The sequence below is a fragment of the Misgurnus anguillicaudatus genome, chromosome 18, assembly GCF_027580225.2.
Source record: "Misgurnus anguillicaudatus chromosome 18, ASM2758022v2, whole genome shotgun sequence".
NCBI classification, from domain to species: Eukaryota; Metazoa; Chordata; class Actinopteri; order Cypriniformes; family Cobitidae; genus Misgurnus; species Misgurnus anguillicaudatus.
The window spans coordinates 2,148,999-2,221,087 of NC_073354.2; the positions used below are offsets into that span (position 1 = coordinate 2,148,999).

The 72,089-nt window shown below is 38.7% G+C and overlaps 3 protein-coding genes across 4 annotated transcripts; 1 reads left to right on the top strand and 2 right to left on the bottom strand.

Annotated features, from left to right (window-relative positions):
- Positions 1-8,399: 8,399 nt before the first annotated feature.
- Positions 8,400-13,269, top strand: col10a1b (collagen, type X, alpha 1b). Its single transcript, XM_073855505.1, has 3 exons — positions 8,400-9,114; positions 9,368-9,485; positions 10,921-13,269. The coding sequence occupies exons 2-3, from the start codon at positions 9,383-9,385 to the stop codon at positions 12,789-12,791; spliced, it is 1,974 nt and encodes a 657-aa protein (XP_073711606.1). The 5' UTR covers positions 8,400-9,114; positions 9,368-9,382; the 3' UTR covers positions 12,792-13,269.
- Positions 13,270-24,413: 11,144 nt separating this feature from the next.
- On the bottom strand, positions 24,414-36,481 carry LOC141350420 (uncharacterized). The gene is made up of 3 exons (XM_073855506.1): positions 35,159-36,481; positions 34,694-35,012; positions 24,414-27,554 (listed from the first exon to the last, which is right to left on the bottom strand). The coding sequence occupies exons 1-3, from the start codon at positions 35,201-35,203 to the stop codon at positions 26,344-26,346; spliced, it is 1,575 nt and encodes a 524-aa protein (XP_073711607.1). The 5' UTR covers positions 35,204-36,481; the 3' UTR covers positions 24,414-26,343.
- Positions 36,482-40,423: 3,942 nt separating this feature from the next.
- On the bottom strand, positions 40,424-48,709 carry marcksa (myristoylated alanine-rich protein kinase C substrate a). Of its 2 annotated transcripts, XM_073855508.1 has the most exons (3): positions 48,557-48,709; positions 48,286-48,418; positions 40,424-41,921 (listed from the first exon to the last, which is right to left on the bottom strand). In XM_073855508.1, exons 2-3 carry the CDS (start codon positions 48,385-48,387, stop codon positions 41,310-41,312), a joined length of 714 nt encoding a protein of 237 aa, XP_073711609.1. In that variant the 5' UTR covers positions 48,388-48,418; positions 48,557-48,709; the 3' UTR covers positions 40,424-41,309. The 2 variants fall into 2 exon arrangements, with proteins under 2 accessions (XP_073711609.1, XP_073711608.1); XM_073855507.1 differs by having other exon boundaries at positions 48,286-48,686.
- Positions 48,710-72,089: the final 23,380 nt, after the last annotated feature.

The window sequence follows — 72,089 nt, forward strand, 5'->3', positions numbered from 1 at the left end:
AACCATGAGAGTCGATGATGCGTACTGATAGTGTTTGTTCTTATGGGACAATGTAATACTAACCTGGCAGCTCTGTTTTGCGCAGTTTGTAATTTCTTTAGTTGACCTTTAGATGTAGATAGAGGGGCACAATAATCCAGGTGACATAAAATTAAAGATTTATGTCCTCTCTAAAAAGCAGAGTGGCCAAATGTGAAAATCGTCATGTAGTATACCAGTTAAATCAACTAATATGGTTAGCTTACAAGATCAACAGTCTGGTGGATTATTTTAACAGGATGGCGTTGATAGGCGCTGTGGAGGTGTCCTCTGGTGAGTCAAATTCCTGCCTGAATTAATGACTCAGACTGCCCCACTATAACTGTATGCATGCGGTGGAGTTTTGCAAGCAATTTCCACTCACCAATATTTTATTGGCCTTTATAGATTTGTGATAGGTTTCCAAGAAACAAACCCCTAGTATTGCGTCATCGACACAACGTATCATTCCTTTCACCAGGGAGCAGAGGTTACAGTCATAAATGATACAAATTATATAATAATGTAATGAAAAACTATTGTTGGCCAATTTTGAGACAAATTAAATTAGTGAAAGGGTGAAAAGATGGTTTAAAAAGAGTTTATTATTTTTAAAAGTCCACAGAGACAAAAATGTAAAAAAAAACCTTACTTTGACGTGGGTGGGCATGGTCACATGTTTGTGGTAGACCTGTGTTTCAAAACCAGATGAGAGCAAAGTGTGTCTATGCAGTGAACTGTGACAGCATGGAAGATGTAACATTACTGTATGTGTCCCAGCAAAGAGACTTTTTCTGTGCAATGCTCCATTATTAGGTTAGCATGACACCATCCTATTTTCAGACATCAGTTATTGTGGAATAGTAAAGACATGGAAATGTTTTACCAAAATGATATTTAATTCACATCTAATTAAAATGACAAAAAAACAACACTTAAAAGAAAGTCGAGCTTAGGACAGAAAACAGTGAGTGTGCTGCACTTCTGTGCTTCAGTTTCTATTCTGAGTAACTGTAATGTGTGGTTAAGTTTTCGGCTTCTGCTAGTCTCTGCTTTAAGCTAATTTATCAGTTCAAAAAGCTTTTATTTCATTTCAATTACAAATGACAAAAATGACAAAAATTAAAATGTATCAGAATACATTTTAATAATTGGCTTTATTTAAAAGAGGCCAATCAAAAAGGGTTGCGTATTAAAGTACATTTTCACATCACACTTGAGTTAAACTGAAAACAAATATATTATAGAAATAACATAACACCAAGCTGTTATTGTTAAATTAGTAAGCTGCAAAGCAGATTATTATAATTTCATTTCATTTTAAAAGTAAAATTTGGACTTTAGAAATATGAAATTATATACACTATAAAGAATCAAATGATATGCTTGGGGAACATTTTTGTTGAAATTTGTCTCTACAATTGTAAGTCACTTCATATTAACTTAATCTCAGGACAACAAATTATAGGGTCATGAAGGACTACAACACATTTTTTTGAGATGTTAACAGTTATATACGTGTTGCTCAAAACAGTAATAGCTGTCACAAATTATATTACTTGGCTATTTCATTCTTCCAGTTTGAAAAGTTAAGTTAAGAAGGTGATACAAATGCGTGTTCTTAAAGTCTTTATTGGCTGCCATGGCTGTTGAATATGCATGTACGTCATTGGATTAGACAAATCCTTTCTTATGAATAATGCTCATAAACCAATCACTCTGGCTTGATTTGCACAAGCTATCCCAGTATTTATGCATGCAATTCGTAATGTACGGTATTGTCTCTCATTGTTGTGTAGTCATGACTCGTGTGTGTGCATTGTTCAGTGCAACAACACAAAAGTGTTGTTTTCATTTTCCGCGCCGTGCCACAACCAGAGCTGAAGTTTGGGTGCATGTTGCTGGTTTGAGGTAGCCTACAAACACAGAAAAGATGCTTGTAAAAACATTTTACCGGACAGTTTTCTGGGACAAGTGCAGTTCGGTTCCACAGATCATCATCTTTCGAAGATGACATACATGTTAGTTTGCATTAATACACTGTTTAGTATTATAAGTGTTTACAATATGTCAGTATTTATTTTCAAGATAAACTTTAAAAAGTTATTTTATGGTTATGAAAATGCTACCGGTGTAAGACTTCAGGGCTGTTTACACCTGGTATTAAGATGTGTTTTGGTCAAGCGGATCACAAGTGAACGAGAGAGATACATTCATATTTATACGTAGTGTTTTTCTCTGTCTCTTTTGTCCACTTTTGACCACTACTGCCCTGATTACTGAGAAGCTGGTCTGTGTGCGAGTCAATATTATGAAGCTGCAGACTTGGAGCCTGCAGCTACATACCCCCACCCAGAGACCCGCATTCTCAGACCCCTCGTTTTTTGAGACAGCGCACCCCTGCTCTTTGGAAGACCGTATAGCCCTTATCCAAATACCACTGAAAACAATAGGATGCAATATTACAGTCTCGTTTTATTTAAATAAATATTTGCGTTCCCTGCTTAATGCATGTGCCAAAAAACTCTCTGTATTCTCTGACCTAACAAATTACCCAGTAGTCTGCAGTATTTTTTGAGCGTGTGTGTAATTGAAAAAAAAAATTACTGATGGAAGAGATACAATTACAGACTGAACTATCTCATGTAAAATATTGTGAAATTATATTGCTACAGTTTTTTTTATGCAAATTGCAATTTTTATTTCAGTTCAACCTATAATGGTCTTGTTGACATTATATCATGATAACATTACAAAACCTGTTTTTTGATATTTTGAATGCGAAGCAAAACTTAAATAATAATAGACAAAACACCAATAATAAACAATTCTGTACTGTATTAACAATTACCTAAACATCATATTGCTTTAAACAGGAGAAAGCAAAGAAAAAAGGAAGAATTGTGTTAGTGACTTTACTTTTCATCTTCAACTGCATTAAAAAGAACTCCTCATTTATAAGTCACTTTGGATAAAAGTGTCTGCTAAATGTAAAATAATGTAAATGGATAAGGTAAAATAATTACTTTCTGCTAGGTGATTTTTCCTTCTTTTTCTGTCCTTTGGAAACTGCTCTGTCAAATTCCTCGACTAAAAGCTGAATGCCATTGTCAAAAATATTGTGTAATAACAAATACTATTTTTTTGCAAATGCAAATTACAAGCATACCTAGAATGATAAGAAGGGCCACGGAGGAACACCTCCTCAGCTTTTGGTCGAGCACCCAATTTAAATTGATGCGCATGCTTTAGCGTGCTTATTCTCTTTTCAGATAGCGCAATGTCTCTTTTACGTCTCTCTGAGTCCCCCAGCCCCCCCTGGGTCTGGACGCTATGGCGCACACATGGCCGGACAAGCGCTTCTATGCATTTCCTCCAGTGGTGCTGCTCCCGCAGGTTCTAGCCAGTGTTCGCCAGCAAGGCTCTTGCCTTTTACTGATAGCGCCATGTTGGCCGAACAGAGTATGGTTCTCAGAGATAATATCTCTCCTCAACGACTCGCCATGGGCCTTCTGTCTCATATGATATTGCATCTCAGGCCCGTCCTGTGGAATCTCCATGTTTGGCTCCTGAAGGGTTCCAACTGAGGGACACAGGTCTGTCGTCTGATTTTATTGACACTATTTTGAGTGCTAGGGCTACTTCCACTAGAAAGAATTATGTCTTTAATGGGGTGTCTTTGAAGCATGGTGCACGACACATAATGCAGATCCTGCTAACTGCCAGATTGCTACAGTTCTGAGTTTTCTGCTGGAAAAGCTGTCAGCAGGCTTATGCCCATCCACTCTCAGAGTTTATGTGGCCGCTCTTTCGACTTGCCACGCTTTGGTGGATGGAGCGCCGTTCGGGAGGCATCCTCTGCTTGCTTGCTTTATTCGTGGGGCAAAACAATTGAGGCCTCCAACAAGAACTAAGATTTCTTCGTTCAACAGAGGTGCTGTGGCCACCAGGCAGTCCATATCACATTGGGTTAGGGATGCCATTGCTCTTGCCTATGAGGCGTGCGGTCAAGTCTCGCCAGCAGGTCTGAGAGCTCACTCCACCAGCGGAGTAGCCTCTTCTACTGCTTTAGTAAAAGGGGCCTCCTTGCAGAGCGTTTGTGATGCGGCGGGTTGGTCCCCTCTGCTTACATTCATAAGATTTTATAGCTTGGATGCTTATGTCACTCCTGTCCTCGAGTCAACATCTCAAGCTGAAGTCTATACCATTTGTCCATAAAGGGGTATCCCCCACTGCTACTATTAGTAAGGGGTGCCCTTTTATAGGTGTTTGTGAGGCGGCAGGAGCATCCTTTCCGCACACATCCACTATTTTTAGATTGGTTGATTATGTCTGAGATTTTCCTTGCGGTCCTTGTGTACACATCCATAAGGGTTCCAGACATCTCCAAGCACAGCAGCGTGGGTATTGTCGTTCCCCATAGTGCTTAGCAGCGCAGCATTGAGTAAAGCTTTTGATAGGGAACGGAGGGGTTACTTGAGTGTAACCTTGTTCCTTGAAAAAGCGGAACGAGATGCTGCGCTGTCTTGCCGTAGAGTAGATGTCCCAGGACTGGTCGTCAAACAAAAGATCTGATGACACAGCTGGTGCTCATCTATTTTATAGCCTCGCATCGGGTGTGCTGTGATGTCATCATCAACCGAGGCTATATACCTCCAGGTCAATTCCATTGACGTGTTTGCACACTATATTCAGCTGGTCAATAATAAAGACGTTTCCCTATAGCGCTTAGCAGCGCAGCATCTCGTTCCGCTTTTTCAGGGAAAAGGTTACACTCAAGTAACCCCTCTGTTCTGTCAAGTTCAGCTGCTTCAAGGTTTTTAAGTGTGCTCAACTTTACGGAGCGCCGCAAGAACTGACAAGCAGAAGACATCAGGGTAGTGCAAGAAATTTTGCGGAGGCTGATTTCAAATCTTTCTTGCGTTACTCTGATGAAGTCATGAAGTCGTACACACCTATTAATGCATCCTACCAGGCAATCGGAAAGAAATCAAAGTTGTTTGATAAAGCAATATTCTTTATTATCGTAAAAATACCTGATAATGTTTGAAGAACAGTGGTATAAATAAGCTTATAGGCATTTCCTGAAACCGCATGTGTAAACTACTTTTTTGCCGCACCAATTAAGTCTCTGCATGAGAGTGCCCTCTGGCTTTTGCATGTAGCAATTAGATGTGGATGTAGCATTTCAAATTAATTTAGGAGCATAGCAAGCAAATCACACAATTTATCATTATACCCCTAGGACCCATCATTCACAAACCTCTCTAAAGTAATAATATATCACATATTTTGATAATGCAGCAAGCTCAACTGAGCACATACTCCCACCTGGCATATTTGACCCTTAACTTGCCAAAAATATTTGGTCTTGTTTGAATAGTTTGCCTGCGCGTTCAGATCCTAATGATTAATGCACAAACTTGGCTTGCTGTCCTCGAAAGGAGCTCTGTAGTTGAGCTCTGAACCTTCAGAGAGAGCGAACCTGAGGCCGGGGCTCGAGCCCCAAGTTCAACACTCTGCAACAGAAATGCACAGAGGAAGAAAGAGAGAGTGAAGGAGGAGATGGGGAGGAGAAGGGATGCCGGAAAAATTGCAGCTGGACCCAAGGGCCTAAGGGCTGCCTTATATACGCCCATAATGGTGATTGGCAGACCTGAATGTTTAGGCTCCTCTTGAACCTACGTTTAGATCTACAATTATTTTACAATGAAGTTCATGGGAATTGTGAAATTTTGTGTTAATTAACTACAAGTGCCAGAAATTGAACGGTTGAACAAAGTGAACTCAAAATGCAATATCACATAAGAAAAGTGATTATGGTGCGTTTTTCCTAAAATAGAAGTTCTGTGAACTGACTTATAAAAAGACGTTTTCCAGCTCGTCCTCCCCACTTAAGACTACACACAACCTCAGTGGAAAACCACATTAGAGAAGAGGAATATGACCTCACCGGACAGCAAATCCAGAAAAGACTCATTATGGCACCATTTGGCTTAAATTGAATATAAAAAGCAAGCAACTGTCAATGGATTGTATTTAGTCTTGCTATTTAGTCATAATATTGCATGTAAAAGCGCTTAAATCTGACCTGTTTTGATTCAATTGGATAGAATTGAAAATAAAGTGTTTTATTAAAATACCTGCAAATATCAAACAGAAACAAGTTTTACTTGATGAAATAAAAATGAAATAAAATAAAAATGTAAGTAGTCATGCAGGCATATCACATTGTCTTGCCTTGGGGTTCAGGAGAAGGAGAGCAGAAGAGAGAATTCTGTTGTTTTAATAAACAGGGTTGTCAGGAGGATTATGATTCTGCTGTTGGTTAGCTGTGGGCTGTAAAGCACATAGTTCCTTCTTACCTTAAACTGAAGAAGGTAAGAAGTGCTCCAAGATGCGATGTCTGATTCAGGAAAGAGTTTGAAATCATACTATTCAAAAATCAGTTTGAAAATGATACTAAACAATCAGATTTGCCTCTAATCATCATGTCTATATCCATATTCAACAAAATTGCTTTAAACAGGCAAGGAAAATGACTCTGGACCCATCTCATGTACTTTGTCCTGAATTTGAATTACTTCCATCTGGTCGACGGTTCCGCATTGCAAGGTTTAGGTACAACCGCTATAGGAATTATTTTGTTCCTCTGGATACAAGGCTGTTAAATTCAAATGCAAAGGGCATGATTGTATGATTGTGAATTGTTAATGATAGTTGGGCAGCTTTACTTTACTTTTACCTGTATTGCCCAAGACAATTTTCCCTTAAAGGAATAGTCTACTCATTTTCAATATCAAACTATCTCACCACCTTAACCAAGAATTGCTGATACATCCCTCCATCATCCGTGCGCGTGCACGCAAGCGCCGGAGCGCGCTGCAACGCCTCGACAGCATTCAGCTCAGCCCCACCCATTCAATGGTACCAATCAGAGACAAAGTCAGAAGTGACCAAACACATCAACATTCCTCCCATTCAAGACGAGCAGCCACACGAGCAAGCTTGGTGGCACAAAATAAAACGTAGCGCTTTTCTAAGCGGATTTAAAAGAGGAACTATATTTTATGGCGTAATAGCACTTTTGGGAGTACTTTGACTCGCCTGAAAAGTCCGCTCCCCTTCTCACTCTCATAATGGGAGAGGGAGGGTGTTACTGCGCCTAGTCGAAGTACTCCCAAAAGTGCTATTACGCCATAAAATATAGTTACTCTTTTAAATCCGCTTAGAAAAGCGCTACGTTTTATTTTGTACCACCAAACTTGCTCGTATAACTACTCGTCTTAAATAGGAAAAATGTTGATGTGTTTGGTCACTTCTAACTTTATCTCTGATTGGTACCATTGAATGAATGGGGCTAAGCTAAATGCTATTGAAGCGTCGCAGCGCGCTCCAGCGCTTACGTGCACGATCAGAGATGATAGAGGGATGTATCAACAATTCTTAGTTAAGGTAATAACATATTTTAATATTGAAAATGAGTAGACTATTCCTTTAACAGGGACAAATAAAGTAATAAGTATATTTATATGTACGTAAACACTCTGAGTCAGTAATTCTGAATGTAAGTATTAATTTTTGTAATACTAACCAGGCAGTCATCTTTAGGTAAATATACATAACTTAAACTTAACTAGGGATGCACCGAATCCAGATTTTTTAGGTTCGGCCGAATCCCGAATCCACCGTTTAAGATTCGGCCGAATCCGAAACCGAATACCGAATCCTACTCGCATCCATATTCCATTAACACAGTAAAACACATTAATAAAGTAAACAACGTGCACAGCAATGTATTTTTTCTTTTTATTTAATTTTAACTGTACATTATGCCAGGATGACAAGTTGGAAAAACTATTTTGACAATTACCATAAGCCTATGCATAATGAAAGCGATGCGTTGCGACACGCTCGTTTTTCCAATAAGCAAGCAGCTCCGCGCTGAAAACTATATTTAACTTTGAGTGAGAAGCTCCGCTCGTCAATGTCAGTCTTCACACGGCCGTCCAATTACAATGGAGGAGGGGCAGGACATTACCACAGCAACCAACCGGCTCACAGCTGAAGCATCACAGCTACCAAGCGCTCGGCTGAAAAACAGCTGGCATTTGGGGTCCTCAAGGCGTTTTCAGCGGTGTTTAAAAGTTTTGGTGTGTCCAGCTGACCGAAAGAAAAAGCTCATCTCCACGTCAGCACCCGATGTGTGTAATCAACGGCTGCATAATGTCGACCAGCGTAGCGCAAGCCTAGGGTTCGGTTCGGTGGAAAAAAAATCTAGGATTCGGCCGAACCCGAACCCCGCCAAAAAGCCCAGTATTCGGCCGAATCCGAAACCGAATCCTGGATTCGGTGCATCCCTAAACTTAACTTAAACTTGTAGCTATTACATACATGTTAAATTGTATTCCATAAGAAAAAGCATTTGTTACAATGTACTTATTGTGCACATGCATGCTATTCTGGAGAACCATATTGGGTAAAAAACTGTAACGATAAATATTAACAATAAAACCTAACTGCACAACAGCTATTCCTCATTCTGTTATAAAGCTCGGAAGTGAGGCAAAATTTGTGCTCTGCTGTTCATGGTACAATTAACCGCATCTCCATTCTTAGCTGTCATTAAACAAGGATTCTAAGATGGATTAAAATAAATAAATCAGCATACAGAGAGGGAATGTAAATGATAAATAAAAAAGTAAATAAAGGCAATACTTCAAAATGGTTATCTTAGTAAATCTCTTGGTTTTGGCACAAAACATCCAACAAAAACGTCCAACTATGGCACAAACTGATATTTTGCCTGAAAGGATATGAGCCCAGATTTAAATGACGGGAGCTACCAAATTATGGTAAACACTTGACCATTCCCAAGGGACACCATACCCTTCATTAAGACTGACATCACAGTAGGAGGAGGGAGATTCTGGGTGCTGCTAGATAAACAACTTTTGTATAAATAGCGGAATCCATCCCTGTGAACCCTAGGAGTTCCAAGGACGGACTGGAAACCCATGCAGATATAATACAGGATACACAGACTGATTGGGACCACAGCCTGACCTCTTTGACTTCTAAAGCACTAGCCTGCTGGTGGGTAGAGCCACACTATAACCCTCTGCTCCAGCAGAATATTACCGGATTTGTTTAAAGAACATTTTATAAATGTTATTTGAAAGCTTTCTGATTTGTTAACAGATGTTGATGCTTTGTAATTAAATCTTATGTTTATCCTTATATACTCAGAGAAATATATTGCATAAAAATAATGACCAATTTCGTGTTTTGTGTGTGCCCTCATTTCTTTTCTTTTACTTCTTTTCTCAATTTTTATTATTAATTGCAGGCATAGCTTCAGGAAATGGAACTAAGTGTAGCGGGAATTCTTCTCCTTGTGGTACTGGCTGAGGCAACCCCTGAGAGATACTATGTGAAGAAACAGGCTTATCCTAAAAAATCTCAGCGTGAGTTTACCACTTTTGTTTAACTATAATTTACATTCCCAATCTTTACATGTCAGAGTGTATAGCACTAATGAAATATAAGTCTGACTGTCTCTAAAGGTTAACAGCTGTTTACATGTACATAATTACAAAAAGTAATACTAATTAATTATACTCTTTATCACTGTCTCTGTCTTTAATATGGGTTTGTGCTCATTTGATAAAGCTTTACTTTACCTTAGATAAAATAGTAATGCATTTAAATCTGTAGTCCATTATAATGAAATATGTATGCCTAAAACTAAATGTCTATGTGTAATAAATACGCTTAGTACTTTATATAAGGCTTGATACTATTAATTGCCTTTCATATATCCTAAGCTATGCTTAGAAATCACTGGAATATTTCCTAAACAGATTTTACTACACTACAGCTGGCACACCTAAAAATAACCAGATTAGTGGTGTTTACTTTCCGGACAATCAATCTAGTTTCAAATAGGAAAAAGCTGGGCCCCGGCTTTAACTAGATTTGCAACTACATGTCAACTACCTCTGGTTTTTAACCATGTTAACTAAAACTTGTTATAGTATTAGTAAATTGTACCGGGTAGGGTAAAGGTATGTGTTAGGATTAGTGCAATAAGTTGACATGTAGTTGCAAAGCTATTTATAGTTAGTATAATGTCTAAAGTGGGCTATAGAAATATTTCAGAAGGTTAGAAAAAGTTACTTATGGTCAGTAGAATGTCTGTTTGTAGAACAGATACTCAGACACTATAGATCAGATGTTCTTGTTCTTGAATTGGAAATAATGATTAAAATATATAACCAGATTAAAGGGATAGTTCACTTTATAAAGAAAATTCTGTCATCATTTACTCATCCTCATGTTGTTCTAAACCTGTATGAATTTTTTTTCTAATGAACACAAAAAAAGATATTTTGAGAAATGATGGTAAACGCACAGCAGTAAGTGACCATCAACTTCCATAGTAGGAAAAATATTTTGAAAGTATTGTGATAAATGATAAAGACAATGTTTTGATAAATGATGGTCAGCACACAGTTGACAGTACCCATTAAATTCCATCATATTTTTATTCCTACTATGGAAGTCTATGGTCACTTACTGCTGTGTGTTTACCAGCATTTCTCAAAATATCTTCTTTTGTGTTCATCAGAAAAAAATATCAATAAATATAACACAATCAAACAGCAGTTAGACAAAAACCTTTGGAAATTCTATTTAACTGAAATTATTTAACTTATATAATGAGCTTACATTATAACTTATTACATTATTTAAGCCAAGTCTAACAATTAATCTTGTGTAAAACATTGTTTTCAACTATTCAACAGTGTGTCAATAATATAAGTAATACCAAGTGATATATTTAAGTTATTTATTGTAAAGTTGTGTCACAAGCATCTTTTATTCTTTGTCTGATTTTAGCTGTTGTTGGTGAACCTGGTATTCCTGGATCCCCAGGTGAACCTGGACCCCAAGGCCCCCCTGGCCCACCAGGAATTCCTGGAAAAAATGGTGTTGGATACACCGGACCTATGGGCCCACCTGGACCACCAGGTCCAGCAGGTTACTCCTCACCTGGTAAACCTGGAAGCCCAGGTGCACCTGGAAAACCAGGTGTGTCTGGATTTCCAGGCGAGAAAGGACATCCAGGGCTTGCAGGACCCCAAGGTGCAAGAGGAGCACCAGGACCACCTGGAATCCCCGGGCCTGCTGGCATTTCTTCTCCTGGAAAGCCTGGACCGCACGGACTTCCTGGGGCAATGGGTCCACGTGGAGAACCTGGCCTAAAGGGGCAGTCTGGAATTCCTGGACTGCCAGGCCAGAAAGGTGAACCTGGTTATGGCATTCCAGGGGGACCTGGCAGCCCAGGTCCAGCGGGTATTCAGGGCCCTCCTGGTCAACCTGGTCAGCCTGGAATTGGAAAACCTGGGCCAACTGGATTTCCTGGAGAGCCTGGAAAGCCAGGGATGCCAGGAAGGGATGGGTCACGAGGACCTACGGGCATGCCAGGCTCAAAGGGTCATCCTGGGGCACCTGGGATAGGAACCCCAGGACAACAAGGTCAAAATGGTGCTCCAGGTTTGCCTGGGCCTATTGGGCAAAAAGGTCCACAAGGACCGGCAGGACAACCAGGAACTCCGGGTATACCAGGTACTGGCAAACCTGGATCACCTGGATTTCCAGGAGACAGAGGAATACCAGGAGTTCCAGGTGCCATAGGCCAAAAGGGAGAGCCAGGGTCTACAGGTAACAGAGGTCTGCCAGGTGCTACTGGGCCAATAGGTCCACCAGGTCCACAGGGTGTAGGGGGATTTCAGGGAGAGAGGGGTGCACAGGGACCTAAAGGTGATACTGGAATGACTGGAGCACCAGGCCAAAGAGGTTTAAAAGGTGAACAAGGTGCACAAGGCTTCACAGGAAAGCCTGGTCTTCCAGGCACAGCAGGCCCCCCAGGCCAGATGGGTCATATGGGATATCAAGGTTCCAAGGGCGAACCAGGATTAGCTGGTGCTCCAGGTATCCCAGGCAGCAAGGGACAACCAGGAGATAAGGGACATCCAGGGTTTCAAGGGCCACCAGGTGGTAGGGGTGAAAATGGTATCCCTGGACCAAGAGGACCAGCAGGTCAAGTGGGACCAGCCGGTCCACCTGGGCTTAAGGGTCTTCCAGGAATCCCAGGACCCCCTGGCCCAGCAGGACTCACAACTAAGGGAATTTCTGGACCTCAGGGTCCTCCTGGTCTAACTGGCGCCAGGGGTCATGATGGTCGCCCAGGCCCACCAGGACCTCCTGGCCCACCTGGCCCCCCAGGCCAGAATATGTACCAATATGAGAAAAGCATGCCACTTAAATCCAATGAGATGCTAATGCCTGTTAGTCATGAGCTGATTAAGGCCCCAATGTCAGCATTTACAGCTATTCTTACCACAGCATATCCCACTGTAGGAACACCAATTATATTTAACCAGATTGTGTACAATGGAGAGAACCACTATGATCCAAACACAGGCATCTTCACCTGTCAGGTTCCAGGAATTTACTATTTTTCTTTTCATATGCATATCAATGGAGCAAATGCACTGGTAGCACTTTACAAAAATAGAGAGCCAGTCATGTTTTTTTATGATGAATACAACAAGGGTTTCCTTGATCAGATGTCTGGCAGTTCCATCCTTATGCTACATGCCCATGACACAGTGTACATTCAGGTTCCAGATGATCAGTCCAATGGCATTTATGCGGATGACAATGTTCACTGTTCCTTTACTGGATTCCTGATTGCCTCAACGTGATAATCCCTTTGAAAACTAAAACTTAACTTAAAAACAGTTTACCATAGGACTTATTTTCATGTGTCCTGTACATCTGCTTAAACATGCTCATTTGGAAATATTCTGAAAAATTTAATTACAGTTAAAATCTTCACATAAAAATAAATCAAGAAATTAGACTAAGGATCTGACAAAGAAATCTAGACAAAAAGAATCCAACTATAAATTTGTGCTCATGCACTGAAAGGTTCTGTGATTTCATTGTTGGTGCTCTGTATATAATATAACATTTCTTTGTTTTGTGTTTGGCAAACAATCTCTTCTCACACAATGACACATTACATCTTTAAAACACATTGAATGTGCCCAAATATTTAACATTGTATGTACAAATGGATTAAAACTAAATTGTTCTTTAACTGTTTAACTCCAAAATATACACCTACCCTGTAATAAGGTGTGAATTATTATACCCAACACAAATAAAGTTTTAGTGCCATTTGTGTTTGTGTTTCACTGTAGACACAAAAAAAAAAAAAAAATTACAAATTCTCCTTGCTTGCATTTTTGTGTCATATAAAGCAGCAGTGTTTTTCACAACTTCACTTTGAAAAGGCTTCTATAAAGGGTCATAGACTGTGATAAATTGACTGGGGAGAGTGAAAGAAAAGACTGCATAAAATAAGGAGTTCAACCAAGTGTATAAAGAGCAGCTTATTTTCACATAGTTGGTAAACACACATAGCTGGTGAGATGTAATAATGAATGCACAATTCCAGGGTACAAGTTTCTTAGGTTCATTAAAGAAAGTGCATGACATGAGTTTGTCATTGGGTTGTCTTTAAGAACGCAACGGCAGTATTGTTAACAACAAGCCATTTCTAAGTGTATTTTAAGGTGCATTGTGTAACGTTTAGAATGATCTTTTGACAGAAATGCACTATAACTAAATTATCAGTATTGTATAAAAATAGACATTTATGGTGGTCAGCTAAACAAATATATTCAAAGACACACAACACATCATCACATTATCTCTGGATATCTTTTGATTCACTATATATTTGTAGGGATTTTCACACAGGGCACCAATTGGGTAGTATGCCATACACAGAAAACTAGAGGTGAGTTTCACCTCAAGTGTGTGTGTGTGTGTGTGTGTGTGTCAGATGACCCCTCCCTCCTTTTCCTAATGGTGCCAGCTAAGGAATTTCATCTTGTTGATCATTCAACAAATAAGAAAATATGTAAATTGGAGGGAGTTTGTCATCTAATTTATCTGAAGGATTTGTAAGATTCTGACAAACTTGAACAACTTAGTCAACTTGGAAGCACTGCTACTTGGGCGGAGTGATTAGCACAACTCTGACCAAACTCTCTGCTCCTCACCAGAGTAACCCTAGGCTGCAGCCTGAATGACATGTGTCACCCCGCCCATATTTGTTCCCCGCCTTTGACATTTTCCTCTGCACCAGCAGGGGGCAGTTAGCGTTGAAACGGTGGCAACTGTGGCATGGCAACGGTAATAACCAAGTGGATGGCATGAGGTTAGTAAAAGTGGTCAGAAGAAGTGGAAGCAATGGTAAAAACGATTTTTAGTAGTAAAATGAGATAAAAAAATGTCAAAGGAACTAATTTGATTTGTTTTATTTAAATGTATGTATTTGTTTTATTTCATTTAAAATGCACCTTGGAATGCACTTGGAAATGGCTTGTTGTTAATAATATTGCTGTTGTGTTTTTAAAGATAACTTAATGACAAAGTCATGTGATGCAATACAAGAAACTTGTACCTTGAAATTGTGCATTCATTGTTACATCTCACAAGCTGTGTTTACCACCTATGTGTGTGAAAATAAGATTGTAACAGTACACTCTCTACATTGCTTTGGGTCTTGAATTTGATTTTACAGAGGTCATGTCATTAAATTTTTCAAGTTATTTAAACAGACATACAGGACATGATTTGTGTGTGTGTACACTAGTGTATTTTATGCCGAATTTTACCCTGGCAGGTGGAATCAGGAACATTGACAACAAAAAAGAAAGCATACATACAGAGGCAGGGAATGAATGAGCACGTATTCTGTTTGAAGACTGCCATCGACGACTTTAAACATGAATCCTCCCGTTTTTATGCGGTATTTCTCGATTTTCGAAATGCCTTTGGTTCTCTGCCTCATAGCGTAATGCTTCACTCTTTAAATGAAATAAAATTGCCGGAACAGTATATACATATAATCAAAAATGTATATGATAATTCATTTTTACAAGTGATTTGCGGACATCAATTAACGAATCGATGGCAAGCCAGCTACGCACATTCATAGCGAATAATAATACATATGAAAAGTTCAAATCAGGATTCAGGCCCCACCATAGCACATAGACAGCGCTGCTTAGAGTTACAAATGACCTCCTATAAACATGATCCGATCGTGGTGAAATCTCAATCCTTATATTACTAGACCTTAGTGCAGCCTTTTACACATTAGATCACAGAATCTTACTCAGTAGACTAGAAAACTATGTTGGCATCAGTGGTCAGGCGTTAGCCTGGTTTAGATCGTATCAAACCAATCGCTATCACTTTGTTTATGTAGATGAGGAAGAGTCATATCACTTTTATTAATTATTAAGCCTTTTTGGAGAGAGATATTTTATGTGACAAAATATCAGTCATCGTGTGATAACGAAAATATAACAAGGCTTAAATTAACTAACGTGTTCTGAGCAGGTGTTGTCAGTGAACAGGCTGTAAACTGTTGGCTAAGTTACAGACACTCGTGAAAAACTGCTGCTTATTATCTGGGAAACATTCTCCAACAGCAGTCAAGTTGTCATTGTTTGTGTCAAAGTTGTGCATTTGTTGTAACATTAAAACAGGAGATCAGACTTATGCTGCCTTCACGTGCTATGGGAAAGATGATATTTCCATTTGTGAACTGGTATTTACCAGCGTGTTGTGTTCAAGTGCATTTTCCATTTGTGAACTAGAATTTACCAGTTTGCTGCATTCAAGTGCATTTTCCATTTGTGAACTAGTATTCACCATTGCTTTTGTTGTCATTCAACCATTCACAACGTTGCTGCTGCTCTCCGCCATTTGGAAAAGGTCAAAGGTAATCTCATCTCGGCAACTCGGGCATCAAAATATTTTACAAGTTGCCCAGTGGAAAATACCACATGAGGGGTGTTCATGTGCATTTTCCAAGTGGGATTTTGGTATTTACCATAATTACGATAGCAGGTGAAGGCAGCATTACTCTGTGCTGCTCAAAGTGATTCTCGGAGCTCCATTCCTCTGTGGGTATGCGAGGCTATGCTTTTTTATTGGTTGTTGCGTTAAATCTTACCCAGATACAACAGTCCTATTTTCTGATTGGCTATTGTGTAGCCTCTTTCTTTATTTTTTGATTGGCTGATAGAACTCCAAGGGAGACGGGCTTGATAGAGAGAGCGGTGGGGCCAGATACATTTTGAGCGCTGAAGCATATTAAATATAATAAATAGGTTTTAGTGTGGCCGGAGTGCATGACTAAAGACTGAAAGCACGGCTATTATCAGACCAGCCCTCGCACACTACCGGCCCACCGGGAAAAGTCACGACTCCGCCACTGCTACAAAAATAATATGTCAGATTATAAGTTGCCCATAGATGGCTGCACGGTGGTGCCATCTTCCACAGTTAAGAACTTAGGCGTAATGTTCGACAGCAATCTATCTTTCGATCGTCATATCTCCAATGGCTGCCGCACAGCATTCTTCCATCTTAGAAATATCTCAAAAATACGCCATATGCTGTCTGCATCAGATGCAGAAAAGCTTATCCATGCTTTTATGACCTCCAGAATAGACTATTGTAACTCGTTACTCGGGGGATGTCATTCAAATTAAGTAAACAAGCTACAGCTGGTTCAAAACACCGCCGCAAGAGTGCTTACTCGATCTAAAAAGTATGACCACATTAGTCCAATTCTGGCATCTTTACATTGGCTACCAGTTAAATATTGCATACAATTTAAAATATTACTAATCACCTACAAAGCCTTAAATGGCCTAGCGCCCTTGTATATTAAAGAACTACTATCAGAATACAATCCATCACGTAAACTGCGCTCACAAAATTCTGGTCACTTAATTATCCCTAGAATATCAAAAGTGTCTAAAGGTGGTAGATCCTTTTCCTACTTGGCCCCTAAGCTCTGGAATGATTTACCAAATAATGTTCGAGTATCAGACACAGTCGATCAATTTAAATCTAAACTTAAGACATTCTTCTTTAACAAAGCATTCACATAAAATGTCCAGTAAATGTACTTTTCTCGTAGTAGTTAGTTTGTCTAGAACAAAGCACTCACATACCTCATATGGGTAATTTACTATTGCCGCAATAGTTAGCCTGTCTGGAACCGAGCTGACTTAAACCACTATAATGTATGACGAACATCCCCTACGCTAATAGAACTCTGTTTTTTTCTCCCTGTCTCGTCCTCGACCCCAAAGACAATGAGACAAACAGACCCAGTTCCTGTTGCTGTGAAGGTCATCGCACCACTGATCTACTGGCTGTCCTTCAACGTGATGCCTAGCCGATGCGCGACCAACGACCACCGGCTGAACCAGTTTAATCCGCTTACCCGCTTCCTATCCCTACCATATCTATATATATAAATATATTAATTTCTCCCAAGGGTTTTTGTCCTTCTAGGAGTTTTTCCCACTGGGTTTTCTCCTAGGGGTTTTTTTCGTCCCAGGGAGAGTCAGCCAACTTTGGCTTAACTTAGCACTTTACTGTATACGTTACATTATTAATACGCTAGCTTGTACGGTTTAACCTTAGCCGTTATATTCTACTTCTTATATTATCTATTGATTTTCTGTGTTCTCCTTTACTTCTACTTAAGTAAAGCTGCTTTGCAACAATTAACAATTGTGAAAAGCGCTATATAAATAAAATTGAATTGAAAAATGTAATTGAAGTTGGGATTAAGACAGGGTGTCCTTGGAGTGCCGTGAACTTCATACTGGCTATAAACCACTGGTTGAAAAGGTTATGTCTTCTTGCCCCGCCTGACATTACATCTCCAAATCCAGTTCAGGCTTTTGCCGATGACATCCTCATAGTATCAAGAGAGGAGACCGTCATTACCAACATCCTGTCATACACCGATCGCTTCCTGCAGTGGTCTGGACTTGAAGTTAAGAACAACAAATGTGCAGTGTTCTATGAACGATGCAGTGGTGGCAATAGATGGTATAGGGCCAAGTATGATCAGCCTCCATCATTTACAATCGTTGGAAGTACAATTAGAGTTTACTCAAGACATGAAACATACAACTATTTAGGACACATATTCAATCTGGCAGGAGAATGGCAAGAGCAAGTGAGTGATATTTGTAAGGAATACTCCAGCAGACTAAATTTAATAGACCAGTGCCCCCTACCGACCAGCATGAAACGTCAGGCTATCCGGGGTATAGCTCTATCTAAGATCCAGCATCTGTTTGCCAATGTCCACATCGCTAAAAAAGTTCTGAAGGAGCTAAACGATAAGATTGTGCAGCTGGTAAGAAAGTGGTTAAGTCTCAATACACATACAGCAAGAAGTATTCTCTTTATGAACAAATCAGAAGGGGGACTGGGGATTCCTAATATTGAATGGATATATACAGCTACCAGAGTACAACATTTACTGCACATGTTGAATAATGATGACCGCACAGTTCGTAAAGTTGCCCGGCGCTCATTGCAGTTGGATCTAAGTAAACATAAGGTCCCCTATGCTGCAGATGGAGAACCAGGTTTCCTCGGTTATCGAAAGAAACCTAGTGGAAAGCTGTATACCAGGTGCGACAGGATTTGGAGTACGCTCGGATTGGCCCGATCTAAATGATCTATGCAGCAATAACAATATACAGTTGAACTGGATAAATGCTGGCGGAGAGCAGGTGAATATCAGCGAAGGGCAGATTAAGGATCCAAACGTGAATGCGGAGGCGACTATACATCACTCTGGAACAAGTAAGAAGCTGAATGGTCAGATGTGCAGGTATGAAATTCTTCAACATTTTCAAGCACAACAGCGCAATTATTGGGTAAATCTGCGCCTTCAAGGTAAACTTGCATGCCTGCATAGTGATAAGATAATGGAATCTACTGCGCATATAATGAACGGATGCTTGGCGTTTAAAGGACTTTACAAAGGGCCACCATCACCACCAACGGAATTACTTCACAGAGTTTCACACTACATCAGGGCACCAGACAGGGATGTCCTCTCTCGCCCTCACTCTCTGCCATTTTTATTGAACCTCTCGCAGCAGCAATACGACAAAACACCATAATCGAAGGAATTCAGGTAGACAATGTACAACACAAAATCAGTTTATATGCAGATGATCTTTTACTATATCTACAGAACCCACGAGTGTCACTTAAAGAAACGTTCAATATTATCAGTAGATTCTCACTTGTCTCACATTACACTATCAACTGGAACAAGTCAATTTTACTACCGCTATCAGATGATGCATGGGATTCTGGAGCTCAGGACCCCTCCCTCCACCTTCACACAGGCAACATCAAGTACCTAGGGATTCAGATTTCCCCCAGGCTGTCAGAGCTTTTCACTCTCAACTACACTCCTCTCCTTAAGAAAATTGAAGACGAATATAAACGCTGGTCTAAACATCCACTAACATTAATCGGAAGAATAGCCGCTGTAAAGATGAAAACCCTACCTCAAATTAACTACCTTTTTTTCTATGATCCCCGTCACTCCTACAGATAAATGGTTCAAAACTCTTAATTCTTTAACAACACAATTTTATTGGAAAAATAAAAAACCCAGAATTTCACTCTCAACACTACAAAATAAAAAATCACATGGGGGGCTTGAGGCTCCAAACTTCCATCATTACTTCCTGGCGAATCAATTACAGTATTTAGTTAAATGGATCAATATACACAAGTACAATTACCCATGGCTAGAATTGGAACAAAACCAATGCATAAATATCCCAATTTCAGATCTCCCCTTCCTCTCACAATCAATTAAGAAATCCAACCTCTTCCAAAGCATTACTATACAATCAACTCTGACAGCCTGGTGGAAAACAAATCAAATCACAAAATCATCACTAGAATTAAATAAGTTTACCCCACTTTGGCACAACCCAGAATTCAAGATTCAAAATAAACCTCTTTTTTTCCGACATGGGCACAAAAAGGAATCACACATCTTCACCATGTATTTGAGAACCACCACTTCATGTCATTTGACACACTCACAAAGAAATATGGGGTTGGGAAAGAACAATTTCTTCAATATCAACAACTTAGACTTAAAATTAAACACAAAACCAGACTTATCAACAACACATTACAACCATCTCAACTTATAGAAGAACTTATGAAAATTAATACCTTCAAAAAATTAACCTCCCAACTATACACACTGATTTCCCACCAAAACACAACAATAACACTCCCAACAACCAAATGGGAAGCTGACTTGGCCTTCTCTTCCAACCCTGAATACTGGGAACAAATCTGTAGGAACACATTTTTCATGACCAATAACACAAACCTGCAGCTTATACAATATAAAGTCATTCACAGAACTCACATCACCCAAAGTAAAATGTTTAAAATGGGCCTACACAACACCAATATTTGTTCACAATGCACTTTAGGTAGAATAGATGACTATTTACACGCCATGTGGCAATGCCAACCAGTTCAATCATTTTGGGTTACAGTCACTGAGACATTATCCACCGTCCTGAGTCACAGAATCCCATTAGCTCCAACACCCTGTCTCATTGGCGACATTTCTGAAATCCATATCCCCCAAAAATACAGGAATCCGTTGCTCGTCTCTCTAGCTGTCGCTAAGAAAGTAGTTCTCCGAAACTGGAAATCAAAGAAATCTTGCAACATCAATCATTGGATAAATTTAATTTCTGAACACATTTCAATAGAGAAATATAATGCACGCAGATGGAAGCAGATATCAGCCTTTGAAGACATCTGGTCCCCATTTCTATCATTTCTTAACACAAAAACATAGCTACAAGCCGTGTACATTACCAATCACACATCTCTCTCTTCTATTATGTAATTTTATTTATTTTATCTCTATAGGCGCACACTATTTAAACTCATGCATAACATGTTTTTCCAACCCATTTTAAACTCATTTCCGCTTAAATACTCTAACTGTGACTAACGAACGTGAACCTCAAGATCATTCTATTCAACCAGCAATAATAATGTCTCACTGCAACTGTATTGTCCTTTTGTAATTTGTCTGTTATTTTGTTGTATGTATGTTATGTGTTACACTTTTACGTGGTGCTTAATCCCCCTCCCCTTATGTGCACTGTTAATAAGTATTCCTATTTTCTGTACTGTAAAATAATTTACTTTATATATATATAAAAAAAGTTGTCCTCCGAAGAGGGGGGGTGGTGGCGGGCCAAAAAAAAATAAAAAATAAAAAAAATAAAGGACTTTACATCACACGCCATGATCGCATCGTAAATATAACAGCTGAAGAACTGCGCAAAGTTTCTGGACAAAGTGCAATACACATAAACAAGACTGTTAAAATTGGTTGGTTTTCAAACCTGAATGATGTCAACTTTCTTAGAAGTGTTCTTAATGAAATTCCAAACACTCCAGACATTGTAGCTGTTGATGAACTCTCTAAGAACATTCTGATTTTGGAAGTGGGATGTTGTTTTGGTGCGTACATGGACTTATGCTTTTCAGAGAAAATGTTAAAGTAGGCATTAACAAATGTTTTGATAGTGTGTGGCTACAAGGTAAAACTGATTATTCTTATCTTTGGTAGTTTAGGCCATGTGCATAGATTATGCGTCAGAGGCTTGCAGATTGCTGGACTGAGTAAAAAGAACTCTAAAAAAATAGCCAGATATTGTTCTGTGTCAGCAATCATTGGCAGTCTGCATGTTTGGAGAAGACAATGTCATCTCTATCCATAGATTATTCATTTATGAGGTTGTGACTATTCACACTGTTTGTACTGTCAGGTGAAACATAATATGCTCTTTGTGAATATTTGGATGCTGTGTTGTTTTAATCATTATTGGTCATTCCAAACAAATAATTAAAATGTGTTGTTATTATTATGCTTTTTTCTGAATGACATGCCTCTGATTAGGAGGTGGAGGTGTGCTGTTCTCCTAGACAACTTCACGCCGCAAATTTATGCAGCTGTTAGAATGTTCCTACATTAAACATTACTCTGTACAATATCCACCAATATACCTACATCTTGTCATTGTTTTTTTTTAGCGCTTTCTAATGAAGCAGGTTATTTGTGCACATACATTCATTAAGAACTAATAATTACATTTCTGTCAGGTCCATTAAGTCAAGAACATACAGACATAAAAATGATGATACATTTTTATTCAATAGATGCAAGCAGATGAAATTTGGCGGTATGGCTCTGTTCAGGGAGTCCTTTCATGAGCACCATGAAATAGCAGAGAGTCAGAGGACAGCAGCAGCATCAGCATCAGGCAACGCTCACGCAGTTTAGGACTGTGAGAGCTAAAATCCCCCCATGAACAGAGCAGGCAACATGACAAAGCAAATGGCACGTTATACGACAGGAGGAGCTGGGGAGGTTGTGGGCAGCTTAAGCGGGCAGCAAGCATGTAGATGCCAACTGAATGTGCTTAAATAGGGCGCCTGTTGTCTTGCCATTGGCGGCGAGGAAAGTTAACCTGTTAATGCTGCTCAGCTGGAGCAAAACAGCAGTGTTGTTAACGAAATCGCGTTAGCAGCGTCTTGACTACCTGGCCTGCCAGAACTGACGATGACACTCAATATGTGTGTGCATCGAGAGGTATTTTTTCTTAGTTGTTGCAGCTACATAGTTGTTCAGATATGAAATTGAAGGGATTATGTACAATTACTATATTGGTCGGCGCTGCAGATGATTTCATATTATTAGTTAACATCAGCATCAAAGACATTTAATAATATTTCAGTTTAACTCATTTTCTGTTTGCGATCCAATGTGGATTATGTTCACTTTATTAGAGATATATTTACATTCAGTACAAAAGATCTCCATGTGGATCACACTGGCTGTTGTCAGCCTTTTGGTAAATACCAAAATCTCACTGGATTATTACAATTAATGGCAAAATTAATGTTTGGAAATGTAAACTGTAATTTCCTACTAACACACTACAGCAAAAGATAAAAATAACTGGCTTAAAACATTTTTTTTGTGAAAATACTAACATGCCTTCTGTACAGTACTGTATATATTCATATTTTATTTGTAGTATTATCAAATAATATTAATCTTTATTCAGAGTATTAAATGTGAAAACAATCTATCAGGTTTGTCTTGTCTGTAGTCAGTGTTTATATAATGTGACTTTTATAGTATAAATAAACATATGTATGTTATTTTGTCAACAGGTGACTGCATATTTGACACTTTCTCTGGTATGCAGATGGTTTAGGGATGTGGTCACCTAAGAAGTTTTTCGGAAAACAGAACACTTTGCATGGCTAGACGGTAAGATTCACCCTACTGTTAAATGCAGTTAAGCATTTTATTTATCTTTCCTGTATTTTGTCTTTAAACTTTAAGGTGTGGCTACCTGGAAGAATTTTACTCCCGTCTACTGGACAGAGTTTATGTTCTTTACAGCATCAGGGAATGCTTGCAGTGCAGAGCCCTTTTCAAGTCATATCCACCAGGGTATAGGCCGATGTGGTGAACTTCTAGGCTTTTACTGAGATGTTTGCACAGGTTTTACATCCTTCTTTAAGGTTTCTCATATTCCATGTATACATAATTTGCTATGTATTTCTTGAAACAGGCATGAAGTCCATCTAAATAATGAATTCTTAGTTTAGTTGTGACAATTCTCTAATATTTCAATTACTAATGATTTTAGAAAGAAAGTGTTTAAAGGGGTTATTAAATGTAAAGTTTAAGGTATTCATTTGGGTACCAAAGACATCACTTCCGCCATGCCTGCCGCCATATTTGTGTCTGTCTTGGCAGTGAACACAGCATATCACAGCACTAAATGGTCACATTTATTAGTGTAATTGAGGGTTTACCAGACACAAAATACTGATTTTACAATCTGGAGTTAGATGTCAGCTCCCAGTCAGTCCCTCCAGTTGTTTGTGATCGCGAAAGAGCGCAAAATCAACAAAATGTTGCATTTTTGGTATCCTGCATTGTGTGTCATATTCTGTATTAAATATTTCCAGAAATTAAAAATATCTCATAAAAATACATTAAATCGAATATGTCTGTCATTATAAATAGAGAAGACAACTTGGGGAGCATTTTTGGCTTTAAAGTTGTAATGAAATTAAAAACTATGATTTGTTATGGAATATTGTGATTTTTTTTTACAAATTATTTATCTGTGAGCTTCATTATTTAAAAAAAATAATAATAATATGCCTTCATAATCTTAAAACGCAAATCTCCTCCCCTACTCGAAATGATCTCTCTTTACTTCCGGTCATATGGTAGCCTATGTCAGGTGGGCGGGGTCCGCAAAAAGATCGCAGCGATTAGCAATTAGCAACAAGACCCAACTTCAAACGATCCAATCAGATCTCAATGGATGAATTCAAGTCCTGCCCAACCTATTTTTCACGTCAGAAGCCGTTTCACTTGGATATACGTCACCACGGAGAAAATAAGACTGTTGCTATTTCCGTTCACGGCGACTTTAATTTACTAACGCGAATGAACAATCTCTCCAATCCCTCTCATAGCACGCTGTATCCCGTTATCATTAACAGCCCTGCACCCCACAGTTAATAGTGAATGACATCTTCTGAATACACAAAACCATTATCTCTACTATATTTCTAAGTTTAATGGTAAGTTATAATGCATTATTTTCATGACGATACACACGTGAAAAGTCCTTGTGAAACCTGCTTGGCGCACCTTGGAGCAGTATGCTAGCTGAAGCCATTTACTTCCAGTCTTTGTGCTAAACTAAGCTAGCGGTGGGTGCGTCAGACAGACTTACAGGACGCACAGAGATGAAAAAGGTATGTATGGACTTACGGTTGTTAGATCAGGTCTCCACACCACAGACAAAATAAAAAACGACCCAGCCCCGGACACCAGATCACGTTAGAAAATATAAGTTTACTTGTTTAACAGGCTTCTGTCAGTTAAGAGGTGGATCAATCGTTGCTAGAGAAGAGCACAAGCAGAGGACATGAGATGAAGGTTTAGATGAATAAATAGAACAGAGTTTTATTGATGGACAACTTCAGTTGCATATGTCTCAATGTTCAAACCCTGTTCAACTCATGTCCCACAAGCAAGAATTCAACATGCACTGTTATACAAAAATGCTTAATAGCAACATCCCACAAACCTTGAGCTTCCATAAACATTCTCTTTATCTATCTCTGTTTATAAAGAGACAGGACAGCTCGTGAAACTTCACAAATGTGAGAAAACTATACGACTGAACAACAAAGAAATCAATAAGACATATGAAACATAGAAATATAATGAATGAATGAATAATATAATAAAATATAGAAATATAATGAATAAATAAATGAATGAATAAATGTTAAATGAAAATATAATGATAAAAATGATAACGAAATGGATAATACTGAATAATCAAATAAACAATTATATGGATAACTAATGATTACAAAATGATTATGTAAATAAATGATTAGGAATAAACTAAAAAACACAATAATAAAAACATTCTCCACGTGAGGATCTAAGGTAGAATCCTTCAATAAGGAGGGATATATCTAACAGAGGTTGAAAACATGGAATCTGTATTTTGTAAGGTAAGTTAGTTAGAGATTAAGAGGTGTATTCCTTAGGTTGTTTATAGTTAAATCAATAAGATAATTCAATTATATGGTAACATTAGAATTGAATCCTAAAGAGTTTCCATATTTTACCCTTTCAGTGATGATAGGTAACATGAGTTATTCAAAGTATTTAACTAAACATCTTTTTTTTCAGATTGTATTATTTATAGTACAGCAATGGTTTTCAAACTGGGGCCCCCCAATTTTATAACATTTTGTAAAACACATTATCATAAATTCTGTGTAATTAAACCTCAGAACAATAAGGCTACTAACCAACAGCACCACATTGTAGAATTTAACATGTTTTGTGTAATACAAATGAATAGGTTTTACATTTTTGGGGGGAGCACGAAGGGATGCACCTTACACAAAGGGGGACAGCACGCCGAAAAAGTTTACAGGATCAGACCTTATTTATTGGTATGTGACTGTTGATATGTAGTAAATTCATAGTTACTTGAAATAAGTCTTGGTTAATGTATTGTTCACCAGCATTTTTCAACATGCAGTAGTTAATATGTAACTAGTTGTTACTTAACCCAAACATTAGTATGCTATTACCTACTGATTAGTTAATCGCCATTCTTTATTAGTTATCAGTAGTGATTTCAGTGTTTATGCATCACTAATCATCTGTTCTGCATTAGTTCCTGTGTAACTAACTATTAAGTATGGACCATTATTTTAAAGTGTTACCCGTTTCTCTCCAGTATGAACTCTCTGATGGGCTTTTAAGTTAGTTGATGAAGTAAACGTCTTGTCACACTGAGAGCATTTGTAAGGTTTCTCTCCAGTATGAAGTCTCTGGTGCCTTTGAAAGTTTGACAATTGACTAAAACTCTTCCCACAAATACTACAGTGATGAGGTTTCTCTCCAGTATGAATTCTCTGGTGGTCTTTTAAGTTACCTGACTGAGCAAACGTCTTGTCACACTGAGAGCATTTGAAAGGTTTTTCGCCTGAATGAAGTCTCTGGTGTGCCAATAAATTGTCACGTCGATTAAAACTCTTCCCACAAACATGACAGTGATGAGGTTTCTCTCCTGTGTGAACTTTCTCATGGGCTTTTAAGTAACCTGGTGAAGTAAACGTCTTGTCACACTGAGAGCATTTGTAAGGTTTTTCACCTGTATGAAGTCTCTGATGCATTAGTAAATTGCAACGTTGAGTGTAATTTTTCCCACAAACGTTACAGTGATGAGGTTTCTCTCCAGTGTGAACTCTCTGATGATGAGTCAAAGAACTTGAAGTACAGAAGCTCTTTCCACAGTGAGCGCAGACGTAAGGTTTCTCTCCAGTGTGAAATTTCTCGTGGTATGCCAGCTGAGATTTATAACGGAAACGTTTATCACAGTGTGAACATTGATAGGGTTTCTCTTCAGAATCCCTAAAGTGATGTGGTCTCTCATTGGTGTGTAAAAGCATGTGCGACTTTAAACATTGTTTTTGGCTAAATCTCTTCTCACAGTGAGGACATTCGTATGGTTTTTCTCCTGTGTGAATTCTCTTATGAAAATCAAGACTTTGTTTGGTTGTGAAGTATTTTCCACATTCAGTGCAGTTGAAAGGCTTTTCACCACTGTGTAACCTCATGTGAACTTTTAGATTTGAGGAAGAGACACAAATAATGCCACACTGCTCACAGTGAAACTGCTTCTTCTTCTTCTTCTCTCTGTGCTCTTCTGAATTAAGTTTTTTCTCTTGTAAGGTAGTAAAACTGATCTCAGATCTGGTGAAGAGTTTCTGTTCTGTGTGTTTTGTCTCATGTCTCTCTAAATGTCTTTGTGAGCTGAATGCCTCTCCACAGGTGATGCAGGACAGAGTTTGTGCTGTCAGTGGCTCTTTTGATGTTGAGGACGTTATTTCTCCATCACAACATGATTCAATCTTCACATCTGAAAGAAACACAAAACAATTCAATTCTCTTTTCACTCTTATTTGTGCAGACAAAATGAGTTGCAATGTACAAATCTCAGAGGATGTGGTCGGAAGCCAAAAGTGCTGGCCTGTGCTGGCCAGGAGGATAGTGAGAGAGGTAAAAAAGAATCCAAGGATCACCACCAAGGCCATCCAAACACTTCTCCAGATAAGGCACAGAAAAGCCCGCTTGGGCTTTGCAAATGCTCATCTGGACAAAGACGACGACGACTTCTTCAGATGAAACAAAAATTTAATTGTTTGGCCCCAATGATGTAGCGTTTATTTGGCGTAATAAAGGAGAAGCCTTCAACCCCAAGAACACCATCCCCACTGTCAAACATGGTGGTGGGAACCTAATGTTTTTGGGGTTTCGGTGCAAAACTCTGGAATAGTCTTCCATTCCATGTGAGGTCAGCTCCATCAGTTACAACTTTTAAGTCTTATTTAAAAACTCATTTAATTTCTTTAGCTTTTGAATGAAGACTAAGGGTGTGACGGTTATTACCGTGAGACTCACGGTTATAGTTGAACACCATCATTGGAATTAAAAAAAAAATTATCATAGAGAATGTTTAAATACTGAACAATTATTAACAGTCTGTTTCCAACTGTATTTAATTCTTTGGAAAACAGCGTAAGTGAGACGTGCAGATGACTCCTGAACAGAGAATATATCAGGTCAATTGACCGTCGCAAAGACCCAACCCCCTTAGTTACTGTCACTATATCTGACAAGATACGCCACTCTCACGCAGTGAAAAATACATCGCAAAGCAGGGAGGACACAGACAACGCGCTGACAGAAAGGACAGACCAGGTCACGATTTGGTTACTTTGGATATTAAAAATATTAAACAAAATCTCACCTTTCAAATCATCTCTTCCTTCTAGTTCATTTATAGGATCAAATAAACATGAATGATCAGAAGAAGGAATGTTGTTTTTACCCGCAGAAAGGTCTCAGTACACTCCGCTTTTCAAGTTCAAATCATTCAATGTTAATCTAACTCTCCTGACTGCTTTGGATAGCGAAGAAGTATGATTGGTCAGATCACCTGTCAATCAAGTTCCCTGCGAAGGGTCAGTTGTCGCCAGGTTAGACGGAGAAGCTTCCTAGTCTAAAGAAGGATGGGGTTGTTGGGTGATAGCGGTGAAAGCACATTCACTGCTAGTTGTCTTGCTGTTAACTAGAGAGCAAGTAGCTAATCAGTGTCTGTTCGTTTATTCAAACAAAGTTGTCCTATAACAGACGAATGTTGCAACGCGCAACCTCCCATGTTCGTAACATGGTTATGAGCTGGGACACCAACAGGGCACTTGAGTATTGCACTTTTTGTACTAACTATTTTTCTATTTATTTATCTATCTTTTTCCTCTATTGCACATTTCCTATTCTTCTATTTTACTATGTGTTTTCAAATCTCTACTGTTACTACAACTCGTAAATCAGTTGTATCACATTGCCGCAGACGAAATGCTAATAACCACCGCACTCTCTCACAGTCCACCACTGCCTCACTGACTTTTCCCGTTGGCTTATGGAACTGCGGTAAACAAAGCAGATTTCATTATTGCTATTGCTTCACATTCTGGTCTTTCTGTTCTAGTACTTACTGAGACCTGGATAAAACCAGAGGACACTACCACTCCGGCTGCCCTCTCCAACTACACTTTCTCCCACAGTCCTCACACAACAGGAGGGGGTGGAGGGACTGGTCTGCTCATTCCAAAAGACTGGAAATTCCAACAACACACACCCTCATGTGACACCAGCTCTTTCTCGTGGCTATGGGTGTCTCCAACACAGCGCTCCTATGGTTCAAGTCAGGTAGGTAATTTAAGGTATGTATTAATGCAACTTCTCTGATCAGTAATACTAGCTGTGAATATTTCGCTGCTGGAAAGCTCTATTTGTCAGAGCTGCTATGGCAACTTAAAGGTCCGACGTATGGAAATAATTTTTGGTTTGTTGTAATTTTCCTGAACTGGCGCATGCCTGTGACATAAATGCGTACGCGACGAGAGCAACGGTGAGCAGCAGACTTTTGCGTTTTTACCCTTTAGACAGGAATGCGACGGTAGAACAATTTAAGATTTCCACTCTGGAGGGTGGTTTCAGTTTTTTGCATTTTTAAGCCCCAAAAATGCCGTCGCTGTGTAAACGAAAGGCACATCCGATAATTTTTTTTGTGTTTTCACCTCGAGCATTCTCATGTAAGCAGGGCCTAAAACTATAATGACAAGAATAATCACATGAAAGAAAACAACTTTAAATCTGGACCTTTGGCACTGAGGGAGGGTTTGTTCGAACCACCCGCACCCCCTATCCCCCCACCTATGGGCTTGATGTGTTATATGATGTTTATTTTCTTGACAATTTTCAAGAGCGCGTTATTGCAGAGCAGCACATTTAATCTGCTTCGCTCGGATGTCAGACAGATTCCCTTTACTGATGGTGAACTTGTTATTGAGTTTAAGAATCCACCAGCGTCTGCGGTACAGCATGGTAAAATCATGGTAACTTTTCATAAGCGTTTATTTAAAAAAGATGCTAATTTACAAATCTGAAGTAATGTTAGCGCATCTTGCAGACATATTGTATTCTTTTTTTCATGTCGCTTCGTTTTGGGACGAGCGAAAGAAATTAGCAAAAAAAAAAAACATTCTATCGGAGCATTTCAATCAGCATTAGAGGTAGCGTTACATGGACGTGGGAAAATTAAGACCTGTTTAAAATTATTTAAGACCAAGGTCAGCAAATAAGACTTTTTAGGGCCTGAAATTTTGATTTTGAATTTAAGACTTTTACAGGGTTTCCGCGGGGTCTTAAGAGAGCGCTTCACTTCCTGCTTTGTTCAAAACAATCGCATCCGGCATATTACATTTTTCTTTGCAGAAGAAATATTTGTTGTGCTTATTTATTTGATTCTCTATTAAAACAATAATATACTGCATTACTAGGGCTAAACGATTAATCGAAATCGAATCGCAGAGTGTGATAATGGCGTCTTCAGAGCCAGATCAAGTGTTATTTGATCGAATTAATACCAAAGAAAAACATAAACTGGGATTCTTTCTGATTCTGTTATGAAGGTGTGTAGGACGAACCCAAAAGCAGACAGGAGGTACTAACGGAAGACTTTTATTAAATGACAAAACTGAAAACAAAACCCACGAGGGGGCAAAACAATATAAACAGGATAACTTAGAACAGATGGATTGAACACTAAACAGGACTGGATAACAAACTACACTGAAACACAAAACTGGATACACTTAACAATAACCTAGACTAAACACTTGATAAAGATAACACTAGACTTGACAGCAGAACACAGTACTCACAGGTATGGTAACAATGCACAAGCACAGGACAATGAATACAAGAGGATTAAATAGGGTAACAAATCAAGAGGGGAGCAGGTGATAAGAATCAAACAATAATGAGGAGGATGACAAGGGAGCGGGGTAAAAGAGACAAGACACAGGGAACACGTGGTCTAGTAAACCAATACTAAGACCACGTGAACCCACACAAAACATGAGTCTGTCATGATTCTGCCACAAGACTAGATTAAACAAAGGACAAGATGGCAGAACCATGACAGATTCGAAGTGACAGACACCCCACAAAAGAAAGTAAATTTGTAGGGATGCATCGAGCCGATATTCTGGATCTATATTGGGGATGATCCAGGCTTATTTGGCTGGATTGGATATCGGACTAACAGGACCGATCCACTTCCGTTACTGTGCATTACGCGTGGTTGTTACTGACAAGCACCATATTCAATGCACTATATTCAAAGTCTTCTTAATACATTCAATAGCTTCATGTGAAGGAACAAACACACATTTAAAGATACTGTATTTAAGTTCACAGAACCTCGCAACTGGGTTAATGCACTGGTGAAGTGGACGGATGAAACACGCGCGCGCACACACAAGAAAACTTTAGGCTATTTTCAAGATCTGATTTTATAAACTCTCAGTAAGCCTTTGAATGGCTACAACGGACGATCACGAAGACAACAAATCGGTACTCGATATCAGCTGCAAAAATCCTGATCGGAGCATCCCTAATATTAATTATTAAATAATTATTATTAATTAAAGTTGTACTTAAATATATTTTCAGATTAATCACACCCTTAAGAATATACTAACATTTTTGTCATCATTTACTATATGCCACAAAGAAAACCATTAGACTGAACACATTCAGTCACTTTGTGCATTTAAAGAGCCACACAGATCCAAAATTGAAAATGACCTCTATTGCAGTGTATCATGTAGCTCTCCATCAATGAAAACAATGTGCAAAGTAGTTAAACCAAAAAGTGCACAATTAATAAAGTTATTGGGTTTTAATGTAGGGACTGGGAGTCGACTCTGAATCACTGAAACGAGTTGTCATATGGATTGAATCTCCTGCCTGTCTCTATCTATATAGACACGAACACTTTGCATAATAATCTACGCCTACAATCTTTCCCGGGAGAAACAAAGACTCTGGAACGAACTGTTTTGTAAAAAGAAACAAACCATATTGTCTCACTGCCATACAATGTAAAGAGATTAGCACTATTATGTTTAATGATTATTTTAAGGTATTTGCAGTGTAATACATTTTCATTTTACTGTGAGATGGACAATTACACATTTACCTGAACCTGGGCTTTCAGTTTATAAAGATGACTGATAATTGGTGAATGGCACAAAGACTCTCTATTCTGGTGGGGATCGAGGTTGTGCTACTTTATAATTAAGAGGTTTGTTGCCTTTCTCGTGGATCATTGTCACGAGTTTGAGTTATACGCATTTACTTTAGAGCAACATGCAACGAGGCGCTAGTCCAGATTCCAAAGTACGGATTTTCAGATGCGGTGTGATGTCGAATTAGCGCTTTAGCAACAACAAATCTGAACAGCTTGAAACAGACATTCAAGTTCAGAAATATAGACGAGAACACAGTCGGGCTTATTATAAAAAAATCACATTTTGAAAAAAAGACAAGTGTCTATACAATTTACCCGTTTATGACTTAACCCCCCTTTTATTTTTTTAAAACAAGTACTCAAATAATGGTATATAGGGGAGAGTGGGGTAAAGTGAGACATTTTTTACATTTGCTCCCCTCTAAGCGAGCTAAAATGATATATCAGTCAAATTTACACATTTCCCATTAATTCAGGATTTTTCCTAGCTATGGAAATTACTTGAATGTATTCAGGACAAAGAGCAGTGAAAATATGATTGTTTTAAAAAAAGTGGTCTTGTGTCTCACTTTACCCCAGCTTAGGGGTAAACTGAGACAGACCAGAAAAATCAAGGGGGTAAAGTGAACCAGCTCGGGGTAAACTGATCCACTTACTTTTTCCACTCTGAAACTACCATAACAGCACATATTGTAACAGATAAAATCCTGACAGCTAGCTTGACAACCACACATTACAGAACTAATGTTTGACTAGTAACAGAATCAAGGGGATTGGTCAATTAAGAACGTTATTTTTCTAAACACTTGAAAGTACAGTAACTCTGAACCAAAATCAAATACAACATAATATAATTCAAAAGTTATATTTTTTTGGCCAGTTTTTGCCTTTATTTCACAGTGAGTTTCGGAGAGGACAGGAAAGTACAGGGAGGAGAGAAGGGTAGGCCCTATTGGATCGGCAAATGACCACGAGCCGGGAATCGAACTGGGGTCGCAGAAAGTGTGAAAGCACCACATGTCGGAGCACTGGCCACTACACCATTGGCTTCGACAATTCAAAATGTTTTAATTAACATTCAAATGGCAGAACCAGTTAGATTCGACCGCAGTCTGAGGGTCAGAACAAAGGACCCTTAGAGCCAGCTAGTGTCTGGGGGTCAGCGGAAAAGACAATCAGAACCATCTATCAATATTTCTATCCCTTGCAGCTGCTCTTACTGTGGGTTCACACCAGACGCGAGTTCAACGATTTGTGCAAGTAGATTACATTCAAAGTTAATGCAAAGACACGATCAGATGCAGCGACGCCATATGAGCGGAGCATTTGCCGTGAAAACACGCGCTATTCGCCTCAAACATGTCTTCGCCCAAGTTAAAAATATTTATCTCAAGGGAAAAGTTTGCATGACACAATGTTAAATCCCGCGAGTAATCTAGAGTGAGTAATGCTACGTACACACCAGATGCGGGGCATCGCGTTACTCACTCTAGATTACTCGCAGGATTTAACATTGTGTAATGCGAATTTTTCGCTCAAGTTGAATATTTTCAAACTGGGCGAAGACACGTTTGAGGCAAATAGCGCGTGTTTTCGTGGTAAACGCGCCACCCATTTCACGTCATTCGCATCGCCACACGCGAGGACGTATCTGATCACGTCTTTGCATTGACTTTTTATGTAATCTACTTGCACAAATTGTTGAACTTGTGTCTGGTGTGAACCCACAGTACCATGATGCCTCGCGTTTGGTGTGTACGTAGCATTAGAGACTTCTTTCCTTCCTTGACCTAAGCAGCTGCACTCTCCATCTCCTCAAGGGGTGTTTTTTCCCCAGAATGTCTTCCTGGTGTATTGACTAGGCATAATGGTTTTTCTGCAATGTTTATAACATTAAAAATAAAACATATGTAATGTAATATTACATTAAAATATGTTTTAGACTAAACTGAACTTGTGCCTCATGTCTCACTTTACCCCACAGCATTTGTCTCACTTTACCCCACCGCCACCTTTTGGAAAAAAACTCTCTCTCTTGGAAATTCAGACTAATCTTCAGCTAGCATCATCACAAGGTTTTATATGTTGGTAGTTCATAAACATGTGTGATATAAGTTTTTCTACCTGAATCAATTTGCTTAGGCACAACAGTTGATTAAGTTGACAGCAAGAAAATTTACTTTTACAAGCAAAAAATATATTTTTGTGAAAAAAACATGCTAACCACAGCAGCATGAGGTCCTGTCCTTCATGGCCAAGGGGACATTTTAGGGGCTTAAAAACATAATGGTCACAGGACCACAAATGTGTTCCGTTGCCTAGATACAGGGGGTGTCTCACTTTACCCGATGTCTCACTTTACCCCACTCTCCCCTACAATTATTGAGTTGACATACCTGACGGAATAAAATCATCTTCTTCCTCAGTGTGATCTTCCTCTTCTGTAGGTTCAATTTTTATGTCTTTGGGTTCAGTTTTTATTTCTGTAGGTTCAGTTTTTACCCTCATCATGTGGTGGTTCCTGAAGTCGATCAGATTAACTGAACACATCTTCAGGATCTGCTGCTGTTCTTCAGTGTTACAGACAGAATCCAGAGACTCTGTGGAGGTTTGATGATTCTGTAAGCTCTGTTTACTGTCACACACTGTAGTGTCCTGAGTGTCTGTGAGCTTTGACTCAGTATAACAGAGTAAAGTCAGACTGAGATCTGAGTCCTGTGTGGAAGATTCACAACAAACCACAAGCGCGCACACACACACACGCACACAGATACAGACAAACACGCACACAAACACACAAAGATAATAAAATTATTTGATGTTGTCAAACAGATAGTAAAGGATGTTTATGCTGTACAAACCTCTCTCCTAAGTCCTTCATCTCCTCTTGACCTCAGGTTTGTCATCTCCTCACTTGAGCACACAAAGACAAGACTCTGTTTACACTCAATTTAAGAGGAAAAAAACACTCAGGATAAAAACACATCACACACGAGCTCTTTCATTCTTTCTTTCTTTCTTTAGTGAGTTTATCGGCGGACTAAAGAGCTGCAGCGCCTCCTGCTGTACTGGAGAGAGAATACACACAACATTTTATTCATCTGTCGTTCGTTACACAAGAATTATTAAAGAATGGGAAAATCAGATGAAATGTATAATTACAATGAAAAGTAAAAAGAGCTTTAAGGAACAAGAAAGAGATGATTATGACCAGATTAAGAAAGTCGATTAAATAGCACTAGACTTTGTGAACATTGCTAGTTACCAAACATTGAGAAGCACGTGCTTGTTGGTTGCAAAATCTATAAAATATAAAGAAAAAACATGATAGGTGAAATAAAGAATGGGAATAACAGAAAAACATCTGTTCTGGTTTCTATTAAGACTATGACAAACAAAAACAATATTGTCATTTTAGGCTAGAAAATATTATTCTACATAATACTATCCATGTGTTTAAAAGTTCAAATGCTGGGAAGGTCTAAAGTGACTGGTGGGGGATGACTTCTCAAAGATGTACAGATGACCAGTGAGAGTTACAAGTGAAACATTCAGATACATTTGTACAACAAAGCCTAAACTCCAGTGACAAGACAATTATGCATAGCTCTGAAAAAGTGTAGCCATCGCATTTTATAAATCAGCATTGACTACAGAGTACAGTTGCTAACCTATTTGCTGGACCAGGCCAGATTGTCAGAGATTATTTAAGGAAAATTTGGAATTACTCAGTGTGTACTCATTGTAAACTGATTTTCACTAAAAGTAGGTTGAAATAAACAATAAAAAGGTGGAATATTTCTGTTAAAATCTGAAATGTATATGATTCTGTAAACATGTGTGTTTGTTATATGATGTATTCTCTGGTAAAAGAAGGTTTTCATTAGAGGAAGTCTCTGAAAACAAGAGGTATCCATTTGTTTTACAAATAACTGCCTGATAGCTGAATATAACCTTGAAAATAAACAACCTTCTGACAACCATTATCTTGTGAGCCCATCAGAATACTTGTCTACACTTAAAGCGACACTATGTATTTTTTTTACCTTTAAATAATGTCTCTAATATTATTTCAGTGATAGAACAACTTTTAACTGGACAAATTGTACTGTTGCTGCAACCTGAGCAGCCTCCTAGCTGCTACAAGCACACTCTGAAAGTGGCGTGCTCTGCCCCTCTCCCTGCCTGCAGAGGAGTGTCTGATACCAGGCACTGTTGCGCTTTTCAACCACATGGGGGAGCTGTAAGTCATTTTTACATGGAAACTACATAGTGTTGCTTTAATAACTGACTGACTGGTGAAAATGACTTTATTTTTATCTTTAAAAACATCACTTACCATTATACAACCATTACTCAATGAGGCCATCAATGAGTAGTTGTCTACACTAATAACTTCCTGATTGCTGTAGGAAGTTATTTGCTTCAAGACGGACCATCAGACAACCATTACCTAATGTGTCCATCAATTTGCAATGCCTGCACCTATAATCTAGTTGATAGCTGCCCTTGATACCCTTGTTTTTATCTAAAAACAGCAGACACACATCAGACAACCATTTGCTTCGTTCCCTGGGTCCATCAATATGCATATGTGTATAGCAGGCTAATTTACAGAATGTGCCATGCAAGAAAATAAATATACAGTACTGTAAAAAAAATCCACCATGCCAGAATTAGATTTGTTGTTTTTGCAATGTTATAATGGTCATATATAACTGTTTCTCTGTCTCTTTAATACAAAACATCCAGTATAAATACAGGAGATGTGTATGTGTTATTAAAAACTGAATAAAAATGTAAACTGATGTGTCAAGATTTTAGTGAAAACTCCCCTTCCACTTGAGCAGCAGGAAACTTCAGGATCTCTTAAACCTAAATAAAATTAAATCAACATTTCTAATAGTAAAGAAATTAGACTTTTTACTTCATTCTGCTCACTAACGCTCAAGATGTGTTTCTAGTGCCATGCAAGATAGTTCACACTAAACACAGACGATGCCTAAAGAAGACATTTAGTCATTTAGACATTTTGTACATATTTCCAGCTTGATTTGTGGATTCTTTGACAGCAAAATCATGTTAATCCGTTGAATGCAGATGAAGATGACAAATACACAGGTTGCAAAAATAGCCACTATTTGTAAAAAAAAAACTTGTATTTGTCATCTTCATTTGCATTCAACGGATTAACATGATTTTACTTTCAAAGAATTCACAAATCAAGCTGGACACGATTACGGACATTTCACACATTCTGGTTTCCATGTTTTGTGGGGACATTCCATAGACGTAATGCATTTTATATTTTAAATGAACATGCAGTCGCAGTTTATGTCAATTTAGATAGAGCCTGATTTGTGAAAACATTGCATAAACTCTGATTATGCATGAGATTATGCGAGTATCTGGCAAATATGAGCATCTCTTTTATCATAAACTCTTTAGACGCGTCTGCAGCAGGCACTTATTTTGGCATGACACGTGATGCACACAGGATCTATCAAAGCGCAGAAGGAACCACACACGACGAGCTACATACATGTTGTGACGAACTTCGCATCAAGCGCCCTCAAAAAAAGAAGTCACCGACCGCTACGGGGGCCCAATAACGGTATTTTTGTCTGCATTTATTTGTGCTGTGTAGAATAATTTGTAAATGCATGCTGCCAGTGGTTGCAAATCAGAACAGACTGAGCAAGTTGACCAATTTGAGTTGATTGATCCTGTCACAAGTGGGGGCTTTAAAGAAGCTGGAGCTACAACCGAGCATTTCAGGCAGAAGGTGAGAAAAAGGCTGCATTAATGTACAGTAAGAATTTTTTTTCTTAAACTTTAAATCATGTAAATGTCTTCGAGCTATCAACTTGACAATGAGCAAAAAGGGTCTCTTTAAATCTCGGGGAAGATACACATTGATAATATCTATAACTTAAATGCATTTGCCAAACACATTAATGTAAAATAACTCCTGTAGTCTATTCTGGTCCTGCAATCATTATTATATTGAATAGTCCTGCTAGGGCAGAGAATTTAAATACGATTAGTCGGAGCCATCCTTGCTAAAGCATCTTATAGGGAAAAAAATTGAAGTTACCAAAAACTATTCGAGTAATGAGCAAACAGTGGCCAATAAATATTTCTGTGAAAAAATTTCATTTTACACAAAATTTTTTTATAATTGGCTATGTGTGTGAGACTGTGTTAGATGGGACTAGATCTAGTGCACGTATGTACTGCTGCGCTTGCTGTTAATTGCTTCTTTTGTTTACCTCATTTGTAAGTTGCTTTGGATAAAAGTGTCGGCTAAATGACTAAATGTAAATAAGCATTTTATTTTCAATTATTTGCAAGTGATGGCTAAAAATAGGTTATAGTGGTTAAATCTCTGTTTTCACTGATGGAAAACCTGTAAGGTGACTTGGCAAGGGGAAAAAAAGAAAAACTGTAATAATCTTTAAGTAACTAGCATTGTTATAAAAGCATGAAGCTGTAACTAGATTAGTGATTCATAGTATCTCTAATCATGAGCAGTTGCTGTAAATCTTTTATCTTTGCATCCCACAACAGCAACACATTGCTTTGTTTCTGTTTGGGTATGTAATGTAGTTTTGTAGGCCACGTGTAGATGCCACAGTGAATGGGGAAATACCCACCCAGTACACTGTCTCGGCTTTCAGTAAAATAGCCAATCGTCAATTGTTAAAGACAATTAATTAAACAATAATTAATAATTCTCTGTGGGAGAAGTTCTGTACAGAGCTTAGAGAAGTTGTAGAGAAATTTTAGACAGAAATATGTTTTACTCTGACCTTAGCCATTTAGGTAACATTTTACAATAATGTTGTATAAATAAACATTACGGGGCGGTTTCCCAGACAGGGATTAGACTAGTCCTAGACTTAAATAAATGTAAGATCAGTCAAAACTGAAAACAACATGCACTGACATATCTTAAAATATATGTGTCATTTGTTTTGCCTCAATATGCACACAAGTGATGTTTTTAGTAAGGCATGTTTGTTAAAACTAGTTATATTTCCTAATTAAACTAAGGCCAAGTCCTGGCTTAAGCTAATCTCTGTCCGGGAAACCACCCCTATATTATCATGAAAAAAACAATATGGTTTTTCAGCATTTACTAATTCTTGTGGTAACACTTTATTTCGATAGTCCACTTTAGACATTTTACTAATTATAAGTAACTTTGCAACTACTTATCAACTACCAATCTTTAGAGAATTAGTAGACTGTCTGCTTAATATCTACTAACACTTTATTGCGATAATATCTCAACAGACATTCAACTGTCTATAAGTATCTTTGCAGGTGCATGTCAACTTATTCCACTAACCCAAACCTCTTCCCTAACCCCAACCCTTACAGTCTACTAATACTCTAATGACAGTTTGTTGACCTATTATTGAAAGTTAGTTGACATGTAGTTGCAAAGTTATTTAGTTAGTAGAATGTCTATCTAGTGGACTATCAAAATAAAGTGTAACCATTCTTGTTAATGTTAGTAAAGGTCAATACATTTAATCGTGTTAGTTCATTCTGCATTAATTAATGTTAGAAGTTACAAAACTTGATTTTATAAATGTATTAGTATAAGCTGAAATTAACATGAACTAAGATTAATAAATGCTGTAGAAGTATTGTTCATTGTTAGTTCATGTTAGCTGATGCATTAACTGTTAACAAATTAACCTTAATGTAAAGTGTTTTTTAATTATTCTTTCTCCATTCAAGTAAATTTGGTCTTCTATGACTAAAAAAGGCATTGCAAATACACTCTAAAAATATTGGGTTGTTTTTAACCCAGGGCTGGGTCACTATTGGACAGAACACATTTCTGGGTTAAAATGACCCAAATAATGGGTTGTTTTAATCCAACTGCTGGGTTGCTTCAACATGGTTGATTAACAATACCCAGCAGTTGGGTAAAAACAACCCATTATTTGGGTAATTTTAGCCCAGAAATGTGTTCTGTCCAATAGTGACCCAGCCCTGGGTTAAAAACAACCCAACATTTTTTAGATAGCCACCAAGTGCAGTGACTTTAAAGTGAACTTTAGAGAAAAACACAAAGTAGCACAAAGTCTCTTGACAAATAATAAAGAAACTTTTCAAATTTCATTCACATTTATTTTGCTTTTAGTGTGCTCACAGAAAATTAGAACACCTTCAGCAGAAAACTTTAAAAGCAATTTTGTAAGCAAAGTTACAGTCCTTCTCTAAACCAACCAGGTCAAAGCTGGTCTCCCGCATTCACAAAAGATTTAATATTGTCAAAGACCACTAAAAAAGCACCATCGGTCGTAATCAAAACCACAGTATATAAACAGGAACCAGGTCACATATCACAGCTTGGTTTGTGTTCAAAAAAATGCTTCAAGAAGTCTCTTAGGATGACTTAAAAAACAAGCTTGCTGGTAGAAGAGCTGCTTGTGCTTATCAAGGTCAAGACTTAATTTGCACATTAATCAAAAAAAAAGAAAAAAAAGAAAACACCTCTTCTGTACATACTTACATTTTTATAAGATCATAGAATTGACAATAATCCATAAAACCTATACAAATTATTTTCCTATTGAAATCACTGACTGTTACCACTAAAGAAAAGATTAAATGCCCATAGGATCTTCAAAATGTCCTAAACCTACCAAAGGGAATTATATTGGCATGTTACAAAGTGAAGTTGTAGTGTGCTTTATAAATTGTTGGTTTATTTGTTTTGTAGTCTACTCTCTTTGTGTTGTCTGTTGTATAATTCTCAGGCACCAAGGCGCAAACCCTTAAAAATCCCATTCCCAAGCCCTGTCAGTTCTTCGACCCATAACCTGACTGCCCTTTATTTCATGGGCATGTCCAATTTATTTGAAGTTTTTTGTATAAAAATGCAAAAATAAACACACTTAATACTGATTCCAAAACCACTCCATTGGGCAACATTGTCTATTATCTTTAAAAAAAAATCTGCTCATTTTCTGTTGGTGTGCGTTGTGCTTGTTACTCAGCAGTGGATTCCACTTCCTGTATAGCGGGAACAGCTTCCTCTGTTGCAGGTGTTTCATTATGAGAGAGATTGCACTCTGGCTCTGAGGGCTTTGTTTCCTCTTTGGGTTCCTCTGCATCAGCACTGGCCTCTTTGGGCTCCTCTGCTGGTTTCTCCACTGGCGTCTCAGGTTTGGCATCACTGTCATTTGCACTGGCAGGTTCTGCCTTTTCTGGTGCTTCATGAGCTTCAGGTGCCTCATTTTTTGCCTCCTCACTGGCTGTCGCTGTTGCCGCCTCCTCACCACCCTCTTTTTCTCCCGTCTCCTTTTTGCCTTTCTTGAAAGAAAACCCACTTAACTTGAAGGATTTCTTAAAGGAGAAGCGCTTCTTTTTCTTGGGTGTATCAGTGCTCGTGGAGGGAGTGGCACCATCCTCAGCTTTTGCAGCCTCTCCTTCAGCAGCTGGTTCTGTGTTCACCTTCTCTCCTTCTGCTTCGTTTTCAACAGCAGATTCCTCAGTTTTCTCTTTTGGTGCTTCTTCAACTGCTGCACTGCCATTAGCTTGGCACTCCTCCTCGCCCTCAGCAGCCGGAGGAGTTGTGTCTCCATTCACCTTCACATGACCATTTTCCTAAAGCAAGACATTGACATTATTAGAAAGCCAGGTTGGGGAAGTAATCTATTAAATTAAATATGATTTCATAATCAGGATAAAAAAAAGAGTACTGCAATTTGTTATGTGAAAAAAGCTAATTATATTTTAAATAAGAGGGATAGTTTGCCTCAGCTCTCTTGAAATGCATAAAACTAATACATAAGGAGGATTACAGGGTTTCCCGCAGAACATTTCAGTTCAGGTGGCCCGCCTAAGCTTGGAAACCCTACCGCCTTATCTAGATAGTCCAGAAATAAAGAAAAAATTCGCTGCACAAAAGGCCGTGAGGTGCATCTCGGAGAATAGCACGTACGCGCTTCACAACGCGAGCGGGGACGCGTGCCACGCGGCCGAAATGAGAAAGACGTGGTGCGGACCGTCACTGTCTGGAGGATAACTAACCAGTTGATAAAACATCTCGGAAAAAAACGCAGACGCGCTTCACACCGCGAGTATGCACGCGCGCCACACAGAGATAAAGACGTTGTCCGTCATGTCTAGAGTAGACTCTAGAGGATAGCCACTTGATAAACCGCGTGTCCGTGAGAACTGTAAATGGACTTATGTTTTGGGCTTATTTAAGCCTGTTATTGTATTAGTCTATAGTTATTGCAAATTTAAAGTAAGTTAGCTGGTGATTTTGTTGTTTGAGCAACCTGCTAGCTAGGTTTCACTTACCTGTTGATTCGATATAATTGTTGAGCGCTCTTGCTCACTTTATTTATGTGCACTATTTACATGCTAAAGTAGTTACACTCCTTTAAGATAATGTAATTAATAGTGAGAAATAATCAGCTTTTACAATTTTTGGGCCATCTATCATCGTTCGCCTGACGTGTTACAACATCTGTTTTAGTTTGTGTTTATTAACCCTTTAGTTTCACTTAATCACACAGCTATTCCCATTAGAGGTATCTGTTCAAAACATTTATTTCATTTATAATCTAGTATGTGTTTCTTCAAAATTAAGTTTTATTTGAGTGTTTTAAATAAAAATATTTTAATTTTCATCATGACGCATACGCCCCGCCCCTTTGATTGCCACACCCTTTGCCACTCCAACCCACCCAACCCTACCACCTTAACTAACACATTTTCTGTGGGAAACCCTGAATTACTACTTGTGTTCGGACTTTGAACAGATGCGAGAGAGCGCATGCATGTGTGATGGAGACGCTACAGTGCAGCTGTTTAAGACACACTGGATTCGAAACACAAAACGGCACACTAATCGAATAACCTCGATTATCTTGTTTTTGCAATCGAAATGTGTAAAAATCTAAATTAAAATTGAAAAACTATTAATTGCACAGCTATAGTATGTATGCAGTACATGAAGAGACCCTGGCAAATTAATTAAATGATTTTTATTGTAGGTTTGATTTTAACTCTTATGACTGAGTGCGTTTACATGCACACAGTCTTACGCCGATTATGTTTAATAAACTGAAAACACGTGGGGTCATGTAAACCCGTAAAACGCTTTTCTTTTATAGGGGAAACGGCGTAAGCAAAAACCAATCGGTACAGGTAGTTTTATGCTCATTACCCCAATTTCGCGTGGCATGTATTGTAAACACCTTAACTGGCTTTCTCACGGTTTTGTCCATGTGGGCATGTCTCCGCGTGTGAAAGGTAAACGTCAGACGCGGAAGTAAGCGCAAAGTAATGCATAAAAGTCTCCGCTCGACTAAAGCAGTTGGCAGAGAAACTGCGAAAATAAAAACTGATATTATATTTACAGGTTCTGGAGACACGAAAAGAGATAAAACAATATAGCTTAAGACAGATATGTCGTCGGCTTTTTGATCGACTATTATGTACTATAGGCGATGACGTCCCATGTAAACCACAAATGAAACTAAATGATGTTGTGATGGCTTTAAAATGTCTTGATACTAAAAAGGCAACTGGGCCAGACAGTCTCTCTGCTTTTGTTTTGAAACCCTTGAAAAAACTATCCCCTACATTGTTGAACATTTTTCAAAAGTCCATTGACACAGAATATTCCAGGAATTTGGAAAAAATCAAGCATTATACCAGTTCCCCAAAGACCTTGTTCTAAAGAGTATTCATTCTGGGAATATTGTTGTTAATTTTTTTAGATTATACTGCTATTCTTGGTCTTTTGTATAAGGATAAAGATATCGTTAGGAAAACGGAGGAAATGATTTTTGACCCTATGATGGGGGGTTATTACTCACCTATTGTGATTGAAAACGAGCCCATCAGACAGGTTGATTCAAATAAATATTTGGGAGTATTAACTGATACTTAACTATCATGGGAAATGCATGTACATAATCTGTGTCGGAAGGTGCAACAAAAAAAATGAGAATGTTGAGACGAGAATGAGGACGTTTGGAGTTGCCTAGTAGGTCATGTCAATGCTTGATAACAATATATTTAATAAAATCATCCTTAGACAAGCAGGAAAATGACCTCAGACCCTTCTCATGTGCTCCATCCGGGATTTGAACTGCTTCCATATGCTTGGCGTTACGGCACACAGAAGGTTAGATATAATCATTACAATTATTACTTTTGTTCCTTTAGCTTACTGTTAAATTCAAAGTGTAAATGAAACGTTTGTATGAATGTAACAGCTGCTTTAACCCTCTTCAGATCTGATTTTTCATGTGTTTAGTCAGTGTGCCTTATTTTGACGGGTTGATGAGCATTTTTATTGGTTTGCACTAGTGCTGCACAATTAATCGCATCGCAATCGCAATGTCAGCCTGTGCAATTATATGACAGCAAAATGTTGCAATTATATTAAATAAATAAATGTGTGGACTTGTTAACACAAACTTTCTGATAACAGTTTGATGATTTTCCTTACTGTTTAAAAAAGAAAGAAAAACAAACAAAAAAGGCAGTGCACGTGTGGCATGCACGTGTGTGGTGTGCGCCGTCACTTATACCAGAGCGAAGATGAGGTTGAAAGTGATCTGGTAGCTAAAAAAAACCTATGTCTGTTCTGTTGTATGGCGGTATTTTGGATTTAGGATTACTGACACTGAGCAGTTGCTACATCACGTGGCAATACGAAAACATTTCTAGTTTTACAAATACACATTTTAGCTAAACTGTGTGTGGATTTTCCTTAAAACCCATCAAGTTGACTCATGATACCATTTAGTATAATCGCAATCACACATCGCAATATTAGCAGCAATAACCGCAATGGGAAAAATTACCCAAATCGTGCAGCCCTAGTTTGCACCACAAAACATGTCCATTCCAGTGGACGCTGGGTCTGAAGGGGTTAAGTGTATTGCCCAACAAGACCATCCAGTACACACCTTAATGTACAGAAAAGCATATAGATGCAAAACAGGCACGAGAAATGATTTTCCCAAAAAAGTAAAACTTCTTGCTGCACTCATATTCTGGGCTCATTTGTTGCCTGTACAGAGTATAATTTGTTAATAAGGTGTGTTAATAAAATTTGGTCTTATTGTCACAATATTAATACTGTAATCTACATTAAGCATTTTTACATTAACGTTAGATGTTTAAGAACATCCCGTCCTATTCATAGATGTTAGAATAGGGAGTGTTTAGGTACTTCACGCAGTGTTGCATTATGGGACGTGGGCGACATGTTTAGAGGCACCGTAGACTTTTTTTTTGCTTTAACTGTAGTAAAACCATGGTTAATTTTCGTAAGGGAAAGAAATATGCCATTTACTGACAATGTATTAATACCTACGTATCTTAAGATTCTATAAAAAAAAATTCTCTGTTGTATTTTGTGCAATTAATCAACACATGTTCATAAGATGGCACTTCTGTGCTAAATATTCAGCTAACGTTATGTTATTTTAAAGAGTCACAAGTGGGTTTGAGCAGTTGCATTTAATAAAAAATATTTGTTATAATCGTCAAAATTGTCTAAAGATTTATTTTTATAACTCATGTGGTTATGTTGATCAGAATTGAATGAATTTCACAGTGTTAGCATAAAAACAAGACAATTTAAGTGGTTCTGCTTTTATTAATCACAAATTACTGAATGACTGAAAATGCAGCGAACACACTCTCGCTGATTTTTTGAAAAGTAAAAGTTTTTCTCCTGATTGCGGCAGGCAAACCACGCGATCCGGCGTCTTATCGTCAGCTCCTCCACGGCTTCCCTTGTTGTTTTCCACGAATAAAAACTGATCAGTTTTTCAGTTTTCTCCCTGAACGATCGTGTGACCTGCTATGGCAGTTCTTGATCGAGCAGTGCTGACCAAACATATCAAAGTTTATTAAAATCTCGACAGAAAATACTAAAACAACCTCCAACACACTAACTCAAATACAGCTAGATAGGACGCGATCCTGCAAATATGGTGGATTACCCATAATGCAACACGGCGTGAAGTCAACTCCACATTCCCTATGTGCAGCATAGACACTATATACGTAGACACCTCATGGCGTGCTGGAACGCATCAAGCGTCGGCGCCATATTGGATGGGTCTCCTCACTGTACGCTAGCACCAGAGTCAATCGGAGGTAACGGAAAGAAAGCAACTATGCCCATATTTTGTGCAGCTTACGGTTGCAATAACCGGCGCAGTATTGATTCCAGATCACATGGGATTACATTTCACAAGCAGTAAGATTGAACAATCATTTTGTTTATTTTACGTTATTATTTATAATATTATGTCAATGTTCAGCAGGAACTGGTACTCTATCTCATGATCTCTCTCTGTTTTTTCTTCACATTTTAAGGTTTCCCAGTGATACAGGCATGAGGAGGCAATGGGAATTTGCTATAAAACAGGAGGGTTTTGTTGTGACGTCGTCAAAGCTCTGTAGCAAAGAGTAAAGAACAAGAGGGGAACTCTGATTCGTTTTTGGCAACAGCCACTAGATGGAGCTTCAGTAGCGCGGCCGTTATTTAGGAATGAAAATTCGCGCAAACAATTCATTCTCAATTCATTCATATTAAAATTTATTTAAAACCTAATTACATAAAATACTTAATTACGTAAAAATTACATAAAAATTGTGTACTAAAGTACTTTTTACTTAAGTAAATTTTATGTTTAATGTACTTAAATATTACATAGAAACCAAAAACTTGAAATTATGAAATGTAGTGGAGTAAAAATTATGATAATATGCTTTGGAATATAATATTTATATTATTGATAAAATACAGATACTTGAAAATTTACTTTTGTGTAGAAAGTAAAATACTTAAGTAGTGTCTGCCTCTGTATTATGTTCTTTAAGTATGGCATATTGACAAAGTATTTTAGGATGAAAGCAGTATTTTTCAATGTGTGACAGCATCCTGTATCATAACTAAATCTCTGCCGCTTATAACAACTCAAACCGTGTGAAAATCCGGTAAAAATTAGGGGAGTTATAATTATTCCTCATTAGAAATGAATGCAAGGGAGCGCACTGGAGACCCATCCAAGATGGCGGCCGCGCGATACGTCAGCTCCAATAGGCAGCTCAGTCTACGATGTGTCTACGTATATAATGTCTATGATGTGCAGTGTAACACATTTCTATTTACAATTTGTTCCAATTATCAATGGTAATAAACAACACTAACAACAAATGCACTTCTGCCAGATGTTTTATGCATTCCATCACAAAGTTATGAAAGAAAAATACTTTAGCCAAAACGTTTTATTTTCGCTCAGTTTCACGCTGATATAAAGTTATACTGTCGTGACCGCCAGGGGGCGCTATTTCTCCAACACCGCTTCTGAACAACTGAAGCACCAATAAAGATCATGTACTTCATATTTACTACAGTGCATCAACGTATTAAATCAGCATATTCAGTCTAACGTTAGACAAACGGGAAAAAGAAAAAAACACGTTAATGTTAAAGCGTTAATTATTTGCGTCACTTTCAGTTAAACGCAATGCATGTGGTTTTCGTCATTGAAGTATTTATTGAAGGATCTCGAGCATCTGCGTGACCAAAGGCGTGGCGAGTCATTGTTACTCTAACAATCATCTATTTACCCTGCAAAATGCCGAGTTTTAAAAAGCCCAAACAGAAGGCTGAACAAGTTAAACTAAATGTTCTACAGTTTGTATGGATAACGTTAAACAAAACCTTCCTAATCTAATTCAACACAAAGACTATTTATCCAAACACAGAAAACTCAGACAACTGTAAAATCACATTACTAAAGTAGATCTGAATGTTTTTGAATGCTAAAAATATTTAACGCTCTTAAAATCCCAATAATACTATATGCGTTTTATTTGTAATCCGTGTGGGTGGATGGATGCGATTGTTCGGCAAAACGTTGCGCAAAGAGACAGCTCTCAAACAACTGTATCCAACACTGTAATATATCGCCAGATTTTCCTGTCCGTTAGTTTTAGATGGTGAAGCTGCAGCCTCTTCTGGTTTCTCTGCCACGGTCTCTCCTTTCCCAGCTGTCTTCGAGGTTTGCGCTCCCATGCTTTCACTCCAACAAAGAACTCAACAGATCCTAATACAGAACAAAGACTAACAAGTCTCGTATCATAAAACACGTCCTGGTCAATAAGTACCAAAAAATTAACGTGTAGGAAGCAATCGAAGTACAATCTCAGTGAAGAAAACCGGCATACGGTAGAAAAAAACTGACAAGTAGATGAAGTTACTATAAAATCCCAGATTTGTGCCTGTGTCGCTACAGAGCAGAAATAAAAATATTCCTTGTTGCTAATAAGATGCAACGTACAACGCCTAACTGCAAAGATGAATGGGCATTGCGCGTGATGATGTCACCCACCGCCGTAGCTGCCCAATCAGATCTGACTCTTAAAAAAAGGCGGGACTTAAAATCTAAATCTGCCAATGAAGGCTCGTCCTCTGTGACATAGGCGCGTTCGAAAAATCTGAAATGAACAATAGAGAGAGGAGCAGTTTGTTGTAAATCATTAAAAAAGTATCTGGTGAAATAAGGCCTTAATAGTCTCCGATTTTTAACGTTTTTCACCCAGCATAATATTTAATTTTACATCAATCTTTGAAACATTGTATTTTATAATCATAGTTTTCTGTTTATATAATTGACTGATTGATTGATTATTTACTAATACACACACAACAGCATTATCTGCGATAATAATACAAATAAAGAGCAAAAAATGCTGTAATATCCAAAATATTTTGTTTTGTTTTATTAACGTTGGTCTATTGCAACGGATCCCAGAGGTTTAGTAAAAACTTTGTTTAAAACCCCGAAACCCTGAATTTGTTTCAGAATGTGGGGTAAGTCAAGCCTGCTTCTGATACCATGTGAATTTATTTAACCTGTAAAATTTCACTTTTTTTCAGTATTTCAGTACCAAAGCAAAATTCTTGCAAATTGAACACTCTTTATAAAGTTAAATATTTTTCCCTCCTGAAAAGACCAGCTAAAACCAGTCTAAGCTGGTTCTTTCTTGATAAAAATATATCCTTATCAAATATATTTAATGAAATCTTTATGCAGCTGCTTTAACCCTCTTCAGACCTGATTTTTCATGTGTTTACAGTTTTTTATGATTGCTATGACAGATTTTTCAATACTTTTAACAAGTTTCCAAAACTCTTAACACAGTTAGCACTACATCCACCTGTGTAAGACTATCAACACATTTCTTGTTTGTTTAACACAAAATGCATACAATTAACACAAATTTAAAATGCTTTAATTCTTTTACATACAAGCTCAAACAAGACCAAAACAATAGATTTTTACAGTTTTTTACAATTGCTTACACACTATAATTAAAATTTTCCCACAATTAGCAAAACCTAACACTCAAGGAGCAAAACACAAGGCTGGATTTGCACAACTGTAAGCACATTGTCAGCTTCACACTATTTGCAAAACATTACACACAGTGATTTGCAAAACACTAAACACACTTGTATACATTAGACACAGAAGTCTATCAGGATGTCACTTCTTTGCAATTCCAAAGCACTGACTGTCAAATGACCACACTTATGAGCCAATCTGTTAAACACAGCCATCCAGTGCACAAACACACTATTGCTAAATTGTACACACACCAATCAGGTTTAAGCAGTATACAAATGCAACAGGTCCTGCATGAATTCATATGTATTGATGAGACAGGGTTCAAAATCACAAAAGCAAGAAGGAGAGGCAGAATTATCATTGGCCACCGAGCTATTATCAATGTCCCAGGCCAACGTGAAAATATTTCACAGCATGCGGTAAAAGGGGCCCTTAAAACACACCTCACATTCTCTCATTTTTTGACCGATTGCACCACATTGTCACAGCAAGTATGAAATGCACCAGATACAATATACTGTCATCTGGGACAATGTGTCATTCTACCGCTCTGCTTTGGTCAAGAACTGGTTTCAACACCATCCACAGTTGACAGTACTATACCTTCCACCATACTCTCCATTTCAAAACCCTATTGAAGAGTTTTTCTTGGCATGGCGGTGGATGGTTTAGGATCTCCAGGCTCAGGTACCCCTCATTCAGGCCATGGAGGACGCCTGTGACCAAGTTGACACCGTAGCTGTGCAAGGATGGATTCAACATTCAAGACGGTTCTTCCCGCGTTGTCTTGCTAATGAGGATATTGCTTGTGATGTTGATGAAATTCTCTGGCCAGATCCAGCTAGGCGAAGAGAGAATGTATAGTATCCCTGCTGAAAAAAACAGCATAGACCAGTAACATTCCCATGCTGGTCCATGCTGGTTTGGTGCTGGTTTAGCTGGTGGTCACCACCATACCAACACCAAAACCATTATATGCTGGTCTTGCTGGTATGACCAGCATTGGATGCTGGTGCAGGTATGCTGATGACCACCAGCTAAACCATAACCAAACCAGCATGGACCAGCATGGGAATGCTGGTGGTCAGCACCAAAACACAATTTGCTGGTATGCTGTTTTTTCCAGCAGGGATGATCGTAGTTTTTTCTTTACAATATTGTCAGTTTTTTCAGATTATTTTTTATGTTTGTTGTTGTTGTTGTTATTTACTGTAATTGTAACCTGTACTGGATACAGTATTTTATATTTGTCTGTTGTTTGTTGAGCTAACAGTGTTATGCACACTACTGTAGTAGCATGACAACTGGGACATTGTTGTGATTCTCCATGTTGACTGATTTGGGTATGGAGAGAAAGCAATTATATTTATAGTTGCACTTTCTCTTTGTACTTCATTTGTAGTACTCTAATCAATAAGAATTAGACTTAATAAAAGTGTTTTAGGTTAGCAGCAGCAGTGTGTAACTGGTTAAAAAAATTGAATTCTTGTGAAATGTGTGTTTTTCTTATGGTAACAAAATATTGTTTTTATAAAGTTGTGTATAGTTTTGACAAAAGTGTTCCATTTTGCAAATGATCTGAAATGTTGTGCTACTTTGGTGAAGGGTTGTGTTAATTGTGTGTAATGTTTTGACAAACCGGGCCCTGTTTTCAAAATTGTGCTTAAGCAATCGTAAAAAACTGTAATGTCAAATTTACAAATGCTTTCACACAGCATGTCAAAACAGATAACATCATGTGCTAAACCTCACTTATAGGCCAAGTAAACAGCTGTTTATATGATGAATTGGAACATAAATAAATTCCCTGTATTTTATTCCATTGGGATTGAAAAACAACTTATTGTACAAATGCAAATATATGAATCCCACCTAGGAAACATACTCAGGTTCATTCCATTGCTTGACTTTATGGTATACAATAGTGTAAAGGAGGGCCTCTTTAGGTCGATCTTCGAACAATTTTGAATTATTTTTACTTTTTTACTGTAAATGGAAGAAATATTAAATATGTTTGTTGTCTTGCAATATAATGTCCTGTTGTAAGTACTGTAAAGTCTTTACTGCAGCAATTGTGTCTACTTTTTTATAACCCTACTGAAAAATCCAGCCAAAACCAGCACAAGCTGGTAGCTGGCTCCAGCTGGTTTTAGCTGGTTTAAGGTGGTTTATGCTGGTCCTCCCAGCCTGACAAAGCTGGTCATGCTGGTGGGCCAGCTGGTATTCCAGCATGACCAGCTAAGTCCAGCTAGACCAGCTTAAAATGTGACCAAAACACACCTAGACCAGCTTGCTACACCAGCAAAACCAGCCTCCTACACCAGCAAAACCAGCTAAAACCAAGCTGGGGACCAGCTAAAACCAGCTCACCTGCTTATGCTGGTCTTAGATGGATTTTTCAGTAGGGAAACCATACTCTAAGATGGATGATTCATTTTTGTCTTGAATTGCTGCAGCAAAACAAACATAATGAATGCATTTACTACTGTAAACCAAACTAAACAAAAATATAAACAAGTTTTCAAAAGAAACTGCAGTGGAAAACTCAGTCTATAATCAATACAATCTATACTGTCTATTGTATAAGGACAGACTTACACATAAACTTATGGAGTTTTTGTTTTTCCATCTTATGTTTGTGTTTTTCATGACATTGTGTTATGATTGACTAAATGTTTCTGTTGGAAGAGAGCATATGTTGGTAATTTGGTATAACTAGTTGTTCCTAAGACATGTTTACAGTGTTTTTGTAAACAGTGTGAGAGTTTAGTTTACAGTGTGTGATTTTTAGGATAAAATTAACTGTTTTGCCAGTTGTGTGTTGTAGGTGTCTTGGTGCGCTAAGAGTTTAGAAAATTTGTTAAAAGTTTTGAAAAAAGTGTCATAGCAATCGTAAAAACTGTAATCAGTGTGCCTTATTTTGACGGGTTGATCAGCATTTTTATTGGTTTGAAGCACAAAACATATCCATTCCAGTGGACGCAGGGTCTGAAGGGGTTAAGTGTATTGCCCAACAAGACCATCCAGTACACACCTTAATGTACAGACAAGCATATAGATGCAAAACAGGCACGAGAAATGTTTTCTCCCAAAAAGTGAAACTTCTTGCTGCATTCATATTCATATTCATAAGCTGATTGGCTGGTTTTCCAGCCTGGTTATAGCTGGATAAGCAGGCTGTTGAAGGGACAGGTGAAAGGACACAGCCCAGAGGAGAGGGTGATGACCTGGTCAAACCACTTTAAAAGGCTGCTGGGGGAAACAGCATACACAGCTGAGGAAGAGGAAATACCATCAGACCTCCCAAACCTGAACATCAACGATGGTCCCTTCACACTTGGTGAGCTCGTCAGGGCAAAAGCCACAGTAAGAGTGGGAAAAAGTGCTGGTCCGGATGGCATACCCCCAGAGGTGCTGAAGAACTGTGATTTTGATGACATCATTCTAGAGTTCTGCAATCATGCTCTGCTGCACAATCGGTTGCCTGATATGTGGTCTCTATCAAACATCGTGCCAGTGCCCAAATCCGGAGACCTCTCGAAGCCGGACAACTACAGAGGCATCAGCCTGACATGCAGTATTGCGAAAATCTACAACCGCATGATTTTAAACAGGGTCCGGCAAGCAATCGACCCTCACCTGAGAGTAAATCAGAACGGCTTTCGAGAAGGGCGAACTGCTACAGCCCAGATCTTGGCACTTAGGAGATTGATAGAGGAGGTGAGGAAGGACAACCTGTCTGCAGTCCTATGTTTCATAGACTTTAAAAAGGCATTTGATTCAATTCACCGAGGTACAATGATGACGATCCTGAAAGCATACAGAATTCCTCTGAACCTACTCCGGGCAATAGAGTCCATGTATTCAGGAACAAGGGCCAGGGTGGTGACCCCAGATGGCAACAGCAAGGAGTTTGACATCCTGGCTGGAGTTATGCAAGGAGATACACTAGCCCCCTTCCTCTTCATCATAGTCCTTGATTATGCGCTCAAGAAGGCAATCATGGGCGAGAGCAAGAACTTGGCTTCACGCTGACACCAAGAAAGTCAAGTTGACACCCGGCAGTAGTCTTGACAGACCTTGACTATGCGGATGACATCAGTCTGCTCTCCGACAACATGGAACAAGCACAGGAACTACTACACAGGGTAGAGTTAGAGTGCGCCAAGGTTGGCCTTAGGGTAAATGCAAAGAAAACCGCAAATACCTGGGCGCATGGGTCAACTCAACTGAGCAAGATCTAAAAGTGAGGAAGGCACTTGCATGGAGGGCCCTGAACGGCATGAGCAGTGTATGGAACTCCAACCTTTCCAACCAAATCAAACTCAGCTTCTTCTACGCGACCGTAGAGTCAGTTCTTCTCTATGGCAGTGAATGCTGGACCCTGAATCCAACATTAGAGAAGTCCCTAGACGGGTGCTACACCAGGATGTTGCGTGCAGTGCTTAACATCAGCAAGAGTGCGCATGTAACCAACAACATCCTGTATGAGGGAGTACCAAGAGTGAGCAACAAGATTGCTGTGAGGAGAATGAGAATTGCAGGACATTGCCGCAGGCATCGAGAGCTGCCAGCCAGCAAGCTGGTGCTATGGGAACCAACACATGGCCATCGGTCAAGAGGACGTCCCACGATAACATACGTTGACATACTCAAGAGGGATGCAGGAGCCCAGAGCACCAACAAACTGGCCAGATGCATGGAGACTCGGGATGACTGGAGGCAACGATGGAAGGCTCGTCTGAAGACGACATAGAGATTTTTGGCCACTTTTTAGCTGGTTAGGCTGGTAGACCAGCACCAGCTGACCCACCAGCTTGACCAGGCTGGAATACACGCATACCAGGCTATATTGCAGGAAAGCAGACGTAATCAATGCGAGACACGAGTAAGAGATAGGCTAGTATTATTATTCTATGTAAATAAATGTTAATTTTAAACAGTGTCGTGTTTACCCACCATACAAACTATGCATTTGCTTGTGGCCCCACAGGCTTGGGGGGGGGGCTACTGGCTACAAGTGGTTAACTTATTTCATGATTTCTTATTTAAAGGTGCCAAAGAATAGCCTGTGCTTCTGCTTAATTTTCATTTAGCTTCAGTACTATGTCTGGGCCTGCTGTGTAGAGTTTCGTTTTCTTCTGCAAAAATCTGCAGGTCCAATCAGTGAACAGAAGGGGGGTGGCTAAGAATGATGACGTTGAGGTCGTGCGTCAGGTTGAGTTGTAGTTCAGTAATGGCAGCGGAGAAAGACGTGAGAAAAGCTATTCTGTCCGTTGTTGCAAAAGTGCCGAATATACAGAAGTTAAAGCCGGAGCAAGAACAATGTTTGCTAAGTTTTGTTGGTCTGATCATTCAGACTTGTTGTTTTCGGCTGGTTTCGGCGCATGACATACGTCACGACCAAACGTAAGCGATTGGTAATGCCAGATTCAGAGGGACTCTGGGCAGATCCAATAGTTTTAAACTTCAACAGAGGACCCTCCTTAACGGAAGTAACGCTTTGCAATGGAGCGTGGCCAGACTCTCTGTACAAATGAAATGAATGTACGAGAGTCTGGTTGGACCAGGCTAGCCAAAGAATGCATTGAAATAATATGTTAAATTGTTCTTTCATATTTACATAGATGAGATGTAACTTTATTAAAGGGAACATTCCACAAGACTTTTTTAACATGTAAAATAAATCTTTGGTGTCCCCAGAGTACATAGCCTATGTGAAGTTTTAGCTCAAAATATAACCGATGGAGTACATTCTCTAATTTAAATGAAGGAGTTCTGTTCTTATCACAGTAATTCGCGACCTTAGGATTATTTGACGTAAATGTGGGCGCCGCCATCTTTGAGCTTTCCTGTTTATGACTTCCTGTGAGCCACCAAAGCTAATGGTATAGTCTATTGCGAAGGACACAAGTGTGCCGTTTTCACTGGCTGTTTAATGTTTATTATGAAATCCAGGAAGACCGACATAATTTGTGCAGTTAGGGGTTGTCATAATAGCTCATACAAACGCAGTAAATCTCTACAAAACATTTGTTTTAACCCCATGCACAAGAACTGAATGTGTATATGGCGCACATGCACTCATGATGTGTATTTACTAATCCATCCAGGAAAAAGTAGATGAAGTTACTATAAAATCTCAGATTTGTGCCTGTGTCGCTACAGACAGAGCAGAAATAAAAACAATTCCCTTGTTGCTAATAAGATGCAACGTACAACACCCAACTACGGAAGCCGAGAGAGGACATGCACTATTATTATTTTTGCTTGCTTGTTTTCTCGTGATCACGACTTAATTTCTCGTGATCTCGAGATAACAAAAGTTGTTTTCTGGTGATCACGACTTAATTTTCTCGTTATCCTGACATGATAATCCAAATGTCATAATGTAATTTCCTGTCCATAATATGTAGTGTATTTTGAAGTGGACCACTAATGCATATGAGTTGGGGTCTAATTCGCCCGTGTCTATGTGTAGCCGATAGACAATAAATAAATAAATAAAGTTGGACGTTCATGTTTGTGAATTTAGGGGCCATCTCTAAAGTACTACTGTACACGTTTGTATCTTCAATAGTATTTAACAGTTTATTTAAATAAATATCAAACATCTAAAAAGTGTGCATTATAGCTGACAACCACATAAACATGTTGGTTTTGTGGGTTTGTTGACTTTGTCATTCCATTTAAATGCTGTTAAAAGTATAAACGTGTATATTATTGAGTAACTTAAAGACGGTCCCTAAATTCACCACTGTAAAATTGTAAATATTGACAAATCTATTTCAGCTTGAGCGAATCTCTGATCCAAGTAAAATCTCATTTGTTCATCCATGCTAATTTAGCAAAATCCGCTTTTGCTGTTTAAAAACAAAACAACATGTTCTATCGAGTACACGTAAGCTTTAATCACATCTTAAGAATACGACTTTTGTTATGTCGAGATCACGAGAAAACAACTTTTGTTATCTCGAGATAACGAGAAATTAAGTCGTGATCACGAGAAAACAAGCAAGCAAAAATAATAATAGTGCATGGCCTCTCTCGGCTTCCGTACCCAACTGCAAAGATGAATGGGCATTGCGCGTGATGATGTCACCCACAGCTGTAGCTGCCCAATCAGATCTGACTCTTAAAAAGAAGGCGGGACTTAAAATCTAAACCTGCTCATACAAACGCAGTAAATCTCTACAAAACATTTGTTTTAACCCCATGCGCAAGAACTGAATGTGTATGTGGCGCACATGCACTCATGATCTGTATTTACAAATCCATCCAGTAAAACTTTCCATAGAAACTACCAATAAACAATAAATACAATAATTGTTTAAAAACAACTAATATTATGCTGATAAAAATATGCTGATTTAGCTGATTTATTTATTCTGCTACTATATATTATTACAAAAATGCGATTACAGTACAGGAAATATATGACATAATCTGCTTAGTTAATGTTTATGATAGTAATGTGTTTGTGCATACTTTTGTTATGTTTTAAATGAAAAAGCAAATACTTTAAAAAGTAAGCCCATTTTTTATAAGCTCATGTCTCCACTCAGTGTGTAAGAAGCGATGTAATACAATTTTCATAAAACGAAAACAATACTCAATACATGTAACGTTAGTATTTTAAAAAGTTTATTATGGTTTGTTCAAATAACTTACAATGTAATGAATGAGAAAGTTACTGCTGACTGTGTCGGGCCGCGTGAAGCTCGACGTGTCGCCATAAACAAGTCCGTTTGAGAAAAAGGTGGATAAGGTTCTATCTACATTCTGAGTAGTTTTGAGATATTGCGCTTTGAAGTTTTTGCATTTCATTCGACTTTGTAAATATAACCTTTTGTTCTTAAATAAAAAGTTCTAAAATGTACACAACTTAAAAAAACATCACATGTAAATAAGTTGTCACAGAATAAGAATATGTGAAAAACCCAATTTTGACAAAAATGTCAGATAGAACCTTCTTGTCACGTTTTAAAGGTGCAGTGTGTAAATTTTAGCGGCATCTAGTGGTGAGGTTGCGAATTGCAACCAACGGCGTAGTCCACTGCTCACCCCTTGCTTTTGAAACACATAGAGAAGCTACGGTAGCTGTCATCGGACAACCATGTCATCGACGGAGACAACTAAGTAAAAAAGTTTGTCCGTTAAGGGCTTCTTTAGAAAAATGGCGGCACAAAATGGCGACTTCCATGTAAGGGGACCCCCGGTGTGTGTAGATAAAAAGGTCTCGTTCTAAGGTAATAAACACGTAACGATTCATTATGAAAGGTCTTTATACACCCCTGATAATATAGTTTTGTATTATTTTGCATTTCTGTCAAGAGATCCTTCTAAAAATTACACACCGCACCTTTAACTAACGTAAAGATGACGATGAAGACGGGATTACAAGAAACTTTAATTTAACAGGTAGTTGATGCAGGGGAAACACTGGATACATAGGAATATATAGACGGTGGAACACAGGTAACATTGATGATGGCATAGACAAGAACCAACGAGGACTGAACTAAGGCAGGGCTATAAATACACAGATTTAGGTAAAGACACTAATGACAAATGATAACAATGAACAGGTGCAAACAATCAAACATGGGGCAAATGAAGACAACTAAGGATATAACTGTTACACTTATAATTCCAAGCCGGCGACTAGAGTCACCATATTTACTATTACAGTTTTTACCAATTGCTTACACACGTTTTCAAAACTAAGTATCCTTTTTTCAAAACTCTACACACAATTCTCAAAACTACACACACAAAATGCAAAATAGCACACATCTCCTTCAAAATGCAACACTGCATTAAAAATGCCACAAACACATGATGTCAGAATGAAGCATATCAAATGGCAAACACTTCTTTCATAATAATACATTTTTGGATATACCATCTAAACACTGCTGTTCTAAATCTAAAGCTCTTTAATCTTCCATATGCTTATATCTACATTTCAATGTTCTACAGTGAAAGTAATCTGCTGAGAGGGGTAACAAGTACACTGGAAACGCCAATGCAATGTAGAAACAGAAAATATTTATTAGGCCAAACATTACATTTGGATACATAAGCATACAACAAAACTATAAACATGTAAACCAAAAGTATATTCTTTACAGTAGAATACAGTAAATTGTGTGTGGGGTCCCGGTCCAGGAATTGGCTTTGGTGGACCTTTGACCTATTTATAAGCTTATCTATACTACTGTAAAGTAAAGCAGTGATTGGTTAGTGATCAGTTAAGCAATTAGTGTTTGCACACGTGAGGAGTGTGTCTGTGTGACCTGGTAAATAAGTGTAGCATTTTGATTGGAAAAGGAAAAGCAAGCCACTTCCTCATAGATCTTTGTGTTTTAGGTAGAGAATTGTGTGTAGTGTTTTGAAAAAAGTGTTTTATGCAATTGGAAACAGAATCAAAGGCTGAGAAATAGCTCATGGTTTTAAAGATTTGGTATGTAGTTTTGCACTTTGAGTGAGAGGTTTCAAAAATCGTGTGACACGAAAAGATTTTGTGTGTAAGCGATCGTAAAAAACTGTAATGCTGATACTATTATTACAACATAATTTTGGGATCTAAATGGGTTTCCCCCGACTATTAACCATTCTGTGTAAATTTGACATTTTAGAATAATATAAACATTTTAATTTGAATTTATTATTACAGTTTTTCTCAGTTGCTTTAACACATTTATTGAAACTATGCCTCATAGTTCTCAAAACAATAAACACAAATCCATAACATCTCACCCAATTCCCCAAACATCCTATTTTCAGGTCAAAATGAAGCTCTTCACTCAAAACCATTCACTCTTACTGAAAAACACACACACTACAACATAGTATTACACACTGGTGCAATAAATTCAAAACAATATATCCAAAACTGGTAAGTTGCTTGTGGTTCTCCCGCTCAAAAACCTTGACCAAAAAAGACACAAGCAATGTATGCATTAACACATTTTTATTCATTCATGTGCTACACAGCACAACTGTAAATTTTTGTATTTTTATTATTCCTCATCAACATCCCATCCCGTCTTTGTTCTAGGTCAGGGCAGCGAATCTCGTCCACATCACAGATTATATTGGCCTCTTGCCTGATCCACCCCTGGCATTCATCTACTGATATGTCTATCTGTATGGAAGGCAATTTGATGCATTTCTTTATTCTAGTAGAATAGTCCAACAGTGTATGCACACTAAAGTTACTGTACAGAGCAGTCTAACTGTAAGTACATTTACCTGTTTTCCTCCCTGAAGGCTCTGAAGATGGAGGCAACAGTGAAGCGACTCAAATTAAGCTTTACTCGTTGCTCAGCCTCCCTCATAATCATACCATGGACAAGGACATGGTCAGCTAGAGTGGCTCGAATTTCATCTGAGACTGCTTGTCACCTTGCCCTTCGTCTCGCTCCTCCTCTTTCACCACGCCTCCTCTTCCTACTCCTTCACCACGTCCTCCTCCTCTTCCTCTGCCTTCACCCCTCCTTCTTTTCCTCCTCCTCTGCCTCCTCCTCTCCCTGCTCCTTCTCCTCGACCTATTCCTTCATTTCTCTGTTGATCCATTGTTCCAAAGCTCAGTGAAGTGATTCAGGCCCTTTTATCTAGCTATTGAAGGATCTGATTGATGTGTGTTCAATTTTGACTCTTAGTGTTTCCACCTTGGTAATTGTTTGCTAATTGAGACTAAGCTATGCTGACTTGAGTGAACAGTATTGAATGCTAGTGCTTTCCATATGACCACATGGTGTAAGCACAGAAAAATTTAGGGATTTGTGTGTAGAGTTTTAAAGTAAAAGTTCACCAAATCTGACTGATGTGTTAAAGCAGGGGAGTAGTGTTTATTGTTCAGCAAAATGATTGTGCTTCTTGAAAAATGGCGCTATGGTTTTGAAAATTTAGTTCAAAACCTGGTTATAGTGTTTTAGCTATCGAAAAAACGGTAATGCTTTTACTGCACAAACAAGTATACAAAAGTTTTAACGAGTTGAATGCCTACATTAGTCTTGGCTAATATGACTTATGTTTTAATGTTTTCTAAGTTTTGTTTGTCACACACAAGCACACACAGGTTCTAGGTGTGGTGACTGAGTTCTTTGAGCTGAACTGTATATGGAGGTAGTTCCTGTTCATTGAGTAACAAAAGACAGCAACTCAACACTCAACTCACAACAACAGACACAGAAATATGATCCTGCCATGTTCTATAAATCTTTATATGTATGTTTGTTCAAGCAAAGGGCTCTGTTTGTGTTTGGTTAAATCCCCTCTGTCTTTGGTCAATCTCTTTCTCTCTGTTTCTGTGAATGTATTCTGGTTTGGGTGTGTCTGTCTCTGGTAACGGAACTATTTCATTTTCAGATTTGTGTAAAACCATTAAGGGGACATTCCATGAAAATCTGACTTTTTCCAAATGTACATACTATAATTGGGACCCCAGTCCTTCTACCAACCCAGAAAACTTGAAAAATAGCAACCCTGTAACTTTGTTTCGGTAAGCTTCTCTCTGCAAGCATGTAAAAACAGGTAATTTTGTTCCCTGTGTGACGTAGTATGGGGATCATATTATAATATATCTGTATTCCCTCAAACATATAGACCGTTTCATCAGGTGCAAGTGCGGTGATGCGATAAGCATCTGGTCCAAACTTTACTTCCGATTTCTGTTTGTTTAATGGTCTGACTAGTTGCTGAAACTGAACTCTTAAACAAATACCTCGTTGAAAATAAAATGTTTTGGTTCAGAGATGAAATTAAAGAAGAAATTTTACTGATAATCGGGGAGTCAAAGTCTCAAAAATGGGTTGAACCTGACATGGTCTGTCATACTTTTTATTTGTGTTTTTTCTGTTAACTTTGACCAGGGGCGTTGCTAGACATAAAGCTCTACTGGGGCACGGGTCCCCCATTTTTTTTTTTACTTTTTCTTGAAAGCCTGCGGTGTGCAAGATACAATTTCCTTTGCTTAACCCACTATTCCAACATTGCAACAAGTACTGGGAAAGACAAACATTTATTTAAAAATATTTTAGTATCATCTTCATATATACATATATACAACATTATTAACATGTTTAAAGGCATAAAATGTTTGGAAATAATGGCAGGAGAGAAAATATTTTCATGCACATTTGCATTTTACATAACAATGATTAATAACTTATTTTTTATTTTTAAGAATATTTGCTAACTGTTTATGTAATGACCTAGAGCTAGTGAACTAAATATTAATTTCATATCTGAAAATAAAATACAGAACAGTATAACACAGTTTTTGTATGTGAACAATGCAATTTTATAGACTATTGACAGAGGTTTTCCTGAGATTTTCCCTCTAATGTTTGAGCCCTGACAGGGTAAGATGTTATGTGTCTTTACTCACTTAAACACATCATCTCTCATTTTGGCTTCCCTTTTCCTGCTTTGCACTAAACATTTCTGATGTCCATCACATGCGTCAATGATCGGGTAAAAATAAGATTTTCATTATTAGCTATTTAGAAACGTACTTTAGTCTCGTCATGTTTTCATAAACCAACTCAATCACGTGTACTTTGTATGTGGCTGGCTGCGCACGGCAAAACAGTCGCGCACGGACATAAATGGGTGCGCGGACGCGGACATGAATTGGGGCGTGCACGCGTCAGTGCGACTGCTGCGTCGCTTTTTCAAACGTGAATTGGGTAACTACATTGCATATAGATCCGTTTTGCCGCGATTGTCTTTGTAAAGGAATATGTTAACTGCTAAAATGTAAACTTGAGATTTACACAGGGGCACAAAAGATTTACACTGGGGCACGTGCCCCAGTAAAAGGGGTCTAGCGACGCCCCTGACTTTGACCCCAAGAACCAATAATTGGAGGGTTTGCTCTGTCGGAAATATCGCAAAAAAAATTTTGTGGCCATTTTAGTGTATGGACCCTTTATTTTTATCAGAAAATTGTGAAAAAATATTTTTTCCCTCAAATCCTCAGTGGGTTGGGTAAACTGTCAATAAATGCATTCCTGATACACAGAACACATGTGCTGACAACATCCACTGAAAAAATAACTCTTAAAACACATTTCTGAGTAATTTTGCATCAATTTAATGCAAAAAAGTAGGCGTTTTCTCACTTTTTTCCCATATTTTCATCTTTACTTCATTGGCAATTAACTATTCCCCCAAGTTATTTTATCAGTCAATATACCATTCTTTTCACCAAACAGTATACTCATTACACAGAAAAAATATAAAAATCCAACCAAAATCAATTGATCTGTGATGATTTCACTACTAGTTGGCCATCAACAGGCTCAGAACCTTAATAGAATTTTTGGCTACTTTCAAAATTCCGAAAGACATACTGGATAACATGATTGTTATTGTCCACATTATTAAACATCATGGTCTAGGGATCTTTTTAATTTCAACCAATGGAAATGTGTCACACAATAAATATAATACAGCAAAATGACTTTAAATTATTTTATTGCCTCAGATGACAACTATTACAACTTTAAAGAGATACTTCACCCATTTGCATTAAGCTTTGTAGCTTTAGAAACCCAGTCATGTTTTTGAATGGTCATGCACCATTTTCAGTTTCCTCTGAGACGGGAGAAATACAGATTTCAGTGTTGCACTTCCTTCTTTCAATGATATAAAAATCGTCATTTTGGGTCATTGAAAGAAGGAATTGCTATATCTTTGTCGAGGGTTTAAGACTACAAACACTCCATCCTCATTTTTCCAGGGAGGGCTATGTATGGGACTAGGGTGACCAGATGAGATTGGCTGAAATTCGGGACGGGGGGGGGGGGGGGGGTTTCATCCAATAATATTTTTTTTTTATTCATTTTATTTAATAATAAAAGACAATGAATTTCAAACTGAATCAATCATATTAATATAAGTACATATGCATATAAATAAATTGATATAATACGTATAGAAGTATTTTATACTGTATACAATAATAGTTAGATCATACAATAATAGTTTTCTTTATTTTACTTAATAATAAAAATAAGGAATTTCAAACTGAAGTTACTGAACTAATCATGTTTTTATTAACATAAGTACATATGCGTATAAATTTATATAATACGTATAGAAGTATTTTTTTGAACAAAGTGCCTTGCCCTCGACCAATCTGACTCCTTTACGCGACTGACTGTCACTGCCTGCACTTTCAACTGTCCTCGCGGCTGCTGCAACTTTCGCTCTCTTAATCAACTCTATAAAACAAAAAGGTCCTATTGTCTTTGTACATATTGATGAATTAGATAAATTAATAGAAACAATACAACGTCAGCATATTTCGCAGAGGTTTTAACTGCTGCCAGCACAATGAGAGCCTACTACAGTATAAAAACAAGATGCTGCAGCCAATGAGCAGCCGGCGGGGGCTGGCTGCAGGATGACTCAACCTCCTCGCTCATGTTTTATCAGACAACTACTACTCAAGATTTTGCTTTAGTATAATTTTTGGGGAAATTAAAGCGGGATTCAGGATTAAGATTTAGCTTCAGTGTGATTTTCGGGACAATTAGAGCAGGATTTGGGATTCGGGACAGCAGCTTAGATTTCGGGACTGTCCCGAATTTTTCACCCTATATGGGACCCACTCACGCTACAGACCTATTACAGATTAGTTGGTGGGACTTAATACACAAAAATAAATGATACAGCTGCCATCTTTTTGGAATCTAAGCTAACAGATGCTGAGGAGCCAGGCTTGATGTTTTTCAACAATGGTGGGAGGTTATCAATATGATATGGAAGAGGGTGATTTGAAAGCGTGATGCTCGAATTGGATGTTAATGGCTATCTTTATGAGCCACAATACAGGGAAGAGCAGCTGAGGCAGATGGAGGAACAGGAGGTAGAAGACCGAGGGAGAAGACCTGCCTGTAGAAGGTAGAAGCCGAGGTAGAAGACCTGCCTGTCGCAGGCGAGGAGCCTGGACTGACTCGAGCTGGGATGGACTGGTTGTGCCTGTGCTCTCGCTGTGCGCCTATGGACACAGAAATGGAGTCTGTCTGCTGCAGAGAATTTCAAAGATGCCAGTTTCTTCTGCATGAAATTTCTACATCAGATGAGGATATGGACGTTTTTGTGGTGAACCACCCCAAGCTTCGCACCGCATATGGACAGCAGCATTCTGGATACATATATTAGAATACCAAAGGTCAACCGGAAGTGACAGCCAAAGCCTGCAGGGACAAACAGACGTCTGACTATAAAGTAAATGTTTCTATTTTATTTAAGAGTGGCATGCAAAGCTGTGCATTGTGGGAGTTGTTGTCTTCCATACAAATGCGCCCTAAAGTCACTTTCTGTCTTTTTTCGGTCAAATAGGCACCACATTTGAAATGTATGTTACATTTCGACTACAAATATGACCCACTTTCATTGAAGATTAATGTTTCCATGGGTGAAATGTGCCTTTGACGGAAAAAAAAAACATAACTTAATTAACTAGATTCGGGTCCATGTGAGGTGGGATAATCAGAAGGGTGGCACACTGCAGATACTGCTCTTGGGACAGACCTTCACCCTCACCACCTGAGGAGACAGCAAACAAGAACGACAGGGTGGATTATACAGCAGCGTGATAAAAGATGCCACCCTCTCTCTCTCTAACACACACAAACAGCTGGGTAGGTTGGCTGAACCATGTGTGCCCGCTTACACACAGCCAACTGATGCAGGGATTGGCGAAGGTGTAATAGGAGGGCATCTTCAGTTAGTGGAAGGCAACGCATGTTTCCTTTGATGCTCACAAAGAGATGGGCTCGCAGTGCATCTAGAGTACTATCAAAGTCACTTCTGTCATAGAGTGACACCTTGTATCGCCGTGCTGTTGTTATAAACTTTTCCTGAACATACAGGCTTTCCTCAGGATCACCGTACCTGCACAGTGGCAGAAGGTCTGTCAGGTGTTTGATAGTAGTTGTGTAGGCCCGCCTTTAGCTCAGATAACTCCCTGTGTCACATCCGGTAAGTATGTAGGTGCTGAGGGATGTAAGATCTGAAGCAGCATCATTATAGTTCCCTGTCAGAGCTTCTGTGATGGCATGAAAAGGTAGGAAGATATCCATCGTCTTCACCCACAGCTCCTGCAGCCCATCCATGTGAGTGATGTAGTACATGCACATCATGATCACATCTGTGTCAGTTGCAACCACTACAGCCCGTTTGTGGTGCAGAATTTGTACTGAGTATGCAATGTGAGCAAACATCCTGATATGTGCCTCTTCATGTTTCTCACAGAAGAGTTCTGGAAGCTCAACCTGACAATCCAATGACAAGAGGACAGTGCGACCAGGATCACAATAGATTCCACAAAGAATAAGTGTGCATACTGCAGGAAGTGACTTGTTCTGAGCTGCCCATGCTTCCCTCATGTAGTTCAACAGTTTAGCTTTATTCAGTGAATTGTGAATGAAGCCTTTCCATACAGGTATAGGGAGAGTATCATGTGGCTTGTACTCCTTCATTTTGCTGGGGCAGGTCTTCATCCTCTTCTCTCGTTCCTTACCTTTCAGACTTTCAGCAGGATAGACATCATATCGATCACTAACAAAGTGGATGCAGTCACACTTGTCTGGGAGGATTCAAAGGAGCTTCCTAAGGTACTTTCCTTGCAGTTCATTGAAGGTGCTGCTCCCAAGATGTTAGTAACCTTGAATGAATGCCATTGCATCTACTACCATTACAACAGGCTTGTCAGATGGCGTTAGATTGTCCATTTCTCCCCATGAGCTGCCAAGGGCTGTCTTGATAGCAGCCAGGTAGTCTGCCTTGTTTCCTTTCCTTCCTGCAGGATGCACACTTATTCTTGGTGGAATCTTTTGGGATCCTGGTCGCACTGTCCCCTTGTCATTGGATTGTCAGGTTGAGCTTCCAGAACTTGAGGAGGCAGATACCAGGATGTTTGCTCACATTGCATACTCCATACAAATTCTGCACCACGAACGAGCTGTAGTTGTTGCAACTGACACAGATGTGATCATGATGTGCATGTACTACATCACACACATGGATGGGCTGCAGAAGCTGTGGGTGAAAACGATGGATATCTTCCTACCTGTTCATGCCACCACAGAAGCTCTGACAGGGAAGTATAATGCTGCTGCTTCAGAGGTTACATCCCTTCTCCTCAGCACCTACATACTTACCGGATGTGACACAGTGAGCTATCCGTACAGAAGAGGAAAAAGGTGGGCCTACACAACATTGACAGACAGACAGACATTCTGCCACTGTGCAGGTATGGTGATCTGAGGAAAGCCGGGATGTTCAGGAAAAGTAATAACAGCAGCATGGCGATACATGGTGTCACTATGACAGCAGTGACTTTGGTGGTACTCTAGATGCACTTCAAGCCCATCTCTTTGTGAGCATCAAAGGAGACATGCATTGCCTTTGACCAACTGAAGATGCCTTCCAATTACACCTTCGCCGATCCCTGCATCAGTTGGATGTGTGTAAGCGGGCACACATAGTTCAGCCAACCTACCCAGCTGCCACTGATTTTGGGAGACAACTTGTCAATGGCAAATTGGTGGCAACCATGATGCCGAAAGAGGCAAAACCTTCTGAACTCAAACACAGCAAATAACGCCACTGCAAGAAAAGCATGCATGCCCGAGGATGCTTCTGTGCATGAGCCAATGTGAAGTGTGGCATTGCATGTCTCTACACCGGGGATGTTTAAGGATTGAACTTGCGCTTGAAGACAGGGACATGTAAGTAGGCTTCGCGCGTGTGAGTGTGTTAGAGAGAGAGGGGGTTGTATCTTTTATCACACTGCTGTATAACCCTCAAATTCTTGTTTGCTGTCTCCTCAGGTGGTGAGGGTGAAGGTCTGTCCCCAGAGCAGTATCTGCAGTGTTCCACCCTTCTGATTATTCCACCTCACATGGACCTGCATCTAGTTAATAAGTTATGTTATTTTTTTCCGTTAAAGGGACATTTCAGCCCATGAAAACATTAATCCTTATTGAAAGTGGGTCATATTTGTAGTCAAAATGTAACATACATTTCAAATGTGGTGCCTATTTGACCGAAAAAAGACAGAAAGTGACTTTAGGGTGCATTTGTATGGAAGACAACAACTCCCACAAGGCACAGCTCTGCAAGCCACTCCCAAATAAAATAGAAACACTTACTTTATAGTCAGACGTCTGTTTGTCCCTGCAGGCTTTGGCTGTCACTTCCAGTTGACATTTGGAATTCTAAAATATGTATCCAGAATGCTGCTGTCCAAATGCGGTGCGAAGCTTGGGTGGTTCACCACACAAACGTCCATATCCTCATCTGATGTAGAAATTTCATCCAGAAGAAACTGGCATCTTTGAAATTCTCTGCAGCATATGGACTCCATTTCTGTGTCCGTAGGTGCACAGCAAGAGCACAGGCACAACCAGTCCATCCCAGCTCGAGTCAGTCCAGGCTCCTCGCCTGCGACAGGCAGGTCTTCTACCTCTGTCTTCTACCTCCTGTTCCTCCATCTGCCTCACCTGCTCTTCCCTGTATTGTGGCTCATAAAGAAATCACCCTCTTCCATATCATATTGATAACCTTCCACCATTGTTGGAAAACATCAAGCCTGGCTCCACAGCATCTGTTAGCTTAGATTCCAAAAAGATGGCAGCTGTATCATTTATTTTCGTAAGTCCCACCCACTAATCTGTAATAGGTCTGTAGCGTGAGTGGGTTCCACCTATAGACCCCCCCTGGAAAAATAACGACAAAGGGTTTGTAGTCTTACACCCTCCACAAAGATATAGCAATTCCTTCTTTCAATGACACAAAATGACGATTTTTACATCATTGAAAGAAGGAAGTGCAACACTGAAATCTGTATTTCTCCCGTCTCAGAGGAAACTGAAAATGATGCATGACTGGGTTTCTAAAGCTACAAAGCTTAATGCAAATGGGTGAAGTATCTCTTTAAAGTTGTAATAGTTGTCATCTGAGGCAATAAAATAATTAAAAGTCATTTTGCTGTATTATATTTATTGTGTGACACATTTCCATTAGGAGAACAGGGTTATGTTGAAATTAAAAAGATCCCTAGACCATGATGTTTAATAATGTGGACATTAACAATCATGTTATCCAGTATGTCTTTCGGAATTTTGAAAGAAGCCAAAAATTCTATTTAGGTTCTGAGCCTGTTGATGGCCAACTAGTAGTGAAATCATCACAGATCCATTGATTTTGGTTGGATTTTTATAATTTTTTCTGTGTAATGAGTATACTGTTTGGTGAAAAGAATGGTATATTGACTAATGTCATAACTTGGGGGAATAATTGATTGCCAATGAAGTAAAGATGAAAATATTGGAAAAAAGTGAAAAAACGCCTACTTTTTGCATTAAATTGATGCAAAATTTTGGAGAAATGGGTTTTAAGAGTTATTTTTTCAGTGGATGTTGTCAGCACATGTGTTCTGTGTATCTGGACTGCATTTATTGACAGTTTACCCAACCCACTGAGAATTTGAGGAAAAAAAATGTTTTTCACAATTTTCTGATAAAAATAAAGGGTACATACACTAAAATGGCCACAATTTTTTTCGCGATATTTCCGGCAGAGCAGACCCTCCAATTATTGGTTCTTGTGGTCAAAGTTAACAGAAAAAACACAAATAAAAAGTATGGCAGACCATGTCAGGTTCAACCCATTTTATTGAGCTTTTCAGACTTTGGCTCCCCGACTATGAAGAGAATTCTTTGCAGTTCACTCAGCAGACCTCAGCCGCAACACTCTCCTAAGCCGCTCTGCTAATACATTACAATGCAGAGATATTTGTACTTTAACAGAGATAATAAAACTATGTCATTATGTCAAACGTCATGATCCTGATTGGTTAAGCTATAGATAAATGTAGAGAACTTCCACACATGAACATCTAGTTTGGAGCATATTTAGTTTGAGTAATCATATGACAGCTTGAAGTCTGAGTTTAGGCACAGAAGGGTCTGTAGAGGCCACAGGTCACACTATTAAAACCATCTCCCCTATAGGGTAATTTGCCACATTGTTCACCTCCTGTAACAATAGACTGAGTAGCCTACACACACCATTCTCAAGGCTGACTTATTCAGAGCTCTTTTGTTTGTTTTTGGAACATTCATAATGATAAGAAGTCTTCACAGGAAGCACATGTAGTTACGAAGACATCTAAAAGTGTAATTCTAACATAAGATATAAAATATCTGTTTCCTGTTGATTTTTTTCTGTCGATGATTATTGATTAAAATAAATATATGTAAATATACAGTATAGATTTGTGTAATGAGCGCCATCATGGCTCCCTCTGCTGGCCTTCAGAGGCTTCTCGCTCACATCTCCCTCAGCACTCCATCACCCAGAATCCCTTGCACTAGCCGGTTCATCACCACAGCTGTTTCCTCTTTGTAATTTTCTGAACTATTTAAGCCTCACACACGCAAAGTATTGTTAGCCTGTCTGCATTACCGGGCGCTTATTCCAGTCTTTCTGTTCTGCCTTGCTGTTTTTGACTCGTGCCTGTTTATTGTATTTTGATTGTTTGCTGCCTGCCTCGACCTTTGCTTGGATATTGACAACTGTTTTGGATTGCTGTTTATGTTTGCCTGGCATATGACCCTTGCCTGTATGTGGATTATCCTTCAATAAACTTGCATTTGGATCTAACCCCGTTTCACTGTGTATGACAGAATACTTCGCCATAGCCTGGGTTTCCCCATGCTGCCTTGTGCGCAAATGTATTCACGCTGCAAGTCTAACATGGCAACTCTGGCCCTTTTTTGCCCCTGAAATAGGGAATCAATCACAGAACGGGGAGGGGGCAGCAAGACGATGACGACGTCTATGCAACACACTGAAGCAGTTTTGTTATTTGTTATAACACGGCAACAGACGCGAAGTTATTTTTCAGTGCAGCCTTAGATAATGTTGAATCCAACAGCCAAATCCGCGTGGAGTTCTGCCCGTTTGTGTATCCGGTTTCACCCGTCAACCAAACTTCATCCACGTTCACCAGGAATTGTCACCGCAGCCTTTGTCTGTCCAACCATTTCAGCATTATCATCTGTGTCATCTGTTTAAATAAACCTTTGTTCATCTCACCCTGCATTTGCTTCCTGTTATTCTCCTCCAGTCATAACATCAGGCTCCATGGGCTGGAGAGCCAGACCAGCCATGGATCCCTTTATGCTCTACGTTAACCCTGTCTACTCCTGTGCTTGCCATGTCTGTTTTGTTAAAGCCAGCTAACACCATGCTGTATCTATGTCCAGGAGGGCAATCAGAAGGAAACCCTTCTCTTAAAAGACTGCCGTGTCTGTATCTGTCCCTAAGATGGCTACCGCCATACCTGGACCTGTTTTTAAGATGGCTACTACCATACCTGCATTAGAGACTTTCTATACACGCTTACAGCTTACCCTGAAATCATGTATTAGTAATTGTCATGTATATGATTGTCATGTGTTATGGTTATTAGGCTACCTGTATCGGCTGCTAGAGGGTGCCGGAGACTGTAAGATACAGAGAACAACAGGTGGTTGTTTGTTTAGTAAAGAAGTGCACGGGCAAAGAGCAGAACCTAAAAGTTTGTGCTCGTCTCTTTATTAAAATATAGTAGAGATGTAACAGCAATGTAATATTCTCTTAATTTTTGTTTTAACAATGTAAAAATACGAATAGAAAACTTCATATAAATAAATATGATAAAATTGTAAATAGTAATAAATTATTTATTGATTCATTATATGAATAAATTAATTTATATATAATAAATAAATTATATATAAAGCGTTTTCTATAAATATTGAATCCGCTGGCAACTGATAGTAGCATTATGCTAATACCCAGTACCACGGATATTAGAACGACTATACTGCGCATACTGCCTGTAATACCTTTATTCTGATTGGCCAGTGCGACATGCACACGTCATGCAATTAACGCGCTTGTTTACATGTCAGGCTGTCAGCTTGCATTAGCTTATTTTGTCCGGTGAAAGACGCAAATATATGAAGATTGACTGATACAACAATAAAGTTAGATTTAATCACTTTCAGCATGCCCAATTGCCCACAAGCCCACGCAGGGGTGGATCTAGAAAATTATTTATGGGGTGGCATGGGGGTGGCATGAGAACTAAGAGGGGTGGTAATGAAGTAAGCATCCTTGCATGGTTGTCGTGGATTCAAGAAATTATATACTGTATATTCTACAGTATATTCAGTGTATACACTGGACCTCAAATTTTTATAACATAAAAAAACGCACCAACAAATGTTCCTATAAGTACCCAAGCAGCTACCTTTAGCATCTCTACTGTAGCACCCTTTGTCTTAATACT

Excerpts from the sequence above, each read along its gene's own strand:
- col10a1b (XM_073855505.1), top strand. The coding sequence starts at position 9,383 with ATGGAACTAAGTGTAGCGGGAATTCTTCTCCTTGTGGTACTGGCTGAG. Across the intron at positions 9,486-10,920 it reads TTATCCTAAAAAATCTCAGC|CTGTTGTTGGTGAACCTGGT; the intron begins GTGAGTTTACCA and ends GTCTGATTTTAG.
- LOC141350420 (XM_073855506.1), bottom strand. The coding sequence starts at position 35,203 with ATGACAAACCTGAGGTCAAGAGGAGATGAAGGACTTAGGAGAGAG. Across the intron at positions 35,013-35,158 it reads ATGAAGGACTTAGGAGAGAG|GACTCAGATCTCAGTCTGAC; the intron begins GTTTGTACAGCA and ends TCTTCCACACAG. Across the intron at positions 27,555-34,693 it reads AGATGATTTTATTCCGTCAG|ATGTGAAGATTGAATCATGT; the intron begins GTATGTCAACTC and ends TGTTTCTTTCAG.
- marcksa (XM_073855508.1), bottom strand. The coding sequence starts at position 48,387 with ATGGGAGCGCAAACCTCGAAGACAGCTGGGAAAGGAGAGACCGTGGCA. Across the intron at positions 41,922-48,285 it reads AAACTAACGGACAGGAAAAT|GGTCATGTGAAGGTGAATGG; the intron begins CTGGCGATATAT and ends CTTTAGGAAAAT.